The following is a 72,089-nucleotide window of genomic DNA, read 5'->3' as shown; positions in this document are numbered from 1 at the left end:
TTAAGATGAAAAAAAAGGACAGATAAGATTTGGTGTCAACGAATCCGTTGACACCAGGTGTCAACGGATCCTGACTTTATATATATATATATATATATATATAGGCAGATATGAGTGAAAGTGTATGAATAAATTCATACTGCATGGGAAATACACACCTAATTTATTGGGCAGCTAGAATATAGAAAGCCACATTTTACATAATACTCTATATATAGTTTTGGTGGGAATTGTATTTTGAATTTGGTGTTGTAAAACGTGAGGTTAGTTGCGTAGTAATTATGGCAAGATGAGTAGTAGTTTGGTGCCCAAAAGGAGTAGTATTAGGGTTTTGGAGTGTTATTAGCAGCGTTAACAAAGATTAGGAAATAAGGATAAGTTATTTGTATGATACAGTGTTACTGTTTATATAGTGATATAATTTTTTTTTGTATAATCATGTAATTATTGTTTTGATATATTTGTAGATGATAATAACATAATGAATATTAGTACTTCTATAGACATGAGTAACAATATAAGAAATTTTGATTGGAATGAATGTCAGGTGGAAGATTTTTCTGTGGAGAATGATTATTCAGAAACAATCGTTGAGCATTTTGATTGTAATATTGTGGCGAAAGATGTGTTAGAAGGTAATATAATTAGTAGTATTGAGAAACAAAATCTTGTACCTTCTAGTCAGAATGTTGAGATCAATGGGTTTTTAGAAGAAGAAGTATATAATGATGGAGCGAGTAATGAGACAAATATTTGTCTTCCTTTTGTTGGTCAAATTTTTCTTAGAGAAGAAGAAGCATTTGTCTTTTATAAGTGATATGCATATCAACATGGGTTCTCAATTAACAAGGGTAGATTCATCAAACAAAATAAAATTATTAGTAGGCGTGGTTTTTTTTGCAATCGTGAAGGTAAAGTCCCTTTGAAAATCATAGAACCATCAAAAGAGCAGAGAAAGAGAGAAACATCAAAGTGGGAATGTAAAACTCATTTGCGAATTTTATTACAAAAGTCTCATGATATATTTCCAAGTGAATGGCGAGCTACAAAGTTTGTTGTTGAACATACCCATGATTTCCTAACCCAATCAGAGGTGTGTTAGCATTCACAAATTTATTTTTGAAAATGTATAAGTTGGAGACACATGAAGTTTGAGCATCAATAGCCGGAAGTTGTTTCTAAGTATAACTTGTACACTGCTAGAAAAATTAGGAATAGAGACGGGCAAAATCCGTCTCTAAAATGAAAAAAATATGTCTCTATACGTGTCAGAGACAGAATCAGAGACGAAATAAGGTATGTCGTTGTTTTTGTCGTCTCTAAACTCTTTAGAGATGGATTTTCATTTTCCGTCTCTGATCAGAGACAGAATAAATTCGTCTCTAACAAATAGATTCCGTCGCCCACACTTTTCTGAAAGTTAAGAAGAATCCATCTTTGTGGAGACGGAAAATACCTTCTCCAATATAAAAAATCCATCTCTAAAAATTTGTCACAAAGGTTCAAATTTCCATCTCTATTAATTAATATTCCGTCAAAACAGAGACAAACTGAAATTTCGTCTCTAAAATGTATTATATATATATATATATATATATATATATATATATATATATATATATAGAGGACATATCTTGTGAGAATAGTCTTTTTATGTGAGAATATGAGAATGAATTTTTAGCCTTTGGATTCACATTTAATGGCTGAGATTAAAATGCTTTATTAAAACAACTGTGTGCCTCTCCTTTTCTTATAACCACGGTCACCTCTTCTTCTTCCACATACATGCTTCTTATTCCCCAACTCATCTTCTCCTATTCACTCTCATCTTCCAATAACAACAACACATTAAGATTACTCAGATTGTCTCTAAACGCATCGCTATATGGAAAAGGTTAAACTTCTCTCTTCTATTCTGTTGAAGGCAAAGAGGATTAAAGATGAAAATTTAGAGTCATCAACATTAACAACCCCTTTTTTTTAAATTTGTTTTCCAGTTAAAAAAAAAGGTTTGAAATCATCTTTTCAGATCAACTACTTCATCTTTGATTTTTTTTTCAGATTCAAAAAATTGAGAATTAGGGTTCTGAATTGTCTCTATTTCTCTTTTACTTTTAGTTTAGGGATTGACCAATATCTGAGTTCACAAATAAGAAAAATAATCGATATTAAACTTGGATTCATGAATTTGAAGATGTTGAATCTGGGTTCACAAATATTGATGAATGAGGCAGATTTTTTTTTTAATATGGATGATTGTTACAGCAAATTTGATAACAAGAAAAAATAATATGAACAAGAAAAAAGAGATCTATTCAATCTATAGAAAAGATAAGAAGGTGTAATACGTTTTTTAATCATTAAAGTTTGTTGATTTTTTTCAACAAAAAAAAAAGGTAGCAGCTATGTGGAAGAAGAAGGGGTGAACGTTGTTATAAGAAATGGAGAAGCACATAGTTGTTTTAATAGAGCATTTTAATCTCAGCCTTTAAATGTTAATCCAAAGGCTGAAAACTCATTCTCATATTCTCACACAAAAAGACCATTCTCACTAGATATGTCCTCTATATATATATATATATATATATATATATATATATATATATATATATATATATATATATATATATATATTTGCCTCAATATTCCCACTGTTTAGTTCTAAAACAATGTTTAAAATATTCATTGTGTTTGCTACATTTAACTTTAACTCTCAAGAATGTCAATAATATTTTGATACCCATCAAGTTAGGAGAAGGGACAAAGTACACTCCTAAAAACAAAAAATCACCACATAATATCAAAATATTAAAGGTAACCAAACTAATGTTTATCATCAATCCACCTAGTAGTTAACAAGATAAGTTTACCATCAATCCACTTAGTAGTTACCAACATAAAGTTGTCTAAAATATAAAACACCATGATATGTTTGATCTAACAAAATATACGAAAATAAAAGCAACCAAGCTAAAGTTCACCTATCTCGTTGTTACCATTATCACCCTCTCCTTCCGGCTGAACTGAAGTGTTCACATTAGGAACAATATTCCCAATCATTTGCTCCAAGCGCTCCATCTTCTGTTTTAGTGTTTCTTGTTCAAGATTTTTCTTTTCAAATTCAGCGGTTAATGCATCAATTTTAGCCTCCATAGCAGCAACTTTTTTCGAAGAAGCTACATCGGTAGAAATTGAAGGTGATGGTCTCGAAGATTCTTTGACAACAACAGCTTGAGATCTTAATCCAAATATGTGCCCCTTCTTGTTAATGCTTCCAACAATTTCCATATAAATACCATTGTCAATTTCTTCAGTAGGTTGTTGACTACTAATCTCACCACTTTGAGAGTGTTTCTCAAACATTTGAGTTTGGTACATTTTCTGCGAAAAAGAGTTACTATTAGTAATATAATTTAGATTTATGAAAGATAACAAAAAATAAAAAATAAAAAAAGACGTGTGTATACATACAGCTATCATAGCTTGTGTTTCATTAAACCACTCATCTAGTTTTCCTTTTGGTCTATGATGTTTGTCGTATAATTCAAACCATGTTGGTTCTCTATCCAATTCCACTCTATAAAACATAACCAACAAACAACAAGTTAGTATGAACATATTTAAAATGGAATTTAAAGAAAAATAATTACAAACCATTTTTTTTTCTATGTACTCTGGAAGATATGGATCATGCACTATGAACATTGTGTCCAACTTTAGACTGCCTATTTAGTTTATTAGTCATGAAATTTTTTTGCCATTTCTCTTTTTGCCATTTAGCCTTCAATTGTTTCAAGTCTACACCAATCCATTCGCCTTTATCATGACCACTACACACCTTGAAGAAGGCATTTTTTAACACTGAAGACCCCCCCCCCCCCCCCCCCCTCCCCCTCCTATTAAAGCTCTTTTTATAATGTTAGCTTCATCATTTTCAAGCCACTTGAATTTAGCATACAAACAAAAAAATGTCATGAAGCTATGTATTTGAAAAGGCAGATCAACTTTCAACCTAAGTAACAATAAAGCTTCATATTTCATTTCATATCATATACTATCATATTATTATACTAAGTACTAACACAAAAATGCATGACTTAGACTATAGTATATCATATCACAATGTTCATTGACAAAGAAACAATTGTTTCAACCGATTTATGTAACTACCTCTGTTGGTATATTACCTATGCTACATGATAGAAAATTTTAAACAACTTATATCACAAAAATACCTTAAAATCATAAAACCAAACTAAAGGTATATCTTCATTTTCTTTTACATCTTTCCAGCATGACCATGCCCCACCAAAATTTTCCTTGAAGATTTTTGTTATAGCACTTCTCACTGCCTCTTGTGGATAAAAGCTGAAAGTTTAAGAAAAATAACTTTGTAAGATGCAATTTAAAACATTATATAATTCTATGGAATTATAGATAGTATTAAATTAAAAAATTACTTATTTCCAAGTTCTGATCTTATCCAAAATTATCCATCTGATCTATCCTTTGACCCCCATTTGATGTTATTCGGTGTGAAGGATGATATATCTGTGTCTGGATTTGTTTGTGAATTGTTATCAATGGAAGGATCTCGTAGCATATCTATGGATGTTCCACTTTGGGAATGAGAAGGAAGATGGGTGTGGGTGGTTTGGGATTGAGAAGAAGGAGATGATGCAGATGCAGTCTGTAAATATTGGCAAATGGTTTGTGCATGGCTTGTTTGGGAATGAGAATGAGATGGGGCATAAATAGAGGTGTTTTGCAATGGTTGAGATATGGTAGGTGCATGCCTAGTTTTGGGGAGAGTTGATGGGGCAAATTGATTTGTTTTTTTGTAATGGTGGAGATATAAGTGGTGTTTGGCTAGTTTGTGGATGAATAGATGTGGTTGGTGTAAGGGTTTTTCTTAATTGTGGAGAAATGGCCGGTGTTGGATTAGTTTGGGGATGAGCAGACGGGTTGGTGTAGGTGTTGGGCTAGTTTCAGAAGATGAGACATGTTGATGAGTGGTAATTGCTCCTTTACCACTTCCCCTGCTTCTGCCTCTATTTGACATATATAAACAATACATGGTAATTTCAGTTGATTAGTCTTAGTAGAGTATTTCAGAAACTTTCAAATTCAAACTCAATTTCAAAAAACTAGAGTTTGAGTGAGAGATTATTACTGACCGATGATGAGTTGTGAAGGGATTGAGAGAGGTGACTCAAAGCATCTATCTTAACTTGATTCTCTGCAATTCTTTTGAGTCGATTCTCCTCATACGATGATGCCATTGCTTCAAGTCCTCTTCAGCATGAGTTTTTCCAATGGAACCAAATAAACAATTAATAAAATTTAAAAATATAAAGGCGCGGCATGGCTAATGTTATAGTCTTGAAACACATACTGTCCAAAGCACACACAGATCATAGAAACAAAAAACCTAAACATTAAGGAATCTTTCAGGCCACAAAAGGATTCATCATAAAATAGATCTTCAATTGTAAAAAAATAAAGAAACTTCTAATTACCATGTTAATGAGTTCAGAAGATACTCAGACACTAGCAAGACACCAATATAGAAAAAGGACTTAAATATTAAATTGTTCATATAATATACATCTCTTCCACTGTTAAAGCAGACCTATCTTTTACATTTGTTGTTACAGAATTTCAACTTTGTGAGGTGCTTGTGTCAGGAGGAGTATCAACAACACCAAAACATTTACACACATATCATAGAAACAAGACAACAATGACCAAGAACCTATTTAAACAAGTCATGTTACCTTCATAGTGACACAATTTGTGAGGTTGGAACAAATGAGCTAATGGTTTAAGTTCATTTCAAAGTGTGCATTTCAAAGTGTTGTGGAAGCAAGGAAAGTGTGATTGGTTCTGTAACAGCCCGTTTTTCGCTAGGGTTATTTTATTATTTATTTATGTGTGTTATATGTGCTCTTATGTGATTAATTGCCTCTATGTGTATTTTTGGCCGGAAATTGTAGAATTCAGTGTTAGAAGGGTATTTTAGTCATTTTGGACTTAGGGGTATTTTGGTCATTTTGAGAGTAGGGGTAATTTTGTAATTTTGCTGAGGATTATTGTTAGTGCTTAGTGAGATTTGTTATTTTACTAAGTGCTAGGGAGTTGTAGTAATTTATTTTATTACCGGTAGGTGACCGTAAGTATTACATTTTACCGTTAAGTGAGTAGTAACATTGTTGGGTTAGAATAGAAATGGGTTAGGCCCATTAAGGTGTTGTGAGTTGAGCCCAATTAGATGGAACCTATATAAGCTCTAGTTGGTAAAAGAAATAGGTTTTTTGCCAACATTTTCATTTTCAATTGAGAAGAGATAGAGATAGAGATAGAGAGAAGACAAGGGTTTGGAGAGGAGATATAGAGAAGGCTAGAGGGAGGTCAAGCTTCAAGGATTGGAGCTAGTATTGGAGTTAAAGTGAAGCCTTAGTTGGTGTTGAGAAGAATTAAGGTAAGGGGGTTAGGCTTTAATCATAATCCTTTAGTTTAATTCTACCCTAATTCTTTGCATAATTGTGGTTAAGTGCTTAATTTGATTTTGGTTGTAGAATTTCGTGCTTAATTTTGTTGACATGATTATGTACATGAATGGAATGTTAATTGTGTTGTTGTTGTTGAATTTGTATGTCAAAATGGGTAGATATGAACATGATATGTTTTTGTATGAAATTGATGATGAATGAAGTTGTGGTTGTTGAATTGTTGATGAATTCATGTTCAAATGTTGTTGTTGTTGCTTTAACATGTGTTGTTGATGAATTGATGCAATGAGTATCATTGAAATGATGAATTATGATGAGATTTGTTGTTGTTGTTCAAATTGGTGAAGTTTATGTTAAGTTGTTCATGTGAAGGACTCAAATGAAATTTTGAAATATGAGGTTGTTGGCTGTGTTTTTGATATTGTTGATTGAATTGGACTTGGTAGAATTTCTGTTTTCTTGTGGTGGTTGTGTTAGTCGAGTCGTTTGGGAGAAAACGGGTTTTTCGTGTGAAATGTCGGTGTTTAAGCGTTTTTGCAAAAGAAATGATTATGTGAGGTTTGGGAGAAATGATTTTTGGGATGGTTGAAACTTGAATTTTTCTGTAGATTATGGTAGAGCAAAGTGTCAGGAGCGTATAGGCGAAAACGGCGTCGAAAACGGATTAACGGTTTGATTTTTATGCGCGAAAACGTGAAGGTTGAAAATCTGCTACTGTTCAGAAGCACTGTTCAGAAGCTGTAATTGTTCAGAAGCGGTTACTGTTCATACAGCACGCCTGTTCTGTGTTCTTGCATCTTTTTCTCACATTTTTGTTTTGATTTGGCTTTTGACGTAAACATGAAAGTTGTAAATAATTTTGTTAGCTTTCCAGAGGCTTTGGTTTGACTTGAAAATGATTTTTTTTGTTTGTGAGTTATGAGGAAAATACTCCAAGGTGGTCTTAGGGAAATTTTACGAAAATTCCGCATAACTATTTCTAAGTCAACCCAACCTCTGTGGAATGTTTCTTAACTTCAAACTTATGTTCTCTAAGTTCAATTAAGGTGTTTTAGAGTATTCAACTGATGGTGTGATGAATCTAATTTGTTTTGAAATGAAAATGGAAATTTCTTGAAAAGTGATAAAGAGAGACGAACTTTGTGATTTTCATGATTTTGTCGCTTTTGGCCGGTGAAACGTAATTGTATCCTCTACTGTACTTATAAGTAGCCTAGAGGTATACTTAGTTGAGGCATTAAATCTTGTTTACTTGGTTTTGGTTTAATTGCTTCAATTATTTTAAAATTGTGAAACTAGAGACAAACTTGTCGAAAATAATCTTGAAGTCCAATTACTTGACAAATCTTTTGTGGATAGTTTGATATGATTATATGAAGATGTGTGAATGGTTGTTAGGTGTTGAATATGATGGTTATCATAATGTGTTGTATTTTCTCCTTTATTTGAATTGCGAGAGATTATATGGAGTTGTTGAGTTGTAATGATGTTGTTGATGTCGATTACTTGCATATATGTTAATTGATGGTGATATTATTGATGAATGCATATATGCTAAATCATGATGATGAATTATGTTGTTGAATCATTATATGAAAATGACGTTGATTGTTGGTGGTGAGTTTATACATGCTAGTTTTGATGTGATTGGTGATGAATGCGTGTATATACATATAGCCGTTGATTATAGCCGTTGAATTGTTGTGAACATATGCATTGTGGATTGAGTCATATGTTCATGCATCATATGTCGTGTCGGATGTTATATCCATATTGCCGTTGACCGGATACTTGTATCCATATTGCCGTTGATTATAGCCGTTGATAATGATGTTTTTGTTGCATCATAAGGTGACGACCTTGGAGGAGTTTGGCACCACATGCATCTAGAGGAGTTTAGAACATTGCATGCATTTGAGTAGTTGATGAGTCGTGTCATATTTGAATATGTGACTTGGTGAATTTGTGCATTGGTGAAATTGTTGAATGTTGTGATTATGTGGATTGGTGTATATGTACATTGGTGGATTTGTTGACGGTTGTGAATAATTGAATTATGCTCTAACTGCATGTATTACTTGTTTCTACTTATACACTTGGTGAATCAATTGAAGATAATTATTTTGATAATAATGATGATGTGAGATTTGTATATGTATATACACATATGATGTGGTGATTTCTTTGATGATGATGATTACTTGCTTATAACTTTGAAATGATGAACTGTACTTGTTGAGTTAAGTATGCTAAGTGAAGAATGAGGTGAGTAATCCTTTCATTGATTGTTATTGATAAATGATGAGCTTGTGTCGATGTCTTGATTTGAGATTGAATATGTCTCTTATGCTATGATTGCTTGAGGTGCAAATAATGGGGGATATTAATCATGTGATGCTAGTATTCTAGGAGGGATGGTTATGTATATGTGATATGTATGAATCCTTGAATGCTATGTTTTTATATGTTGTTTATGATTAATGTAATGCTTACCCCCAGTGGTTTCGACCGCGTACCTGTCTGTATGGATGGGTAGACGTTGTGCAGGATTAGTCGCTTGGTGAGTTGCTTGGTGGATGTTTGGATAGCGGGAGCTAGCCTCCGTTATCATTCTGGCATCGTAGTTTAGGGCTTTGATTAGGTTGAGTCGGTGTCCCTTATTTGTTGGATTTTATTTATTTTGGAGATGTACTCATTGTTGAGTTTTGGAGAATTTTATGTTGGTGTTATTGACCATGACATATGTATTAACTTGGAGATGTATTGATTATATCCGTTGTGACTGTTGAGATATTATTATATATGCATGTTGGTTGTTGTTTAGGTGAGACGTAGCGTCTATTTCTTGAATATTGTATTATTCGCGTGTTTTATCGCTTTAATAGAAATAGGGCGTTACAGGTTCATTATATCATACCAATCAGAAGGCTTAAAAATGATAGAGTGTACACCAAAATTCTTACGCTCATTAATAATAGTAGTGAAAGAATCAGTTAGATTAATGAAATTAAAAAGAGTTCGGTTGTAAACGGAATCACACAACATGATTAATTAAATGAAAAAATGTTAAAAGTCATATACCTCTTCATATTAACACAAAGGAAAAAATATTAACCATAGCATTTACTAGTTGGCAAGGTAAATAAGAATAATAAATTTAGACTTTCTATTGTGTTTTGGTAAATTCATATTCAACTGGAAACATAATATTTTAAGCTAAGATTTCATCATTCTAAAAAGAATGGGAAAAGAACAGGGAACCCTCTTCAACTACATGATCTATAAAATCACAAAAGCTTAAAACACGCTGGCGCGCACCATCTGAAACATATCAAATTATGTTAGTTTATAGAATTACTCCTTAATTTGTACAAAAGGGATTTCATTTGTATTAGAAGATAAATTCTAGAAGCAACAACATAAGGGTTATTTCAAAGAAAACATGCCTTCATACTTCAGCAATGAACATCAAACCGGACCTAATGAAAAGACGAAAAGGTGCGCATAATATTGTTCAAATACACATAGTGACCACCATGATATCACTCAAAGCTATCACAACTTTCATTAAGAACCAAATGCATGATAAAATTTTGTTCAGCTCATGATGTATTTTGCAAGATTTGAAGCAAACTATATGATATGTGTGCAGCTTATAGCAGACATTTCAACAAACAAATTAATGACTAGGCAAATATCAAAATCCTAATTATGATCTAACACAATGCATGATTGTGAATCATATAAAATGAAATACAAGATGAGGAGCAAAATAACTCTAACAAAAAAAATACTATAAATGAGAATAACACCAATTTCTCAACCTTCAAATTTATTACCATTAATCAACAATAATCCATGAAGTCACTAGTAATTAAAACAAGAACAAAATAAAATACATAAACTAACATATAGGTTGGTAAATTAAGGAGTAATTCTATAAACTAACAGAAAATGAGTAATCTGTCGTTCAAATAGTAAAATATAAAGTTGTTATTATATTGGTCATGACTTAACATGAAGCTATAAGTCAGCTTCAAAAACTAGAACAAACATAAATAAAAGACATAACAGACGAAAACAGATGAGGAGAATATATGAGATCTCTTCTTTCAAATCCTGGCCAAAAAAAGGTGAGAAAAACAATACACTCATGTAAAAAAAAAACAGGTAAAACAGCAGCAACAACTCCTAACAACAACAACAAGGACTAAATCAAATCCGGGTCTAAGCACAAAAACACCATGAACAGGACATCACAGAGCTAGACAAAAAGAACCGGCTAAATGCGGATAGCAGAAAAGAAGAACAATAAAAATTAACCATCATGTTAATATTTTATAAGACTATAAGATATCAATTTATCTAATAATGACTAGAGTTACTTATCCATCATGGATCATATGTGTCAGTCGTCCATGTTAGTATTTGTTGGTAGAGATAACTTATGTGTACATAAACATAATTAATAAAAAATAAATAATAAGATACATTTTATTTCAATTTTTAAGTTTTTATGAATTAAAATAATAATAATAATAATAATAATAATAATAATAATAATAATAAAGCAATCATTAGAGACGGATTTAGAGACGAATATGTCTATAGACAACATTAGAGACGGAATTTGGAGACGGGTGTAGGAACCGATGATGTTAGAGATGGAATTTGAGACGGTCAACATCATTTCCGTCTCTAGATTCCGTCTCTGACCAACTTTTGTATGCACTTACCCGGCAAAGTAGCTCATTGGAGACGTATTTAGAGATGAACAGTGATCAATGACAGAAAGTTCCGTCTCTAAAAGTCGTCTCCACACACATCATCATAATCCGTCTCCAAATTACAAAATTCCGTCTCAACTTCCATCTCTGCTAGAGACGAAGCAATTCCATCGGTATATCAACTTTTTCTAGTAGTGGTCGTCAAATAAACATATGAAAGGATTGTATAAAAATCAGAAATTATTGGGTGTTCGCTTATCTTCGTGACTATTTCTTTAGTGGGATGACAACCACCGGAAGATCAGAGATTATCAATGCATTTATCAAAAGATTCATCAATTCTCACACAAGTTTATCTGACTTTGCAAAACAGATATGATGTACTAATGTTTTCAATATATTAGTTCTTATTGTTTCTAATCTTATGTATTAACTAATTTTAATTAATTTCAGGTTGATATTGCAATTAATGATATTAAACAAAAAGAAAAGCATGATATAATGTTTGAAAAGCGCAAGGAATCAACTATGAAGTTGATGTCACCCTTACAAGAGAAAGATCATAGTGTTCTCACACGTTTTTCTTTGGAGATGTTTCAAGAGGAATTTGAAACGTCCATTCAATATTCAATTCATCATGAAAATGATAATATGTTTGTATTGTGGTATTATAAAGATGTTAATAGTAGAAAACATGTAGTCTTTTGGGATGGTAAAATTGCTACACGTAGTTGCAAGAACTTTGAATTTTGGGGGATATTATGTCGTCATATTCTCAGTATTTTTCTTCACAAAGATTGCCATGAAATTCCTTCTAACTACTTGCCATCGCAGTGGCAGCTTCAAACACCACACAATGATGATGAAATAGAGCCACAAGTTAATGTTGTCATTGAGGAAGAAGTAATAGATTGAAACAATGAAGTTCATTGTCCTTCAAAGTCTAAACCAAAAGGTTGTCCTAAACAAAGTCGTCTTAAAGGTGGCAAAGAATTACCACATAACATGAACACTTGTGGATTGTGCAAAGGTCTAGGACATAACATTGCTACATGTCCTTTAAAAGAGAAAACGAAGAATAACAACAACAAGAAGAAATCTTCTAAAGATGCATATTTAAACCCGACTCTTCTTTAAAAAGTTTAGGTGCATATTTTTATTCATTTTATTTAGGTTTAATTGCACTTTTAACCCCTCAAGTTTCTCAATTGTGCTGTTTTGGCCCCCCTAATTTTTTTTTTTGCTATTTTGGCCCCTCAATTTTACCCCCTTTTTAATTTTAAAGCCCCTCACTCATAGGTGGTTGGATTTGTTGAGGTCTATGATAGTAACATAGACCATTCACACCTAATCATCTATCCCATTTTCTTCTCTCCCCTTACAATCCTCCCTTGTTCTTTCTATGGCCAACCACACTCAACGCAACTTCTTTCTCTCAGCCTTCTTCTTCCTTTGATTTATGTCATTTCCAATCAATTTTGTTTATGCTCCTTCAATTTGAAAAGTAGAATATATATATATATATATATATATATATATATATATATATATATATATATATATATATATATATAGCTTCATCAATTCGTTGTAACTTGTAATGAAAATTGCAAAATGGAGATGGTGAGAAATTCTTGTTAACTATATTACATCCACCATATTAAAATTAAAAAAAAATGGTGGAAAATAAAAATAAAAAAGTCATTCTTCTCTCAAATCACCATTGTTACCATATTAAAAAAAAAAATATTGCAGACTTATTCTTCTCTCAGATCCATCATTGGATACCCCAATTTTAAGCGAATTATAGCAAAAATTTAATTAAACAGGTTTTCAATCAACGACCCAACAACCCTTGTTTTACTCGGTTCATCATTGTTCTTAATATTAAGTGAATTTGTTACCATTTTCCAAAATTCCAAGCCACCCATTTTAATTCACAGCGTCCAGTTTTGGCCGGTGGGAAAAAGATTTAAGGCTGCTCAAAAAGTTCTGCATCTTGCTGGAGAAGCTGCATTAGTTGGTGAAAGAATGAAGGAGATGGAGAAGAGAAGAAAAGGGATGAGATGATTAGGTGTGACGGGTATATGTTATTATCATAGACCTCAAATAAATCCAACCACATATAAGTGAGGGACTTTAAAATTAGAAAGGGGGTAAACTTGAGGGGCCAAAATAGCTCAAAAAAAATTAGGGGGACCAAAATAGCACAATTGAGAAACTTGAGGGGTTAAAAGTGCAATTAAGCCTTTTATTTATTTTTAGAATTTTTTATACTTGTTACTAATTAAAAATAATTTGTGTTTTTATTTTTTTTAACGATAAGCTTTGTATCGTGGTGTTGTGTCTCTAAGAATTTAAACATGAAAGGTGATACATAAGCTGAAAGAAGATTTAGTCCTATTTTTTTTTAAGTTTTTTATCTGGGATTAATTTAATATTTGACTATTTGTGTTTGGTCCTGTTAGTTTTGTTAGTACTATTATAATGGTTATATGTGTGTTTTAATTTGTAGTTTAACTTTTGTTTCCAACTTTTGAGGAAAAAAGTCTTCAGTATTTTTATTGGATCTACTATCATTTGATATTCATAATAATCAGAAACGGCTTGTAACCAAAAGAAAAAAAATTCGAAACGACAACATTGACGCGTGAGCATGTGCTAGCAAATGATAACATTAACTAGCTTTAAATAAGGCAGCAATGTGAATGTTTGATATTTTAATTGTCAAACTTGACAATTGCTTCTTTCAATGGGTGGGGCCATAGCTAAATTAATGCACCTAAAACAGTGCCCTGAGAGCCGAATCCTTGAAGAATTATACAGACGGATGCACATTATTGAGACTAAAGTGAATAATGATTGATCATTCTTTGCCATAAGTAGTTACCAATGCATTGAAAAAGTGAAAGAATTGAATGAGAAATTGATAAATAATGATATAGGCCCAAATAATGATCCAAGTCCAATGTTCCAAGCTCAAATCATTGTGAGGTCCATACTTAACAGATTGCTTCTATTCAATGAGATGGCACCAGGGCCGAGCCTAGGCATAGGTCGCGGCTGCGACGGCCTAGGGCCCTTGTCGGTAGGGGGCCATAAAAAAAAATTACGATAGGGGGTGTATATAGAAATATTTGGTTTTTGGGGGGTGTGTATAGCAAAAATTACTGCACAAACATATTGAAAGGTTGTGCTGAAGCCTGTTAATGTTTATGGCCCTTTTGTCTCAATTTTCTATATATACCCCCTTAAATACAAAGATTTCTATATACACCCTCCCTATAATTTTTTAGTTTTTCTTAATAATGTGCAAAAAAAATTATCATCGAATAAATTTGTAATATTTTTTTAGGTCCTTTGTTTCTAATAATGTGCCTCACTAATACTATAACAAAACAGATTATATTTTAGTTGAAAATAAGTCTACTAGAGAAATTAATCTTAATGTTGTCTTTCAAATATTCCAAAAAATTAAATTATATTATTATGCTAAATCATGTGAGACGAATTTAGGATCATGTGGCCCACTCATCTTTTTTTGTTTTTTTGTTCTTTTTTGGTAGTAAAACGCAGGGAAAAAACGAAAAGAAGACTTGATAAAATCACAACAATGAACTAAAAAAATTATGATGTATTATGTAAGGCATATAAAACTCTAGGAATAGCCCTGGATGGCACATAACCTTGTTTTATGTAATATAAGTGGAAGTTGCATGTGCATAAAATGACAAGTAATATGAGGAACATTGCATGAAATACACTTGTCTTTTTGCATGAAATCTCTTTAGTTGTTCTTCACCCATAAATTAGTTCATGACAATTGTAACACAATTAATGGTCATTCATTGCTTCTCTTAGTTCCAAGCAAACACATCCATCTATGTAACTTCATTTAATTCATGTTCGTTTCTAAATTGGATACATGCTTTAATTAATGCTTGAATAACATTCCTTATTCAATTCTTATGCATTTCCAATGCATTGTTAACTACTTAGTACAAGTACTCATTGTTTATCTTAATACCAATAATGTGTAGTCATATATATAGAAACTTTAACCGCATCATGTCAAAGATACATCGAGTCATGTCAATCTGAATGAATTGTGAATGAATTTTGTACCATTAAGTGTAGTTCTGATTGATCCCAAAAAAAAAGTGTTAACAAGACCTCAAAGTAATGGTGTTGTTACTTTTATCTTGGGTCCTGAATGAATTGTGAATGAATTTTAGCTCATGCTTATTAGTGCACTTTTTGTACCATCTGTGATGCAAAGATACATGTGTGTGACAGAAGATCGCAGTTAAAATAAATAAACTTTTGTTTTATCCTACTAGTTATTTGTATTTCCATTATTAGAATTAATAGTTGGAAATGAGGCATAACATTCATTTTGTCTTTATCTTAGTAGCTGACAATTTATTATGACTCACCTTGTATCGTGAGATATTTTGTAGACATTTTACCCATTTAAAGACTTTACATATGGTAGAAATAAAATAACCATCATCAATTATTATTATCTTCTTTCTCTAAATTTCTCTTTTAATCAAATTGGTTCCTTATATCCACCGAGTGGTATGAAAGCATTTATATTCCTGGTTTAAGGTGTTGAGTTTTACCGAACCTGGTCCCTAACATCCAAATTATTGTCACAATGTGTTTGAACATTAGTGAAAGCATGGTGTAAAGAAATGAATAATTTCATAGAGGGGCAACATGAAGGTTCAGATAATCTTGAGCATCAAGAGGACAAACTATTAAAACAAATAATCAAAATTCAAACAAATAATCAAAGTAATACAATAAAAGTCCGATAGTCTTGAGCATATCTTCCTCATCATCATCACAAAAAATTAAATCATTTTTATTTGTTTCTTTGGGTGGTTGGTCGTCTTTTTCAGTATACAATAATTCATTAAACAAACAATGCCTCACAACAAAGTGATCCTCCCAAGCTTGAGTCTCTGGCCATTTGTATGTTTTCCACTACAATGTTGTTGGAGATATTGGGCATCCAGGTCTCAAAAACATATGCACAAAGTGGTTAGGAATCAATTCTAGACACATAATCCGTGAGGATGGATTCGTTGGAGGACAACCACGAAGAGGAAAACATGTTTCAGAAAAATTATTTCTATGTTTTACACAATGACAACCTTATTGTATAATGTTGCAATGACGTGTCCCATAGATGGTATTGTCAACCATTTTTCTTCTGGCGCAATTGAGGTCTTTTCCTTTGGAATGTACAGTGAGTCAATTGGAAGTTTTAGTCAATCTTCACCCTCAAATATTCCCAAATAATCATTCCTCTTCCCTGTTAATTTCTTAATGAGAGCAAGACGAACAAGCTCATAACTGTCAGAACCAAGACCACGACTTTCAACTACAACTCGATAACGTCAATAACTGTCACCATCCACATTCACAATCTTTTCAATATAAGGTTTCATAACATTAGACATCTAATCAATATAAGGAATATATTGTGCTGGTGTCGGGGTCGGAAAAGGATTAACTACACATACACTTTTCATTTTCTGTAATGAAGGTTTTGTCTGTGAAGCTTGGCTATCTGGAAATTGTGAGTCAACATGCTCTGAAAAGAACTATCATCCAAATTAGACCTCTTATTCTTTTGCGCACCTTTTGTCCAAAGCTTTTGAACCGGCAAAGTCAACGATGTTGTGTCAGGGAATGTCATTTCACGCATTTGATCCTTGACATTCAACTTCATATTGTAATCAACTTTATTGAATCTTTCCTACAAACAAACACAAAAAAAAAATATTAAGACTTGCTAATTTAAAATAATACACTTATGTTCTGTCATAAAGTCGAATATACAATATCTTATAAATTTATGACATACCTGAATTGCATTCAACTCAGTTTGAATAGAAACATGTCGATCACTTTCTTCTTCAACATCATTAACTTCAAAACATAACTTCTTCTAGTGATTGTTGATTTCATCAAGTCGAACATACTTCCCTAAATTCAATTTCTTAGAAATTAGACAAGCACAAGGTAACCCATGTGTCCATCGTATCACACAACCACACTTTTTACTATTTCAGCCACACTCTTCAACTTGAGATGCTTGTTTATAAATGTAGTTCATTGCAGGTCTAAAAACATTATACTCCAAACTCTTGTACATTTTATTACCTTCAAATTTATGTTCCAAAACCGTAGAGTTTCTTCCAAAAGTGGCTTGTATCTCAGTGAATTATACTGTTAACATGACATTTATTGCTTTCCATCCTTTTTCCAAATCACACATACTATCTTGCAAATATCCTTTTTCCAAATCACTGTTCGTTGTTGTGCAACCAAAATGCATAATATGGTCGGTCCACGCTTTAACTATTTTTTCCTTCAAAGGTTCCAATATTGTACTTTCAACATAATTCATATATTTTTTAAATAATTCACAAACCTTTTTGAACTGTAACACTACATCTGCATATAGCTCCCCAGATGGAGAATTGACTATAACTTCTCATATAGCTCCTAAGATATTCATGATGGTGTTAACCAAATTTGAGGACTTCACATGTTTCCCTTTGGAATCTTTGACTATGCAATCCAAAATGCATCTAGCTCTCACATTCTTTAAAATATGAAATTCACACACTAAAGCAGAAGATGTTGAAATAAATTTGGCAACAACAATCATCAACGTGGTATCCTTGTCAGTAACAATTACCTGCTGCATTTGTTATTTACACTTCAACAGACTAGCAGACTCTTGTAGAGCCCAAGTGAAATTTTCCTCTTTCTTACTAGTTAAAAAAGCAAACCCGACATTATATGTCATCTCAGTTGAGGTCAAACCAACAATCTCAAACAACAACATTTTGTATTGATTGGTTTTATAAGTTGAGTCCATCACCAATACAATAGAAAATGTGTTAAACATTTTCACAGATTCAAGATGTGCAAAAAATATATCTTGTACAATTTTGACCACTAACTGTTATGTAATTGAAAACAGTTGTTTTCTTCAATTTTTTGGATCAACTCATGCATCTCTGTTTTTGAACCTCTGATACTTAGTGTGTATATGTGACGTGCATTATAAATTTGTTTGGTAATTGTCATATTATCTTTCCGTCTACCTTTCAAATCCAACAAAATGTTTTTCGGTTTTATCAAATTTCTTGTCATGTCACCAACGATCTTTGACTCTTTTGAACCTTGGCTCTATCATATGATTATGAAATCCTGAAACTATATTCAGACTTCGGAGTTTTGCTGCACTAAAATAACCGCACAACCTAAAGGAACATCAACATTTCCTTGAACATGTGTCTTCTCGTTTAGACTTCCTTGTCACTTCTTTCACAAGCTAAAACAAGCTTTGGTTTTCTATGTCCATAACCAATATATGATTTATCTAGTATAAGCGTAAATCCGACCTCTATTACTTGACAACGAGCCCAGTTGAACATCTCATCTCTATCTTCATACTTCTTTTTCTCTTCCGTAACAAAATATTCCACAACATCAACATAATTGACTTCGGGATCCGGCTTTGGAACAACATGTTCAACCATATCTATATACACATAAAAAAAAATCGTGTAAGAAAGTGTAAACAAAAAGAGAGCATTACAATACTATAAATAAATCTAAAAGAGCATTACAATCGTGTAATTTTTTTTTTGTAAAAACGCATAAACCAAAAAAAATCGTGTGAACAAAAAAGCATTATGGTTAAATATTTTTGTAAAAAAAGCATTATAACACTAAGTAATATGTAAACAAGCTTAAAAAAAATTAAAATTGAGCTCCGGTAGATAACTACCAGATGCTTTAAATGTCAAAAAACATGAAATTTATGCAAAAACTGAATGTGAAAGGAAGAAGTAAGGTTTACCTACTAATTAATCGCAATTGAATGAAGATTGATGCTATTTATTTTATTAATTGTGTCGAAAACACAAAAAAAAACGCTAAAAAATCGCAAGGTTTATGAGCATATTTAAGTTGAGTGCTAAATAGGAGATATCTGCTAAAAATCTATAATTTGATATATATAATGAGTATTTCGGTAGTTATCTACCGGAGTAACAAAATCGAAATTTTAAAAAGGAACATCCGGTGGTTATCTACCAGAAGAACAAAATCAAAATTTTTAAAAAATGAACATCCGATAATTATCTACCGGATATACAAAATTTAAATTTTAAAAATGAACATCCGATAGTTATCCACCGGATGTACAAAATATAAATTTTTAAAAATAAACGTCCAATAATTAACTACCTAACGTGTTATTAAAGACAGTGTCGTAATTTTGGGGTCTAAAGAGATATGGGGGCTAAAACGAAACCGTCATGTTATTGGGCCCCATTGTCATTTAAATTTGAGGATGGAGAAAAAAATTCATTTAAGACAACCAGTTAGAAATGAAAGCAACCCCCTATTATAAAAAGCGACACCCCTTTTGTCTAACATAGTGTTTCACATTTCACAAATTTTCAATTGATAAAGGGGAAGCAGAGCAATTGGTAAGATTAATGTTTCCAACATCTATTGTTCAGTTTTCCTATTGAAATTGGTATGATTTACATTTTTATTTTGTGTTCTAGTTAACATAAAATTTTGAAATAATTAACTTCAATTGAGTTAGTTGGTTATGTTGCTGGGTTTAATTGTGCTTTTGTAAATCTCTCTTCACAAAAAAAAAAAATACATGAACTTCATTAATATATTTTGCCTCTTAATACATAGTATAAAAAAATGTTAACTTTTTATTTTGTTAATTTGATACAGAAATATTATAATGTCGACTATAGCACGCAGAGGCTTCCATTACATGCAGAGACTAAATTCTGCAAATGTGTCACCTGCTTTGTTAGAGAAAGCTCAAAACCGTGTGATAGATGCTGCACTTACATTTATTCGTGAAAGAGCAAAATTTAAGGCAAAGCCCTAATATTTTCCTTCTTCATTTTGTTGCAATCTTGCTTGACTCGATATTTGTTAATTTATGAAGCACGAACACTCCACATATGATTACACTGAATTATATGATTTTCTCAAATTATTAGCGGTATCGACATGTCAGTATCATGTGTCCGTGTCTGTGCTTCATAAGTTAATTATATTTATCGAGTCCTCCTCCCATCCCCTCATTGTCGAAAGATATCAACTTCTTAAATGTGTCTCTTTTATTTCATGAGATTAGTCTCTGCAACTGGCTTTGTAATGCAGGGAGAACTTATGCGTTCATTGGGAGGCGTCGTAGCAACTTCATCTCTTCTTGGAGTTCCCTTAGGTCATCATTCATCATTTCATGAAGGCTCAGCATTTGCACCTCCTCGCATTAGGGAAGCAATTTGGTGTGATAGCACAAACTCAACAACTGAAGAGGGTAAGCAATACTGTTTCCCTTTGTCTTGTATATCATCAAGCATCTTAACAAACAATTTGTCTTGTATTCAAAAGAATCATTAGAGTCGGCCAATGATTCTTGATTTTAATCATAAAAAAATTGTGTGATATTTTTTTGATACACGAGACAAAATATAAGGTATGTGTATGTACATTTAAGCATATGGGCTTCCCTTTTTTTCTTTGGTGAAGGACATAAGGGAATCATAAATGTTCATTCAATTTTTAGAGCTACCTCTCCCTTAACCCTTTTAAGAAAACCGACTCCGTTTAAAAATCGTATTTTTATCTTTGAAATGGTGCATTTGAAAAATTCATGGTTTTTTGTGGATGTGAAATGGTGCATTCAAACAAAATTGCTTTGTTAAAAAGTTAAGGGAGGATAAAAAGGGATCGCTTCAATCACTAAAAGAAAAAACTGCATTTTCGTCTACAGCAATTGAGACACGAACTCCTAGATAAAAGTGCTTAAGGACACAAACTCTCAAGCAAAAAGTGGCATTTTTAAGGTTCAAACATTTTGTCTCTTTTTTTATTGATTAAAATCAAGAGAGAGAGAGAAATGAAAAAAGAAAATAAGAATAAAATGCAAGTACGAAAGAATGAGTTGTTTAGAAAATGTTAAAAAATGATTGTAAATTTTTTTTCCTCATTTTTTTTGATACACAAGATAAAATATAAGGTATATGTATCGACACTTCAGCAATATGGGCTTCCATTTTTTTTGGTGAAGGACATAAGGTCATCATAAATGTTAATTCAATTTTGAGAGCTACCTCTTCCTCAACACTTCCCTTTTGATCTTTGAAACAGTGCATTTGAATAACTACGGTTTTTTTTTCCATATGAAATGGTGCATCTAGACAAAATTGATTTGTTAAAAATTTTAGGGAGGATAAGAGGGGCTCTTTCAATCGTTAAAAGAAAAAACCGTATTTTTCGTCTATAACAATTGAGACACAAACTTTTAGATAAAAATGTTAAAGACACAAACTTCCGAGCAAAAAGTGGCATTTTCAAGATTCAAACTTTAGGGTAAATGCAACTTTTTTCTTTTGTTAAAATACACACAAAAAAATGACAAGTTATTTTGATTTCTTTGTGAATATTCTTTAAAAAAATTGAAATTTTTAAATTTTATTTTATTTTTTCATAAATAATATTTTTAATATATACAACAAATATGACCCGTATAAACATAATGAGGTCTAAATGAAATTTAACAATTTTTTAAATTCATAAAATACTTTAGTAACATAAATATTCTAATTAAATTTTAGACACGAAATTATATATTAAACTAATTAAATCATTTTCATTTAATATTTCTTTTTGTTTATTGATAACACAATTGATTTAATCTTTATTGAGACAATATAAGTTGTCAATATATTATCAGTTGTAGATAATATTTTATAGGCTTAAATATGGTTTTGGTCCCTGCAAAATAGGTCAGTTTTGGTTTTAGTCCCTGCAAATTTTTTTTATAGCTTTTGGTCCCTGCAAAAATAGGCCAGTTTTGGTTTTAGTCCCTGCAAAAAATTTTTTATAGCTTTTGATCCCTGCAAAAATAGACCAGTTTTGGTTTTAGTCCCTGCAAATCTTTTATAAATTTTTTTATAGTATTAAAAAATTCTGGAAAATTGAAAAATTAATAAAAAAATTAAAAAAATTCTGGAAAAATTAAAAATTATTAAAAATTTGAAAAAAATATTAAAAAATTCTGGAAAATCGAAAAATTAATAAAAAAATTTAAAAATTCTGGAAAAATTAATAAAAAAATTGAAAAAAAAATTAAAAAATTCTGGAAAAATGAAAAATCAATAAAAAATATTAAAAAATTCTGGAAAATTGAAAAAATAATAAAAATGAAAAAAACGGAAAAAAAAATCTGGAAAAATTAATAAAAATAAAAAATGATTAAAAAAAATAAAATAATCTAATAAAATGAAAAATAATGAAAAAATTCTGGAAAATAAAAAATATTCTGATTAGTATATATGTCGAAATTTCGAAATTCTGGAAAAAATGTATTTTTCGAAATTTTGAAATTTTGATTAGTATATATGTCGAGCTTAGGTTTTTTCAGTGTATTTTTTCCCTTATTCTCGGTTTATAAATACAAAAAAGTTTCCGCTTTATAAATACACAAAAATTCTCGGAAAAAATACTAATGAAAATTTCGAAATTTCAAAAAATACGTAAAAAACCTAAGCTCGGTTTATAAATACACATATTTTTTCCCTTATTCTCGGTTTATAAATACACAAAAATTCCCGGAAAATTTTTGAGAAATACTAATGAAAATTTCAAAAACTTCAAAAATTTTTCATTAAAATTTCATTTTTCCAGAATTTCATTTTCCAGAATTTTAATTTTTTTAGAAAATTTTCAAAATTTTATTTTTTTTCAGCATTTTTTAATCTTTTTTATTTTTTCCGTTTTTTTCAATTTTCCAGAATTTTTTAATATTTTTTCCAATTTTTTATTGTTTTTTCAGATTTTTTTATTGATTTTTAATTTTTCCAGAATTTTTTAATTTTTTTATTAATTTTTCGATTTTCCAGAATTTTTTATATTTTTTCAATTTTTTATTAATTTTTAATTTTTCCAGAATTTTTTTAATTTTTTTTTATTAATTTTTCAATTTTCCAGAATTTTTTAAATTTTTTTTAAAAAAAATTATAAAAGATTTGCAGGGACTAAAACCAAAACTGGCATATTTTTGCAGGGACCAAAAGCTATAAAAAAAATTTGCAGGGACTAAAACCAAAACTGACCTATTTTTGCAGGTACCAAAAGCTATAAATTTTTTTTGCAGGGACTAAAACCAAAACTGACCTATTTTGCGGGGACCAAAACCATATTTAAGCCTATTTTATAAATTTAATAGAACATAAATGATACTCCCTTGTGGTTGTCCCCACTGTATTTTGATGCGGTAAACTAGTATAAATTGATTTATTTAATATTGTGTTATCTTGAAATCCGTGCCAACTTAAATTCTTCTTGGAATGATATGTGTAGATCAAGTTGTTGATTTTTGGTTGTTAATACAACATTGTTTTTAATAGAACTCGATGCCTTTTTATCAAGTACTCCCTTCGGTCTCAAATGTAAGCAACTTTTCACTTTTTAGGTTCATTCAATAAGTGATGTATGTGGTCTAATTATAGACTACATACATCATTTATTGAATGAACCTAAAAAGTGAAAGTTGCTTACATTTGAGACCGGAGGGAGTAATTGTTTATCAATAGTAGAATATAATGATTTTTAATCAAGCAATTTTTTTTATATTTGATAGGCATAAGGTGATTTGTATAGGAGACCTTTGCCCTTTGGCTGGCTTTGACAACAAAAGTGATACTATTAATTTAGTGAGATACCAATTAATCAACAAATTATTACTATTACTTTATCAATTCAAAAGTGTTTTCTCAATTCAGCTGATATAAAATTAATTCCATCAAACAGACTCATTGATATTTCATTGATTAACTTTTATAAATATTAATTAAATTGGGTTGATTTCGTAGTATTGACTTAAGACTTAGAGTATGATTCTCTTAAAGTCTTAATTTAATTATTTCGAATGTTAATTTAAATGTGTAATTTTGACTTCTTACATGTATTATAATAAGTAAATGATGTTATACTCTTGTGCTAAAGAGGCGATTGTGTGTTAATATATATCATTTTTCTTCTTAAAAAAAAAAATTATATGTATTTTGCAGGCAAGGATTTACGGGACCCACGAGTGATAACAAATGTGGGTGATGTTCCTATCGAAGAAATTCGAGATTGTGGGGTTGATGACAAGAGATTAGCCAATGTTATTAGTGAATCTGTCAAGTTAGTGATGGATGAGGTATATTTGTCAATATTTGTTGGCTTATGCTTTTAACATTGTTATATTTTTTAATATAATTAGTTTTCTGCAACATGAATTCATGTAGTGTTTATAAACTAGATGACAAGTGTTAGTAATTAATAATTAGCTTTATAAAAAAATGTTATTAATTAGTTGTTAGTCCTATTGAAGTTAGAACCTCCGACTTTTTAAGCTTAAGATCTTTACTTTAGTTTCGCATTCCTTTTAAAATCATTATAGACAAGAACAATGTAGGCCGAAATCCAATTTTCTAGTTTTATTTGGAATAAAGTAAGCCAAAACCACTAATTTCATTGAAGATTATTTACAATGAAGTTTATGTATACCCTACCAATTATATAATTCTGGACTTGAATTCAAATCACAACGGAACAGATGTAATCGGAAGTTTATGTATATTTTTGGATACATGTTGGGGGTGGAAAAAAAAGCTTCTATATTATAATGTAAATGTATTGATTTTTAACACAGAGTTAGCAAGTCAATTTAGAATTATGCTCTTCTCCCAACACATTTTGCTCGCGCTCAACTGAAATATCGAAAATATCCCTGCGTTAGTTAAGTAACGCAAGTGTTAAAATCTGCGTATCTTAACATGCGCTGCGCAAATTAACTCACGCTGGAATTAACATTTGCCTGAGTTAACTCACGCTGAAAATTAACACTTGCGTGAGTTAATTCACGCTAGGGTATTTTGGAAAGTTCAGTTGGACGCGAGCAAAATGTGTTGGGAGAAGAGCAGAATTCGTAAATTTATCGAGAGTTTCTTTTCTCACAATATTATTTACAAAAACCGCTTATGTATGGATTTACCCATCCGGACGGGGAAAGATTCACCCATCCATTCACAAGAGAAAATGATTCATTTTTCGGAGGGTGGTTTTAAAAAACTGTGGCGGTAAAGTCATTCATTGGATAGAGGCCCAAAGGCAGGTCAATCAATGTGTGTGATTTTCTAGTTTTGGTAAAGTATTTATATGGTTTCGCCTACGTCCCAATGGTTTTCACTTGATCAAATGCTTAGTGGTCCCTATACTTCATTTTTGGATTTTTTTTTTGGTAAATAGAGTATCTCTACGCACAACTGTTTAGATTAACCATTCAAATTTGTAGGACTCAAATGGACGGAGAGTTTTAAAGCTGATGTATACCTTCATTATTGGATTTTATTCATTGTTAAAATTCACTTACATTGAAATATTCTTGTGTGGAAATAACAATTTTTTAATTTAATTAGCATCAAACCTACTATCACATGAACAATCGTAACTTTTTATTTGAATTATACAAGGGCTGATAAATTCTCATGTCTACACTCTTTTAGGATCCATTACGTCCCTTAGTTTTGGGTGGTGATCACTCAATATCATTTCCAGTTGTTAGAGCTGTCTCTGAGAAGCTTGGAGGAGCAGTTGATATTCTTCATTTTGATGCACATCCTGATCTCTATCATGATTTTGAAGGAAACTATTATTCACATGCTTCTCCTTTTGCTCGAATCATGGAGGGTGGCTATGCTCGCCGACTCGTGCAGGTAATTTTTAATTTATTCTTTAATTTCTTTCAATAGCTAAACTTTGTGCAAGTTCTTCACTAGTGTAATATCAATTTCACTTATGATAGTAAATGATATAACATACTCTTCATGTCATTATTACATCAATTTATTTCAGGTTGGTATAAGATCAATAACAAGTGATGTTCGCGAGCAAGTCAAAAAATTTGGTGTAGAGACACATGAAATGAGGACATTGTCAAGAGATCGCCCCATTTTAGAGAACCTGGTCTCTCCCTATCTCTCTCCTATACTATTTTTTAATGTCACTTTTTGACTATGAATAAACTGTTTGACATCACGATGGATATGTTAGAACACAGTGATCTACTACGATTTTGCAGAAGCTATAAATTGTAGCTTTTGAAAAATCATGGTCGGCCATCGTTATTCTTACATATGTACCATGATACCAAACATAGCTCATGTAAATTAGAGATGAAAAGGAAAATTTGTCTTCAACGAGGTCTTTAACACTTAGTATCATAAATAGATACAAAATTTTTTGTCTCTAATTTCTAATAATTCAACTTTTTCTAGCTAGTAATATCATCATTATTTTTTATACTTTGTCTAACATGCACAAACAAAATGGTCTTGTACCATACACAAGTGTCTGATCCACTATTATATCAAAAAGTCATGTCATAATTCATTTAATTTAATGGTGAGATTTATTGAACCAATGGTGAAAACTAGTTTGTACATGATGTAAGATTTATGTCAAATTGTGTTAAAAAAACTGTATATGAAATTTAGTGCTTCTTTAAATTTGTAACCTTGGGAAATTTCTTTTTGTGTGCAGAAACTAGGAGAAGGTGTTAAGGGGGTATATGTTTCAATAGATGTGGATTCTCTTGACCCATCAATTGCTCCAGGAGTGTCTCACCATGAGCCAGGAGGCCTTTCATTTCGAGATATTCTCAACATCCTTCAAAATCTTCAAGGTGATATTGTTGGTGGAGATGTGGTTGAATACAATCCACAACGTGATACTTATGATGGTGTGACTGCTATAGTAGCTGCTAAGTTGGTGAGAGAATTGGCTGCAAAGATGTCAAAATGATCTTGAATTTAGATTGTGCAATTGTGTTTACATGTACATGTGTTTGGTTTCTTGGATTAATAGGGTTCAACCAATGCATATGTAACATGTACTTGTGTCTTGATTTTTAGCTTGTTTTGAATAACTTTTTTATGTCTAAATAATTAATATAAAAAATTAAGACCAATGTTTTGTGTGTTGAAATGCTTATACTATTGACTAAATGAATTAAAACAATGTTCAACAACTACTTGCTTATACCGCTAGTGCTAAAAAGAACTTAACGTGGCACTTCATACACTAATAAAAAATTGGAGTTTGGGTATGCTCCATTTATGTGACACTCCATTTACTCCATTTAAGGGTTTGGATGTGAGAGACGTGGTAAAAAATGATTCAATGGTTGAGATTTTAAATTATTTTTTTATATAATTAATTAATTAAAAAAAGGAACAATGTGAATCTCTTCCTCTCAAACACGTCGCTTACTTTGCAGTTTGCACCACCGCACCTCCTACCTGTTTCTGCCGCCGGCCTCAATCGTCATCGATGAAACCACTTGCATCATCACCGTCGTAACCACTTTCTTCTACATGGAAATTGTTGAAGGCTAACACTACAACAATGAAATTATTGTTGAAAAAGGAACAACTGATTGTGCAGGAAGTGGAGAAACATAATTAAGGAGATGAAATGGAACGAAATTTCTCTCACTTAAAGCTTAAATTTGGCGATGAAGATGGAGGGGGTTCCAACAGAAGCTATGGAGGGGGGAGGTGGAGAGGAGAAGAGAGGCGTGGTGAAGAGAGAAGAGGAGAGCGGCCCTTTTTTTAATTAAATAAAAGCTTCTTTTTTTAATTTAAAATCTTAACCCTTAAATGTTTGTTTGTTTTGTCACGTAAATGGAGTAAATGGAACAACACCTAAATGGAGGTTAAAGAAAAAGAGAGAGTAAGAACACAATGTGAATATAAGAAGAGAGTTGTCTAAAAAATGTGTACAAATATCATTTCTCGTATTAATGTGACCAATTTCTTACTGTACAATTTTAATTTTAAAGACATTTTGTTGTTTATTCCAAAAAATCAGGGAATTACAATGACGTACTTTTACATTTCCAGTGACCAATTTAATGATTTACTATTAAAATATTTATTGAAGAATATTCACATTATTAAGGATAAACCTACATTAATGACTGTTTGGGCATTTCACTCACTAATATTTCTCATCTTTCTTTCAGTTTTAGGATACTAGCAAATCTTACTTAATCACAACTTCAAATAAAAAAATATTTGAATATACACAAATGAAACATATTTAATATAAAAATAAAAAAAAATTGGTGGTGAAAAAAATTTTAATCATATTATTTTTTAACTTTTAATTTTTTTCTCTTTTAATTTTTTTCATTTCTAAGCGCCTAAAGTTATGAGAAAACAAGACTTGCTTTCGACTATGTCCCTGACATCTTTTCTCTCCGTTGTTTTTAATTGTTTAGAAATAGATAGTTGTACAAATACCATGCTTTAAAATTGGGTTAAATATGTTTTTGGTCCTTATAAATATGTCAACTTTTCGTTTTAGTCCCTCTAAAATTTTCCTTCAACTTTTAGTCCTTATAAAATTTTCAATCTTAACTTTTGGTCCCTCTTTTAAAGTAAACTCATATGTAAAATTTATATTATTTAATAAAATTTTCCAGAAAAATTCAAAATATTATAAGAATCACTCTAAAAAAAATCAATTTTTTTTTAACAAAACATGAATTTAATATAATTTTTATATTTTTTAAGGTTAAAAATTCATATTTCATTTGTGTTTTGTTAAAAAATTCTAATTTTTTTAGGAATTTTTTTAGAATATTTTACACATTTCTGCACAATTTCATTAAAAAATACTAAAATTAAATTAAAAATAGGGACCAAAAGTAGTGATTGAAAATTTTATAAGGACTAAAAGTTGAAGAAAAATTTTAGAGAGACTAAAACGAAAAGTTGACATATTTATAGGAACCAAAAACATATTTAACTCTTTAAAATAAGATTAATACTCCCTCCGTTTCAAAATGATTGTCGTTTTAGGATTTGACACACAAATTAAGAAATAAAATGAATTAATCATTGGATATTGAGTTGTGTGCCAAAGACAAAATTAAAGTTACATTGAAAATTGTGTGATAGAAAAGTTGGAGTATTTATTGAGGGTAAAGTTGGAAGAAAAAATTAAAGTTGTATTGGAAATGTAAAGTGACATTCATTTTGAAACAAATTTACTAAACTGCCCTTACTTTATAAGAAAAAGACAAAATTAAATTTGCATTGAAAATTGTGTGAGAGAAAAGTTGGAGTATTTATTGAGGGTAAAGTTGGAAGAAAAAATTAAAGTTGTATTGAAAATGTAAAGTGACATTTATTTTGAAACAAATTTTTTGGCTAAAGTGACATTCATTTTGAAACGGAGGGAGTATGTTAAATCTAAATCTATAGAATGTTTGCCTATTTGGGCAAGTGGCGTGAATTCCTGGTATTTGGAATTTGAGGTTTGTTAAATGAATCTTTCGGATGTTGTTCTTGTTCCGTGTACTGTACCACTGCTGTCCCTATCATTTGCTTTTCACGAGGTTGCTCCTTTTAATTATCATTACTTCATCCTCAAAAAAAATTATCATTATCTTCATTCATACTCCCTCCGGACACTAATATAAGCAAAATTTAACTTTTTAGAAACATTTAATAATTAATGTATCTATCCTATAATAAAGACTAGATACATTAATTATTCAATGTATCTAAAAAGTTAAATTTTGTTTATATTAGTGACCGAAGGGAGTATGATTTTACAAAATTTATCATCATAAGATAAATTTTGATAAATAGTTTTTAGGTCTTGCTAATTTATGGGACAAATATTAAAAAAAACAAAAGTAAAATTTTTATATTAAAAATAATAACTTTATACTCTTAAAAATTTGAATATAGGACTTTTGACATATAATTATTTCAAGAATTTTTTTATATTGTGCATTTAGTATATGCAGGGGTTGAGATTCAAACCTTAAATATCATATGTATTTATCAAGATGTGAATTTATAATCATTAGATTGCTTAAAAAAAATATGGGCTATGTTAACTTATGCCCTAAGCGCACATGTTAAAGAACCTAAAAAGAGCAACTTTGCATTGGAAAACATAATATTTTAACTTTTAAGAAGTTGAATGCACGACTTTTGATACGTATATTTCTATAATGAGTTCCTTAACACGTGTCCTTAAGGGCACAATTTAGCAATTGCCAAAAAATATATAAGGTGAACATCAATGTAAAACTACTTTACATGGATATTATGAGAATTCATGATATCAAGTACACATTTCATATTGTGCTTCAGAAAAAAATTATGGTAGCGCCATAAATTTGTTAAAACTGGATGTGTTTACATCCAAACCGATCAAAATCAAAATTACATGTAATTCGATTCAAAAAATTGAATACCACGGAAAACATATTGGATTTCAGATTTATTTTTCAAAAGTTAACAAAATCAGAAATGTTGCTTGTCCCGAATTTTTTTATCGCGATTGTACTGGAATATATACTCGCCTCCGCCTCTTTACTTGTCAACCATCCATGTATTTTAATAAGAGCAATGATATATCTCTAGAAAAATAACATCAAGAATTCTTCAAAAATAAACAATAGCCAATCACAATGCACTATTTGCCACAATTCAAGGAGGTGTGGCTGAAAAATAGGAAGTGGACAAATAAATCATCCAATTAAAATTTGCCAACTATTTCTTGAAAAATTCTTGAAGCTATTTTTCTTGAGAAGTAGCATTTTCCTTTTAATAAAGACCAGATCTAATGGCTACAAACCATTTGCAATACCTTCGCGAGTTTTTTGTCGCTAGCAATAACATCACTCTAACAAAATTGCATGCAAAAATATTTATACTTTTTTTATAATGGTGTGAATTATATAATGATGAGTTTTATGGTGTTGTGCATTGTCGAGTCTATACTTGAAGTTCATACATTCATAGTCTTGTAATCACGAAGATGTGAATCACGATGATGAGGGATTAATTCAGTAACATAACTCCGAGTTATCCAATAATCTTGAAGATGATGGATCACTCAGTAACATAACTCCGATATCCGAAAACGATACCACAAGCATATAAAGTCGAATAGAGCATTGCATGCATATGAGTGTATGTGGGAGTCATGTATTTGATTATGTGAATTTATGAGAAGATGTGTACATGAATATGTGTATCGGTGTGATAATTGTGTTATTGTGACGATGGTGATAAAGTGTGAATGATATATATATTCGACTTGGTGATAAAGTGACAATGTGAATATTTGTTATAACTTGTGAAGATGATTTTAAAAGTTGTTGTATTTATTTAATTGATCGAATGAGAATACATGTGATTATAGTATTTCTAGGAAATGAATGTGTATTTGTGAATCATAAATACTATGCATGAGTTCATATACATTTATTCTTTATGTTGAACGTATATCTTACCCTCCAGTGATTTTTTGGTCGCCTACATCCTCGTGGTGTAAACGTGCAGGTTGATGACTCTTAGTCGATGTGAGTATTCGAGGACGGAAGACGCCTACTCGTCTGTTATGCTTTTGGAATCTTAGTTAGTAAGCTTTGATTAGAATGTCGGGAATTATATTTTATCTTTCGGATTATGTTTGAGGAACTATTGAGTTCACTATGTTGATGCATATGAGATTTTGAGATTATGACTTTATGATGTCTGAAATGTTATTTTCGCTGCTACGATTTTATGATTATGATGATTTATGCATATATTTTGGATTAATGATGAAGTAGCATCTCGAACTTATGTGACTACCCGTTGAATAATTATTTAAATATTATATGTGGGGTTTAAGGGTGTTACATCAATCACAACCCGATCATTTTTTCACAAGAAAAACAATCCATCATTGTTACTCCTTATTCTAATTTTTAGTATAGTATATGTTATATTTTACATTAAACCTATGAATTTATCATGTATTCACAAAATTAAAATTAAGAAATATTTTTCACAATTCTTTCAAAAAAATTCACAATTGTAATTTGGATATCAAAAACTAATGTAAATTAAACGATAACAAATTGGATCAAATCATATTAAATTTATTTAAACAAGTTATCCTAATCAAACCACGTGTGATTTTATTTTTGGGTCAAATAACTTTTTGTCTTAAAATCAATACAAATCTTTTAAGGCTAAAGTGCACTTTTCCCCCTTAACTTTCAAAAACTTGCAATTTTGGTCCCTTAAGTACCAAAACCACAATTTTGCCCCCCTAAGATTTAGCCCTATTGCAACTTTGGTCCTTTTGACCAATTTTGACCTAGTCAACGATGATTTGGCATGCCACATGTGTATTTTTTAATTTTCGTTTTTTTTAAAGCCACATAATCATTTTTTTAAATTAAATAAATGAAAAAAGAAATTGAAAAATTTAAAAATCAGAAATTTAAAAAAAAATAGAAAAGGAAATGAAAAAAGAAACATGATTCGTGAAAAGAAGAAAGAATCGTGGAGAAAGAAAAGGAAAGAAATAGAAAAGGAAAAGAAAAAAGGAAAAAAAATGTGATTCATGGAAAGAAGAAACAATCAATGAGAAATAAATAATCATGGAAAAACTCAGAACCCCATAGATTGTGATGACAATGCATCAACATTAGTTTTTAAGTCATATTTAGGTCTTTATTATAGCATTTAGAGAGTCAACTGCAATGAATTCATGGTGAAATCAAGCCAAAACAGGAACAAGAGCTCAAAAGAAGAAAGTTCAAGAAACCAAGGAAAATTACCTAAAACTCAACCATCGTGCCACGTTTATCACGTTCGTGGCACGTTGAAGGAAGCGTGGGACAAAGGATTCAGCACTGGAATTTTCGTGGCACGAAGCAACATGCAACGTGCCACGATGGTTGATTTTGTCAGCTGCCACGTAGGATTAATGAAGCATCGTGCCACGACCAGCCCGTAATGTGGCACGATGTTGGGCTTTTTCTGAAACCCTAATTTCTTTCTATGAATAGCCAGCTGCTTGCAAGGGTTTTGGTACAGATTATTATTGCGATTTTGAGCACTAAGGACGACAGGAGACCAAGGAACGAGCCCTGAATCTCATACCAACACCTCGTTGGTTAGATTTATGTATGCATGTTTTCTCTTGTTATTTCTTATGATTGTTTAGCTATGAGTAGCTAAACCTTTAGTTTGGTTAAGCCATGATGAAACTTTTGTAATATATGATTTTGTAGTTGAACTCTCTCTATAATCAATGCTATTCAGTTTTTATTCAGAATTACTTGTGTTTATTGCTTTTCATGATTATTGTTTTGTATGACTACTAGCCCTAGCTTCTTGCAATCACATGAATTGATCTTAGGAATTGAATGACTACTAGCCCTAGCTTTTAATCCTGAAATAGTAATTTTGTTTAACTCAAAACTAGGAGCCTAGAGATAGGAAATTGAGGGTTATGATACATGAATTAACGTTCCAAAATTGCTTCCGCGGTTATTCAATCACGTTAAGAGATTAATAGGGTTATAACTTAGGAAAGGGCTTTAATGCGAGAGATTGATCAAAGTCACTTAGTTAATTTATCGTAAAAACTGAGTAGTAATTGAGAGTGGAGAGAGGTAGACCTTTCATATAGAGCAATAGTGGATTCACTGGCTTAATCATTCATCTCAATATAATTTTCTTTCGAACTCTTTCTACTTTAATCAAATCTGATTAAACCCAAACTTTACTGCCTAGGGCAACCAATTACGAACTTTAAACATCCTAACGTATAACGAGCTTGCTGGAATTGAAATTAACACAGTCCTTGTGGATCGATATTTTTACTACTTCCATAGTTTTTGGTACACTTGCCAGACATCTATCAAGTTTTTGGCGCCGTTGCCGGGGACTGTTGATTCATTTCAACAAGGCAACTACGTTATAATTTAGGATTTCTGCAATTTAATTTTCTGTTTTAATTTTTATTTTTCTGTTTTCGTATTCATTTGATTACTTTGCGTTGTGCAGTGCTACTAAGGTATTTTGCTGTTTATGCGAGGTAAACAGAGCTCTGACGACTTAGAGTACGATCCGGAAATTGAAAGAACTGCTAGAGCACTTCGGAAAGCTGTCCGGTCGCAAAGGTTAGCTCAGTCCGTTCCACCGGGTGTTCGAGAACAAATACCGGAGCCACTCTCAACTGAATCTGAAACGATCTCTTCTCCTAAATCTGCAACTATGGAAGGTGAAGGAGTTGTACCACGAGACCTAAGCTAGGGGACTACGGGTTAGCTACTCATCGCGGTCAACTGACCCATACTTTTCAACCAGCTAACCCCGTAGCTTTCGACATCAAGACAACTGTCCTCAATGGTTTGAGGGACAAGCAATTCGATGGGACTGAAGCTATGAGTCCTCATGAACACTTGAGCCGCTTTGCTGAAACTTGTGAATTTTGTGTGCAACCAGCCACCGTGACTGAAGCACAAAAGAAACTAAGGCTATTTCCTTTCACCTTGACGGGAAGAGCAAAAGATTGGTTGCTAACCATACCAAACGGGACTGTCCAAACATGGGAAGAGTTAGAGCTGAAGTTCTTAGAGAAATACTTCCCTATGTCTAAATATTGGGAAAAGAAGATGGAGATCTCTAACTTCAAGCAAGGGGAGAATGAGTCACTATATGATGCTTGGGAGCGATTCAACTTACTTCTTAAAAGATGTCCAAACCACGAGTTCACTGAAAAACAATACCTCCAAATCTTCACTGAGGGGGTGACACCTAACACTAGGATGTTCTTAGATGCTTCCGCGGGAGGCAGTCTCAAGAGTAAAGCTGATCATGAGGTACAAGCTTTAATTGAAAACATGGCTAGCAATGAGTATCGTGCTGAAGCTAAGAAGAAGGAAAGAGGAGTGTTTGGGGTGAGTGAACAAACTGCTATCCTTGCTAACCAAGTAGCTATGAACAAACAAATCGAGGCTCTAACTAAGGAGTTTCAAGGCTTCACTTTGGCTCACAAGCAACAACAAGTGGCTGCAATCAAATGTGATCTATGCGGTGAAGAACATCCCAATGGTGAATGTGTGCCTGAAGGGTCTAGTGAAGAAGCTAACTACATGGGAGGATATCAAAGGCAAAATCAATACTACACTCCAGGAATCAACAAGCATCCCAATCTAAGCTATTCAAATAACAACGCTTTGAACTCTCAGATGCTTGCTCCTCCACAACAACAACAAAGAAAGCCATCATCTCTTGAGGAAACTATGATGAACTTCATGAAGATGACTCAAGGCAACTTTGAAGAGATGAAGAAGAGTCAAGAAGCTGAAAGAAAGAACAACGAAGCTTCTAGGAAGATGCTTGAAACTCAATTGGGCAATTAGCTAAGCAATTGGCTGAACAAAGCAAAGGCGGATTCTCAGGTAACACTAAAGACAACCCTAAGAATGAGTCTTGTAATGCTATTGAATTGAGGAGCAAAAAGGTTTTGACACCTTTAGTTCCAAAAGCTCCAAAGAGGGTTGATGATGTAGTAGTTGAGGAGGAGGAAGATGGTGTAGTTGAAAAAAATAATGAGGGTGAAGTTGAAAAAGAAAATGATCATGGAGTAGTTGAAAACGAAAGGAAGAAAAAAACAGAGGGAGAAAAAAGTGAGAAGTTAATTGATGAAGATTCAATCTTGAGGAAGTCGAAGAGTCAAATATTGAAGGATGGAGATAAGCAACAAGTTGTTCCATCATATGTGAAGCTTCCCTACCCTCATTTAGCCAAGAAAAAGAAGAAGGAGGAAGGTCAATTCAAGAAGTTTATGCAACTTTTCTCACAACTTCAGGTGAACATTCCTTTCGGTGAGGCTCTTGATCAAATGCCTTTATATGCTAAGTTCATGAAAGACTTGTTGACTAAAAGAAGGAAGCCTAAAGATGATGAGAACATAGCACTTTCAGAGAACTGTAGTGCTATTCTCCAAAAGAAGTTGCCACCTAAGCTAAAGGATCCTGGTGCTTTTACTATCCCTTGTTCCATTGGACCGGTAGACATTGATAGAGCTTTATGTGATTTGGGAGCAAGTATTAACTTGATGCCTCTTTCAATGATGAAAAAGCTTAAGTATGGTGAACCAAAACCAACAAGAATGACAATTACTTTAGCTGATCGGTCAATCTCTTATCCTTTCGGTGTGCTTGAAGATGTGCTAGTCAAAGTTAATGATTTGGTATTTCCAGCAGATTTTGTGATCTTGGATATGGCAGGATGAAGAAATGCCACTCATTCTAGGAAGATCGTTCCTTGCAACTGGTCGTGCTTTGATTGATGTTAAAAGGGGAGAGTTAATGTTGAGATTCCATAAGGAGCAGGTGGTGTTCAATATCTTTGAGGCAATGAAGCACCAAGATGAAAACCACAAGTGTTACCGCATTGACGTTGTTGAAGAAACAGTCGAAGATAACTCCTTTGAAATTCAACACATTCAACTTATGGAAAGATCAATTGTTAAATCTATAGAGAGTGAAGAAGTTGTTGAAGATGTTGAGGAGAAGGGGTATGTTCAACATGTTAAAGCAAGCATGGAACAAAAGCAGCAACAATCATCTGGGGAAACCATTAACAACAAGTATGGAGGATCGGAAACTCGGAACGATATGACGAAGACTACTCTCACTGATCCATGTGGTGTATTGGCTTATAAGAAGATCCCCTTTGGAATGCAGAATGGGCCGGCTACCTTTCAATGGTGTATGCTTTCAATTTTCTCAGATACACTAGAAAGAGCTAGGAGGTATTATAACAAAGGGTTGGTAAGGAACAAGCCTTCTTATGAAACTGTGGAGCTGAGGATGTCTGGTATACAAGAAACTTTAAAGGGTAAAGAACAATAGCTGAGACTGAACCATGAAGGTGGGCTCCCAAGCAAGGAAGAGGGAGAGATGTCAATTGATCCTTAGGGATCGTCATAAGTCAAGCTAGTGACGGTAAAGAAGCGCTGGATGGGAGGCAACCCATCGGATTTTGATCCGCTCAGGTATTGTTTTTATTTATTTATTTATTGCATTTTTATAAAACAAAAACAACAAAAATATTATTAGAAAACTGAAAAGAAATTTTTTTTTCTAAGTCTAGACCAAACGTGGCACGACTGTCCTTGATCGTGGCACATTTTGAGAGTTTTTTCAACATGGTTCGCCACTGGACATTTCGTGGCACGAACACTCTCAAAACGTGGCACGTTTGCTGGAAGAACTAAGAACGTGGCACGATGGTTCTATGATCATGGCACGTTTCTACCCAGAACGATGATCGTGCCACGTTTTTCTGCATCGTGGCACGTGAGTGGGAGGTTTTGAAATCATTTGACCGTTACAGACCGTTTCGTGGCACGTCCATCACCCAACGTGGCACGATGACCCTTCCCTATATATACATGCTTCACAAAATTTTTCATTATTCCATTCTCTCTACCGAAACTCTGCCCAAATTTCGCCCTAATCATCTTCATCCTCTCAAATTCGTTCTTAACCCTCATACAATTAAGTTTTTAACCCCTACAAGCAACCTAACCCATACATATCACCAACCCATTAATCTTTAACCACAAAATCAACCAAAACCTTTTCCCACTAACCCTAACCACCAATCTTCATCTTCCCCTATCCCAAAACATCCAAACCATCTAACCTAACCTCACAAATGGCCTCATCATCCCACAAACGTTCTAGAACAACCCGCAACACCAGATCAACCCAACCCCCACCGGAACCCACATACGAGAAATTTGAGGATGACGTTCATGCCGAGCGTTTTGAAAAGATTAAGAGTTTCAAGTTCACTGGCGAACGTAGGTTTGATTTCATCAATCTCCAAAGATACCCACAATTTGAAACAACCATAAGAACTCTTGGGTGGCAGAAGCTTAACAACTTGGTGATAAAAGAGAGCAATCGCACTACCGCTCTTGAATTTTTTGCTAATGCTTTCGGAAATGAAGATCGTGTGGCCTTCGTTCGTGGGAAGCAGGTTGATTACAGCCCTAGAGCCATCAATGCATTTCTAGGGCTAAAGCCATCGAGACAATGTCATGTGGAGTTTAGAAGGCAGAGAAGCACGAATAATTTTCCTCCTGATGATGTGCTTCAACAGATTCTGCAGGAAATTGGGATAGAGGGGACTGATTATGTGAGGTCTAGGGCCACTGGACTGCCCACTAGGATGGATGTGGTGGATCTTAAGCCTCAATACAAGGCTTGGGCTTCATTCATTCATTCTACGATTGAGAGTGTCTTTGCAACATCTGAGTTACCAATGGAGAGGGTGTACATCCTGGAGGCTATTATCTTTGGCTATGGGATCAATGTTGGGCGACTGCTCAACATGAGTATTCAAGAGATGGCGGATTGCGGGACTTCGGTGCATTTGGGGTATGTATGTTTGATTAATGCCTTGTGTAAGGAAGAAGGTGTCCCAGAGGAGCTTGGGGACATCATGCTGAAGTCAAAGGGAGATATTGATGACACCGCTATGGTGAAGTTTGAGAAGAAGAAGGGTCGGGATAGACCACCGGTTCAGAGAGAGCATGGTGAACCATCTCAGGCACAACCTATGCAGGAGGATGCGCCTCAGTACCCACCGCTACACCCGATGATGCTGGATTACTTAGGAGGTATGGCTTGCTGGGCTCAGGACACATCATCACAGTTGTATGTGGACGGTCCCTACTTTGGAGCGGAGCTTTCTCTTGCTGCTGATCAGCACCGTCAGAGGTCGCTGCAGAGCAATGCTTTTGACCGGTTTGGCACTGAGGCCAACATGGAGGACTACTTTGTGGAGCAGAGGAGAAGTGCTGGTGAGAGAGAGGGTCGTGTTCGATCCGACTTTGCGCGTGGGAAGGCAGCTAGTGATCAGAGCATGAATGAATTTTATGCTGGCTTGCAGGGTGATCCAGAGGCCACTGATGATGATGAGCAGTGATGGACTTGGAGTCCAAATTTCTTTTTCAGTTTTCTGTCTTTTGTTTCTTTTATTTTGATGTAATTTTTATTCTGTTTAAACATTATGTTGGTAACGTTGTTTAACTTTAATCCCCACCGTTTGTGATGCTTTCCTTTGTTTATTATTAATGAATCTGTTTGCTTGTGGAAATTTATCAGTTCCATAACAGTGCTATACCAATGATATGCCAAAGAGTTCAAGGAGGATGATGCCTAATTGTTTCAAAGGGAAGTGTTCGGCAAAGGCAATAGGTAGCCACAACTCCCAGATATCTCAACTTGTAAGGTCCATAGCCAAATTTTTATTTTTCCAATTTTACATATATGAGTGTTCCATGCAACTGATGTTTCTAGAACTTGCGATATTTCTCTATTTGTTGATTGGTTTTGTTTTGTACACACTAAGGCAAAGTGCTTGGTACCTTGAGCCTTTTTGAGCCTACCTTGATTTATGCATTATTTATCCTTTGTAAAGCCAATTTGAGCCATTAGGTATAGATCACTTTTGTTCGGTGACGAGACATATTACAAACCTAGAAGACCTTAGGAATGAATGTCCCAATTATTTGTTTGAAGTAAGCTCTTTAGGTTATGTGAAATGTTCAAGTTTGGGGTTGCTTCTGGAATTAGCAACTTACTAAGTTTGGGGTGGGGGTACTAGAGAACCAAGAGAAAGGAAATGGCAAATTTTTATATTTTATCTCTTGAAAAGCACTTAAAAATGTGCAGAAAAAAAAATGAAATGAATGAAAAGAAAAGAATCTTGTATATGAGACCAACAATGTTTATATGTCTCAAAAGAATGAAGTTCTCTAGTACTCTTCTGTTTTAAATTTGAAAGGAAGGAGATTGGTTTTCTGTGTTGTTACCAAAGATATCCAAGTAGTATGAGCTTAACTTCATTATTTTATAAAACTACTTCCCAAATTATATCCACCTTTCACCTAAGCCCCGTTATAACCCTGAAAGACCTTAAAAGTGTGTACTTGACTCTGACTTTGATTGACAGTTTAGAAATTTTTCAAGCTTATGGTAATACAGCAGACCTGCATGATGATTGTGTGACCCTATTCAAACAATTGCGTGGAGTTGTGGATTTGGAGGAAAGAGCTAGGCATCCGGTACATCATTACACCGGAAAGGAGTGAACTTTTTAAGCATATCATTGGTTGGTAAGTTGTTATCTCACTGCGATTTTTCCATTTGCAAATTGGATTCCTTGAGGACAAGGAATGGTTTAAGTTTGAGGTTGTGATGACAGTGCATCAACACTAGTTTTTAAGTCATATTTAGGTCTTTATTATAGCATTTAGAGAGTCAACTGCAATGAATTCATGGTGAAATCAAGCCAAAACAGGAACAAGAGCTCAAAAGAAGAAAGTTCAAGAAACCAAGGAAAATTACCTAAAACTCAACCATCGTGCCACATTTATCACGTTCGTGGCACGTTGAAGGAAGCGTGGGACAAAGGATTCAGCACTGGAATTTTCGTGGCACGAAGCAACATGCAACGTGCCACGATGGTTGATTTTTTCAGCTGCCACGTAGGATTAATGAAGCATCGTGCCACGACCAGCCCGTAACGTGGCACGATGATGGGTTTTTTCTGAAACCCTAATTTCTTTCTATAAATAGCCAGCTGCTTGCAAGGGTTTTGGTACAGATTATTATTGCGATTTTGAGCACTAAGGACGACAAGAGACCAAGGAACGAGCCCTGAATCTCATACCAACACCTCGTTGGTTAGATTTATGTATGTTTTCTCTTGTTATTTCTTATGACTGTTTAGCTATGAGTAACTAAACCTTTAGTTTGGTTAAGCCATGATGAAACTTTTGTAATATATGATTTTGTAGTTGAACTCTCTCTATAATCAATGCTATTCAGTTTTTATTCAGAATTACTTGTGTTTATTGCTTTTCATGATTATTGTTTTATATGACTACTAGCCCTAGCTTCTTGCAATCACATGAATTGATCTTAGGAATTGAATGACTACTAGCCCTAGCTTTTAATCCTGAAATAGTAATTTTGTTTAACTCAACACTAGGAGCCTAGAGATAGGAAATTGAGGGTTATGATACATGAATTAACGTTCCAAAATTGCTTCCGCGGTTATTCAATCACGTTAAGAGATTAATATGGTTATAACTTGGGAAAGGGCTTTGATGCGAGAGATTGATCAAAGTCACTTAGTTAATTTATCGTAAAAACTGAGTAGTAATTGAGAGTAGAGAGAGGTAGACCTTTCATATAGAGCAATAGTGGATTCACCGGCTTAATCATTCATCTCAATATAATTTTCTTTCGAACTCTTTCTACTTTAATCAAATCTGATTAAACCCAAACTTTACTGCCTAGGGCAACCAATTACGAACTTTAAACATCCTAACGTATAAACAGCTTGCTGGAATTGAAATTAACACAGTCATTGTGGATCGATATTTTTACTACTTCCATAGTTTTTGGTACACTTGCCAGACATCTATCAGATTGCCAGACATCTATCAGATTGAAAAGATAAAAAGATAAAAGAAAACAAGATGAATCATGGAAAGAAGATCGGTTTGCTATTGTTGTTGTGCTGCAATAACCTAGCCTCAAAATCCAATCCAATCTAATTCAATCCTTCTTGAATTTTCAATCTTTTTGTTCTTCTTTTTGAATCGATTCGATATGAAAATTAAAACCAATAAGAGAATTGGTTTCAAGATTTCAAGCAAGGGATGAAAACCAAAAATCGAACAGGGTCAAAGAAGCTTGGAGAATCGCTCCTCTTGCAACACCGGCATCGACGTCGTAAAGAAGCTTGGAGAATCGTTGCTTTCTGATCTGTTATGGGGTGTTTGTTTTTTATGCTTTCCATGGTGAATGTTATTGAGATAAGATTGGGGATGTTGTCTTGTGGGAGTAAATCTGCAGCTCATGCTGTTGCTGTTATGGCTATTCTTGTTTCTTCTGTTGTTGTGGTTTATATTTCAACTGCTATTTATGCCTTTACACATTAGATTTGGAATTGAAATCATGTTTGATTGTTATTTTTTTTGATGAATTGAAATCATGTTTGATTGTTATGTTTTTTTATATATGAAATGGATTGAATTGGATTTAGGAAAGAAGAAATTCTGGGTGTTTTTTTAAGAAGAGATTCACGTGCCATTCCTTTTTTATGGAAAGAATTTTGGAAAGAAGAAGAATCGTTTATTCCTTTTTTATTTTCCTTTTCTATTATTATTTTTTTAAATTTTCTGATTTTTTTTTTAATTTTTGAATTTCTTTTTTCATTTATTTAATTTAATAAATGATTATGTGGCTTTTAAAAAAAAAAAATTAAAAAAATACACATGTGGCATGCCAAATCAGCATTGACTAGGTCAAAATTGGTCAAAATGACCAAAGTTGCAATGAGGCTAAATCTTAGGGGGGCAAAATTGTGGTTTTGGTATTTAGGGGGCAAAAATTGCAAGTTTTTGAAAGTTAAAGGGGGAAAAGTGCACTTTAGCCATCTTTTAATTATTGTCGTTCTTAGCATCTAATGCAACCGACAAATATCAATATTGTTAAACTAAAAATAAGTTCAAATCCACCTAATAAGTATATGTGTAGATTTTTTATGATAATTGTCGCTTTCACAATTTTTAAAGTGAATAAATGAGATCTTCGCCGTTCAAACTTCAACTCTGTATATAATAAACATTATTCTTATCAACTGAGCTATGTTCACGGTTTAGAGGACAATTCTATTTCTATCTATCTCGGGGAATTAATCACTTTAGTCCCTGAATGGCAGAGGAGTAGTCACTTTAGTCCTTGAATGCAGAGAAATTGCAAAACAGTCCTTGAATGTAGACTCTGCTAGTCAATTTCAGGGACTAAAGTGACAACAGAGTCTACATTCAGGGACTAAATTGAAGAACGGAGTCTGCATTCAGGACTAAATTGACTAACAGAGTCTATATTCAGAGACTATTTTACAATTTATCTTCATTCTGAGACTAAAGTGACTAATCTCTTTTTTTTAAAAGGATCTATTTCTATCTAGGATCTATTTCTATCTATCTATATCACCCATCATCATGAAACATAAGTTAGAATATTACATAAAGATACATTGAATATACGTGGAAAAAAGGCATTAACGAAATAAATCCATTATAATTAGCGCCACTTCTCTCTCTCTCTCTCTCCTCCATAACGAGTTTCCTCTGTTCTCTGCCAACTTTCACAGGTACCCATTTATCTTCAAATCTCAATTACTTCTTCTCATTTGCATGATGATAATATGAAACATGAATCTGTCACCTTAAGTATCAAAGTTTAATACTTTACACAATCCTATATCATGGGTGTTTCATCATTTTGTCTGTTTTTTTGTCTTTTTATCCGAAAATGAAAAGAATAAATTGATGAATCTCTATTTTTTTATGATTAATATTTTTTGTTATAGTATTTTAAGGTATATCATTTTCACTGCTTAGCTAGATGAAGTTGTAAGATCATTAGATCAATCAATGTTTTTGATTGCTTTTAAAATGAAATCAATGTATTTTGCTGTTTTTTTCTGATTAAAAGAAAAGAAAAACAAGATGGAACGAAACTGTGAAAATGATGAATCTGTTTAACTGTTTGTTTGATGGTTGATGACTTGATTAGAATTTTGGGTTTTTGGATTTCTAACATTGAGAACAGTGAAAATGATTGAAGAAACCCATTTTATTGGTTTTTTTTTTGTTTGAGGGTTTTTAGGGATAAGTTTGCCAAATTTTAGTGTCCTAGATTAGATGTATGTCGTGTGTAGTGACAAAGTCATCGACACTGATAAACTCCAGTGTTATCGAATAGCGGCTATAGCAGTCTTACAGCGGATTACATTGGCGAATTTTTTGACACTGCCAGGGCCAGTTTTTGAAGGACGGTGGCATCATTATTGTTGTCAGTCACAGATCGTGGAATATAGTGGTTTGTTTGAATTCTGCTACTCTACAGTGCTATAGCGGCTATCAAACAATACTTTGTATTAAAGAATGTATTGTAGAACAATAACGATTTGTTCAAATTCTGCTAATTATAGAGCTATACCTCTATTTGATAACAGAGTGCCATGGCGTTTTATGGTGGCTCAAAAGGACGGACTTTTGCCCATTCGCCATGGTCTGCAATCGACTACACTCAAACCCTTCAGTGTAAAATAGTAGTTGTAAATTTGTCTTCACTTCAAATGTGAAATTTATTGGTCAGTGATGAGTTGAATTGGTAGAAATTCTTTGGCTTCTATATACTAACTGTTTTGTTATTTCATTACAGAAATGTCGACGATAGCACGTAGAGGCATCCATTACATGCAGAGACTGAATTCGGCAAATGTATCATCTGCTTTGCTAGAGAATGGCCAAAATCGTGTAATTGATGCTTCACTTACCCTGATTAGAGAAAGAGCAAAGCTTAAGGCAAGTCATTATTTGGCTATGTTTTGCCTGTTTGAATCTGTGTTTCATTGCTGTTATGTCCTTTAACCCGTAGTTTTATATTTCATTTGGATGATTTTGGTTATAAGCGTTGTATGAAAGAAATGTGAATGTAGAAATTGCTTCTCTGCAGGGAGAACTTGTGCGTGCTTTGGGAGGTGCTGTTGCAACTTCATCACTTCTTGGAGTTCCTTTGGGTCATAATTCATCATTCCTTCAAGGGCCTGCATTTGCGCCTCCTCGCATTAGGGAAGCCATTTGGTGTGGTAGTACAAACTCGACAACCGAAGAAGGTATAGTCATGAATTTCCTTAGGATTGTAGAAGTCTTAAAAATGATTTTTTTTGTGTAGGCGAGTCTAAATTATGCTCTGTGAACACATCTGCAAATTGTAATTTATTCCTTGTATGAAATCTAGGTAGTAGAAGGAATCAAGAATACATATGTCGATATCATTGGACTTGCGTTGTTAGGATTTTAGTTACCGTAGACATGTTTTATGTCCTCTTGTGGTTGTATTTCTGAGGATAACATGGATTGCTGTAACAGTGCCTGTTCACCTGTATTCTATTCAGTGTTGTCAACTGCAGATCGTAGGAAATAGCGGTTTGTTCAAATTCCACATAGTGCCATAGCGCCGTTGTTGCCGCTATTTGACAATATTTGGTTCAAAATAGTGTATTGCAGAACAATATCAATTTGTTCAAATTTTGCTACCATGTAGCGTTGCTTTTTAATAACATTGATTCTATTAGTCACTGTCTCTGAAGCTAAAGTTGTCACACGAGCAACTTATTTAACAGGATATAGCTCACTTGAAAACTCAGTTTTGTGCCGTCACGCTTCTTGTATTGATATTCAGTCCTGTAATTATTTGATTTTTCAGGTAAGGATTTACAGGACGCACGAGTGCTAACTGATGTTGGTGATGTCCCTATTCAAGAAATTCGAGATTGTGGTGTAGATGATCATAGATTGATGAATGTCATTGGTGAATCTGTCAAGTTAGTGATGGAAGAGGTATTTTTTTTCCAATTTGTGAGCTTCTGATGAGAATAATGTCAAATGATTTGATCCCTATAAACATATACACCTTCATCATGCTGAATATATTGTTTCTTAGCATTGATTATACTATCATGTGAAATATGATGTTTTGCTGATAACTTTCTGTTTGAATTTGCTTGATCCACATTCTTTCAGGATCCGTTAAGACCCTTAGTTTTGGGTGGTGATCACTCAATATCATTTCCCGTTATTAGAGCCGTCTCTGAGAAGCTTGGGGGACTGGTTGATGTTCTTCATCTTGATGCGCACCCTGATAACTATGATGAATTTGAAGGAAACTATTATTCACATGCTTCTTCCTTTGCTCGAGTCATGGAGGGTAACTATGTTCGGCGACTCTTGCAGGTAATCTTTTATTCTTGATATATATACGTGTGCTTCTCTTATATCCTAAACAGTTTAATGTATGTCTGGAATTGTGATGAATTTTCCAAAATCATGACGGCACTGTGATTTTGTTGAAGCTGCAAAGTGTAGCTTTTGCCAAAATTGTGGTGGCTTGAGTTTGACAAAATAACGACGGCACTGTCAATCCAAACATGCACTTAATTTTATAAAGCTTTTCTGAAACATAAACCTAGTTGTTCTCTGTAATAACATTCTATTTCATTCTTCTCATTTAGCATTTATACTTTGTCATTAAGTTATGGGAGTGGAGAACTGTAATTGAAAAATTTAGTGTTGAATTAAACCGCTTTTCGTTTAGTGCAGATAAGGTTTCTTTAGTTTCTTTTTGACGTTTTTCTTAATCAGATGAATTTTGTTTTTAATTTGTTTTGTTACATAAATTGCTGCAAGTTCTTTGCTCTGATAAATGTCAGTCTTCACCCATGGTTTGTAAGATATGTCATTTATCCTTCATGCTTTAATTTGTTAATTTATTTCAGGTTGGTATTCGTTCAATAACAACTGAAGGACGTGCGCAAGCAAAAAAGTTTGGGGTTGAGCAATATGAGATGCGAACATTTTCCAGAGACCGCCACTTCCTAGAGAACCTGGTATGTCTCTCTCTGTCGCTGTGTTTGCGTGTGCGTGTGTATATGCTCGGGTACTGAAGCAAAATATTGTACAAAATGGAATTTACTATTATTATGTTGTTTTGAGATTCGGTGCTTCATTGGTGTTTTTCTGAACCTTGGTGATTTACTTGTGCAGAAACTAGGGGAAGGTGTGAAAGGTGTATATATCTCAATAGATGTGGATTGTCTTGATCCTGCTTTTGCTCCCGGAGTGTCTCACATAGAACCAGGAGGTCTTTCTTTCCGCGATGTTCTTAACATCCTACACAATCTTCAAGGTGATGTTGTTGCTGGAGATGTGGTTGAATTCAACCCACAACGCGATACTGTCGATGGAATGACTGCTATGGTAGCTGCTAAGTTGGTGAGAGAATTGGCTGCAAAGATTGCAAAATGATAAATCTCATGACACCAGATATTTATTTCTTAAGTACGCTTGGAAGGATACCTTTTTAGAGTGGCAATCAAATTTTACTAGGTTGATGCATTCTTAAAAGAGTTTATACAATATCAAACATGATTAATATTTCAAATAATTTTGAGCACTTTCATTATCTTTTGTTCGATTTTGTGCAGAAGTTCATTTTGTTTTATCTAGATTTGTCCCATTTATGTATATCGGGTGAGACTTGGCGCAACGGTGAGGTTATTGCCTTGTATCCTAGAGGTTATGAGTTCAAATTCTGAAAACAACCTCTCCGCTTGTGGGATACGACTGCGTATATCTATCCTCAGACTCTACCTGATGTGATCCTTGTGCATTAGGCTGCCCTATGTAGTCTAAAGCTGATTGATCTATGCGAGAAATTGCACCTGTTAAGTTTTGTGGCCGCAGGTCATGACATGGAAAACTATTTTTAGTTTGCAAGGTTGATAAAAGAGATATTTCAGTTTTTTTTCTTCCTTAAACAAAGGGTTAAAGAATTGGATTGTCTCATCAAAGTGTTAAAATTGCACTGGACAGGCTTGCGCGCGCACGCCCTTACACACACATTGTGACTAAAACTATCATGAAATTGTAAACATGGGTTTGAAACTGCGGTGACAGCTTCGTCAACACGCGATGTGTTTGAAACTGTACCTTGAAAATTCTGAGTGAAAACACTAAATCCTTCAATATAGATATGTTCAGATGGTATATAACACAATAAAATTAAGATACATTTATCTGGAATCTGGATTCGGCCTACATCCCTCGCCATGCATGAAACACTATTGAGATCTCAGTCATTTTTTTTTTAGAATTTCAGTACAGAAAAACTCTAATGCAAGGGCTTTTTCAGAAAAAGAGAAGTGACAAAATTTTCAATTCTTTTTACCACAGATATATTTAATCTTATTAAAAATGAATAAGAACTGATTAAAAGGTTCAATAATAAATACAAATTAAACTAAAATAGATATACCATAAGATAGACCACATAACTTCAACCATGCCAATTTTCATCCCTGCAAGTCTACAACTTTCCAGTATCAATTGGACTACAAGTTTTCAGGCTCTATACCAATATTTAATGTCTAGCATTTTTAAGAATCTGTTTCCATATAAAACTAAAAAGTATAAAAACATAGTCCAAAAAAAACCATGTGACAAATATCACTCTATTTTCTTTCCTTGCTACCTCACCTTCTGCCACCAAAGTTTTTGCTTCCATACTCTCAAATCAATTCACAACTTCCTCTTCCTTTGCCTCTTCTCTTTTCTCCAATTCTATCATCTTATATCTTCTTGCACATACAATATAAAATATCAAATTAATACCAGTTAAACATGCTGACAAGAAGAAAAACCAATCTAAATGACCATCATTTAGATTAGGTGAAACCCAACCAGGACGTCCGTGAGTCGAAGTGATTTTCATTACGACGGTCAAAATCGTGTTGGCGACATAACTACCAAGTGCCGATGAAGACATCGATAACCCCATTCCCAAGCTTTTCAATCCATCTGGTGCTTGTGCTGTAAAAAAGTTCATTTGTGCTACATATACAAATGCTTCTGCTACTCCTACAAGCACATATTGTGGTATTTGCCAAAAGATACTCAAAGAACTCGTCTCTTTTCCGTCTTTGCTAGCAAACTCGAGCCTTTTCCTTTCTACGAAACCGGCGACAATCAAGGCTAGTATTGTAATGGATAGTCCGATTCCGATTCTTTGTAGTTCGCTAGGAAGTTTCGGATCTCTTTTGATGACTTTCACGTATAATGGAACAATGAGAATGTCGAATAACATGATGAATGCTGATGTGCTAATGATGTCGAATGCTGTCATGCTAGCAGGAGGGATTTCAAACTTGTAAAATTTTCTGTTCATCGTTGAACCTTGCTCGACGAATAGAGAAAGCATTTGTATGAAGACGACGGAGGAGAAGATGGTGCATAACCAAACCGGCAATAGTCTCAAAATACATTTCACTTCTTCAACTTGTGTCACAGTGCAGAGTTTCCAAGGATTTGGATTTTCGGCTTTCTCTAGCAATTTGTTCTTCTCTTTAGTAGAAATAACAGCAGCTCTATCAAGAAACCTGTTTGTCACCAACAAAAATGAATACAATATTGAAAACGTTTTGTTGAAGTCATTTCCACATTTTATCTATCCTTTTACGGCCTGTTTGGATAAACATTATAATTAAGCGCACACAGCATAAATGCTTATCGTATAAGTGCTTATGCAGAAACTACAATAATAACAGAAGATGAAATAACGTCAAATATCTTTCATAAGTTATTCTAGAGGACTTATGGAAATAAGATGAACACAACTTATGAACATATCATAGGTTGTTTTCATAAGCCCTCCTTAACTGTCATACAAGTGCTTATGTCAGTAGATAAGCTCGAACAAACCAATAGAAATGCAGAGGATTTCGGTTTCCGCTTTTCCTTATCATTTCAGCTTTATATCTACTTTTTCACATTTACAAATAACAAAGTGTTGGTAGATGAATTTTAGTTATATGAATAGGATAATCATTGCTTAAAGTATTGAGTGAAATCTAGTCTATTTGGCCTAAGAAATCTATTTATCTAAGAAATTTAATGCAAAACAATGATAAACATTTCCAATATGCACTTAAAACACTTACCTGAGGCCATTAGTGTGGTGCATTCTCCTAACACTAGGATCACTCCCTTCTTGAACATCGTAGAGACCTTCTCCATTTGCAGGCACTTGAAATTTTATTTTCTTCATTGAAGACACAAACACTTGCGCAAACCTCGAGATAGGGTTTCGAGACGTCTTCATGTGCCGATATCTAAGAGTTCCAGTCTTAAAAATAAGAAATGAAAAACCACCGCAACCGGCACATATCCAAAATCCAAGCACCCAATTTCCTGTAGTCTCTATGTAAGCCAAAACTGTTTCAGCTACTAATGATCCTAGATTCAACGCCACATAAAAGTAGCTGAAAAATAAGGTCTTCGATTTTTCTTCTTTAGGTTCTTCCTCATCAAACTGATCCGAGCCAAATGTTGCTAAAGCAGGATCAGCAGCTCCATTTCCTAAAGCTATTAGATATATCGATATGTAAAGTATTGCAACATGAAGTGGTGAATGAGGATCACATAGAAACCCTATTTTTCCACAACCTTTAGGTTTAAGTAAAAGAAAGTGAGTTGATAAGGATAATATCACCAATCCCTACATAAAGAAAAATCAAATAGAACTTTAGGTTTAGTGAAACTATCGTAGTTTGCATGTTTTATAAACGATGAAAAATGCTAACAAGTGCCCTTAGGGCTTGCAGCATTGTTTAAGGAACCAAACGAGGCGATTTTTGCATACAAAATTATGTAATTATTACCTTAATAAAAGCTCATTCAATCATATTAAGTCATAGTAGCATTTGAATACTTACAATGTTGAACACAACTTGAAATATGATGCAGGTGAGGTATCTTCCCAAGTATGAGTCACTAATAAAAGCTCCAATTAGAGAGAAGAAATAAGTAGTTCCCATCCATCTGCTAAAAGTGTTTGCAGACTCAGCATTACTTTGTCTTAATACTAACTTCGCAAACAGAACCAAATTCACCTCAACTCCAGTAAAAGCTAATGCAACTAGTAGTTGATTCACTGTTTTGAAATAAAAATATTCATAATACATTAACATATCTCCAACAGAAGGGAAGTTTTGGAATAGAATTAGTGTTACCTCCATGTGAAAAAAAGGCTACATGGTCATGTAGAATTAAGTTTTTACAAATGCAGTGTGAACAATTAAAATTTAGCAATTTTTGCGACAACAATGTATGTGGTCAACACAGTTCAAATAGATAGTTAGTTACATTCAGTATATAGTTCATGGATGTATTGTCAAACTCATTAACTAACAATAACCGTAACTTCATTAACCAAGAATTTTGACGTGAATCGAGATTAACCATAATTTCCAGGTATTCAAATCTACATGTAGTTGAGCACCTGGATATTATGGTTTGCCTTAAGGAACTTACATTGGTGGTTGTTTTATCTTGGTTTTCGGGTGTCAAACATTGATTACGTTTGAACCTTTTAAACCGGTGATATCTTATTTTTTCTTGGGAAGGGAAAAAGTAAGCAAAACCCTTGAGAATCGAGGTCCGGGAGTTGTTTTCGCTACGGGAAGGTGTTAGGCACCCATAACGACTATAGTAACCTATAGGAACCGTCTTTAATTTCTACGCGCGCGCTTTATTTTTAAATGCTATTTGAAAATGTTATTTACACCTAAAAGTTACTAAGTGAAGAATTGGAGGGAGAAGAATGTGTTTGAATTTTTATTTTAATTGAATTGAAGGAATTTTGTTCCTTGCCTACGTACCCGATTAAGGGATCAAATCCACCGTAGTTCTCTCTCAAAAAATGTTTTTGTTTTTGTTGGTTGATTTTAAGTTTGAAAATGGATTTTGAAGAATAGAAAGAGGCCTCAAGGGCATGAGATTGGGAAATTGTGAGGTTGAATTAGTCATTTGCAAAATGTGGTCTAAGTTTGATTATTTTCATTGAAATTTGATTAAGAAAATGAAAAAGAAAATACAATGGGATTTTGGATCCCAAGGTTTATTTGGAAAATGGTTTGAGTGAAGTTGTTCACATTTGTTTGGAAAATTGATTTTTTCTAAGTATAAAGCCTAAACATTCATCTAAACATACAATCCTAGACATACATCTAAACATGCATATTCTAACTATTTCTAAGGTGATGTGTGTGCATGTGTCGGTGCTTGTGTCGGTGTACATCATTAGAGTCCATTGTCCTTTACATCATACCCTAGATACATTCTATGGCCTCTTTGCCAAGAAATTAAAAATTGCATGAAAGTAAAGTACAAAAAGTCCTAAGCATTACATTCTAAGTCTTGGTAAAACTTAAAGTGCAAGAAATTAAAGTGGAGAAAGAGATGAGATATGGAATGCTTATGATGTATGAAACATGAAACAAAAAAGTTAGTAGCACAAAATATAAAGCAAGTCAAAGCTACCATAACCAAAAGTAAGAAAATTAACATAAGAAAAACAAGCAAAAACAAATGTGAAATAGGCCTAAAAAATCATCACCAATGCAAGGCTTGAATATGACCTATAATCCTCATACTTCAAAGGGTTTCCGAAGAATTTCAATTCAATTTTCACAAAGAGGATTAAAGGAATATACACTACCAAGCATTTAAGACAAAAATTAGGCAAATTCCACATTATTTATTCACATACAAAACTTGGAGCACAAGGCATTAATGACATATTCACAAACAGCACCAATTTCATGGATTCAAAGTCACAATTTTCATAAAATTCATATAACAAGGTTCCATATCAAATACTCAAGATTAAGGGCCAAGATCATGCAAAATTTTCACAAGAAATTATCAAAAAGTAACATAAAATCACAAGAACACTCCACATATATTTTTATCAATTTTAACATGCAACAATTATCGCAAAAATACCACAAAACTATCAAGAAATATGTATGAATTTTTTTGGAATTTTTTAGAGAATTTTTAGACACAAACACATGTAAAATTTCACAATTTTCAACAAAAAATGGTAAACTTTTAACAAGAAAATACTACATATTTTTTAACCAAGATTTAACACATAAAAAACACCAAAAAAATGTCAAGAAAATGATCAAGAATACATGAAATTTTTTTAGGAATTTTATCAAAGATTTTGAAACATGCGGGGGGTGTAAATAGCCAAAAAAACATCAAGAATATGCAGGAATGGGGGGTGAATATAGCAAATCTGGAACAACCAAAAGAAGACAGATGGGCTTTTGAATAAGCCCGCAGGGTCATGGGTATGGGTGGCGGGTATGGATCATGGTTTCAAGGGTTCATGGATAGTGGATTAACTAAAGAAATAAACTATCTTTGAGAAAGAAGGCACACGTACTCCTTCTTCTTCATCCTAAGTACAGCCGTATGCCTCCCTCTCTCTCAACCTAACAGGAACCGTCCCCAGCCTTCCTTACCGGCGAGTTTGGATTTTCCGGCGTCGGCATCCAGGGAGTAAACTCGCCTCTCCACTAAAACACACTACCAATACTCATATTTCTATCCCTTTCTCAGATTTGAAACTAATTTCCATGGATTCAATTCCAAAACAACTTAAATCCAACAACCACAAACACATAGAATTTGACAAAGAAAGGAATTTGAAGGATCTTTTTACCTTTCTAGTTGCAATTTCGTCCAGGATCTTCTCACAATTCCAGTCCCCTTGCTCCGACGTGAACGTTGAAAAGAAAAAGGACGAATCCTCAATTCGCTTCCGTTCGGCTTGCTGAATTCGATCCCCTCATCCTTTGCTTTGAGCTTGCTTTCTCTTCACCGTTTGAATTGATTCCGCTATGCTTCTTCCTTTCAGTTTCGATTTTTTTTCTGTTACGAACTTGAAACTCTTGAATGCAATTCTGATATATTGAACCTTCTTGCTCGCGTGTTTCTGTTCTGGTGATTTGTTGTTTGCGTGTTGCAGCTTCGTTCTTGCTTCGATTCCGTTTCGTCACCGTTGTTGTGAATTGCGTTGTTTAAGATGGTGACGCCATTGTTATTGGTGTTTGATTCGTTTCTTCGTGAGAGAGTGAAGAAAAGAAAGAACGTGAAAATGATAAGTGTGTGAAGAAGGTTCTTTGTGATTTGAATGGTAGTGATTGCGGCGGCTTGGAGATATTGTTGATGGAGGTTTTTTGGTGAAGTTGTGGTGGTGTTGTGGTGGTTAGAGGTGGTTGAAGTGGTGGTTTAGGTTGGTTAGGGTGGAGGAAGTGGTGGTTTAGGTTGGTTAGGGTGGAGGAAAAGTTAGTTAGAGGTTGTTGAAGATGGAGGAAAAGTTAGTTAGAGGTTGTTGAAGATGAGAGAAAAATGGGAGAGAAAAATAATTAAAAAAAAATGATTTTTTGGAATTTTTGGTGTAAAAATGATTAGTTGACTGAACCTTGACCAACTTTGACCTATTTATAGGTGATGTGGAAATGCTTGGACCAATTGGAATGAGACATGTGGCACTAGACTTGTAACAAACTCTTAAGGACCAATAATATTTGGACACATGGCACTTGGACTCTAACAAACTTAAAAGGGATTAAAATGTAAATAACAAAAGTGCGCGGACTAAAATGAAAATTAAAACAAAAATTGAATTGAAAAAGTAAATTGAAAATTAACGTAAAATGAGACGATTAAAATCAACAAAGCAGATTAAAACGAATCAGAAATATTATGTGAAATGACCAAAACGCCCCTAGGGACTAAAACGACTAAAAACGACTCAAATGCAATTTTAAAATGATTTTTAACAAGGGATTAAAGCAAGAATTTATACAAGCGAATTAAAAGACTCAGAGACAATTTTTTAGAATTTAAACAGGGTTTTAACACATGAAAAGACTAAAATGCCCCTAGGGGCAAAACTGACTCAAAATGACTTCAAATGCAATTTAAAAATAGATTTTGACATAGAATGGAAATGAAGACTTATTCAAACTATTTGACAAGACTCAAACAAATTTTTAAAAGACTGAAAGAAATTTTAACACAGGAAATGACTAAAATGCCCCTAGGGGCTAAATTGACTAAAAATGACCTAACTGATATTTTTTGAAATGAATTTTGACATGAGATTGAGACAAGGAAAGACTCAAACAATTTTCCAAGATTAAAATGAGTTGAATGCAGGAAATGACTAAAATACCCTTTTATGTGAATTTTGCAAATAACATTGAAATAAAATGCAGAGAAAGATGCAATTGATCAGAGACATATCAAATGACTTATAATGCAAGAAAAGAAGAATTAAACAAGTATTTTTAGGTCCAAAATTAGGGTATAACAGCTGCCCCTATTTAAGTTTCTTTGTCCGGAGAGTCAAGAGACGAAGTCTTAGAATTGACGGGACGAAGATACTTAAATATTAACATTTGCACTGCTTTTGGACATAAAAATACGCTTTCAGATTTTCAAAAACATGAATGCCATGCAACATTTCATTTATGAATGCAAGACAATCGAACCGGAATCTACGGGCTGTGTCACACCACCAAGGGATTTATAGACATCAAGGTAGAAAGAACGGGCAACAAAATGCACTTTCAGATTTTCAAACAAACACGAATGCCATGCAACATTTTATTTATGAATGCAAGACAATCGAACCGGAATCTACGGGCTGTGTCACACCACCAAGGGATTTATAGACATCAAGGTAGAAAGAACGGGCAACAACTAGACAGGTACAAGCTGTTCTTTGGATCGAACTTGCCACTTGACCGAGAGACCCAAACAAGAGACGGGTACAAGCTGTTCTTTGGATCGAACTTGCCACTTGACCGAGGAGATACAAACAAGAAACAGGTACAAGCTGTTCTTTGGATCGAACTTGCCACTTGACCGGAAATACAAACAAGAAACAGGTACAAGCTGTTCTTTGGATCGAACTTGCCACTTGACCGAGAGATACAAACAAAAGACGGGTACAAGCTGTTCTTTGGATCGAACTTGCCACTTGACCGGAAATACAAACAAGAAACGGGTACAAGCTGTTCTTTGGATCGAACTTGCCACTTGACCGAAAACATAGACATATATGCAGGTACAAGCTGTTCTTTGGATCGAACTTGCCACTTGACCAGTAACAAGATACAAATTGAAAGTCTGGTTTAACAAGATACCAATTGAGGGTAAATTGTCATTGACTTGATTTGAAAATAGACATGACCATTTTTGTTGGCCCAAAAGTAAATTGACATTGATTTGAACTGAATTGACAGTTGAAATTGACATCAGCATTGACATTGACATTGACATTGGCATTGACATTGACATTGGATATTGACATTGACATTTGACATTGACATTGGCATTTGACATTAACATCGACATTTGACATTTGACATTGGCATTTGACATTAACATTGACATTGGCATTTGACATTAATATTGACATTGACATTGGCATTTGACATTAACATTGACATTGACATTGACATTGACATTGGCATTTGACATTAACATTGACATTGACATTGACATTGGCATTTGACATTAACATTGACATTGGCATTTGACATTAACATTGACATTGACATTGGCATTGGCATTTGACATTAACATTGACATTGACATTGAAATTGGCATTGACATTGACATTGGATTGGCATTGACATTGACATTGACATTGGCACTTGACATTGACATTGGCTTGGAAATTGAAATTGACATTGACATTGACATTACCATTGATATTGACATTGACATTTGACATTAACATTGACATTGACATTGACATTAACATTGACATTAACATTGACATTGACATTGACATTGGCATTGGCATTTGACATTAACATTGACATTGGCATTTAACATTGACATTGGCATTTGACATTAACATTGACATTGACATTGACATTGGCATTTGACATTAACATTGACATTGGCATTTGACATTAACATTGACATTGACATTGACATTTGACATTAACATTGACATTGGATTGCAATTGGAATTTGACATTGACATTGGAGTTTGACATTGGAAATTGTCATTGAAATTGGAATTGAAATTGGAATTTGACATTGACATTGGAGTTTGACATTGGAAATTGTCATTGAAATTGGAATTGAAATTGGAATTTGACATTGCTTCGAATTTGACAGCTGACATGATTGGAATTGAGATTGCTTCGAATTTGACATTTGACATGATTTGAAATTGAGATTGGAAATTGCTTCGAATTTGACAGTTTGACATCGAAATTGGAAATTGCTTCGAATTTGACAGTTTTGACATTGAATTGGATTTGGAATTGGAATTGAAATTGAAATTGAAATTGAATTTGACAGTTGGAATTTGGATTGAATTTGACAGTTGACAGTTGAAAGTTGGATATGCAACATGTATGTATGGTATAGCAAGATTATTGGATGTATGAGCACATAAAATGCTTGAAATGCATGATTGGCTGGCAGTTGGACAGAGAAGGTTTCACAGAGATGGACAAGACATTGGAAGATTGGGCACGTAGTGGCTCGTGCTGCAACATATTCACAGGGGAAAACCTCTTTGGAGAGACCGTCGTTGGGAGACGTATCCAAACCATGGCTGAGGGCAATGAAACTTGTAAAGGAGGACCCTTGGAAAGTCCTTGGATACAGGTCGCCGTTGCTAGGCGTGTCAGTGCTGGGTAAACATTGGATGTTCGCATCTGTGGTCAATGCTTTTTCAATATTTCATTCTTTCATTTTTCATTTTCAAACCCATTTTTGCCTGAACCGCCCTTTCGGGTTTTCGATTCACCGGGGAATAAGATTCTCTTCATTGCCCCATTTTTGCCTGAATTGCCTTCATAGGTTGTCAATCAGCGGGGTGCTCATTTTTGCCTAAGCCGCCCTTTCGGGTTTTCAACTTAGCGAGCTTTTTATTCTCATTTTTCATTTTTCATTTTCATTCTGTTTTTTCATTCTTGCCATTGACCACAGATCATCTCGGGGAGTAACCTGCTTGTAACATGTATTGAAATAGACATTGACATTCATTCATTCATGCATGTTTCATTGAAATGTACCCTGTTGCTCAGGTTTGCTTTCAAAATAGACAGAAAAAGATTTTTAATTTTCAAGAATGTTTGTTTCAGACATTAACATTATCAAAATAGAAAGAAAATGTTTTGTATATAGCATTGAAAGTGGAAAGAAAAATAGAGTTTCAAACAATAGAAAGGCTCAAATTGATGTAGAAGAGTGAAAGTCAGCCAAAGGCATGGCTTCACGGATTTACAAAGCTTGGAAAATGGTAATTTTATTGGTTGGTGATACATTAAACACGATGGCCGCTATATTTCATAGAAATTTTGAATTCACAAGTACAGAAGCTTCTGATGAAGACGATCATTGACGGTTGCAGATGCCCCAAGGGGTGATGGTGATTTGCCAGATATAGTTACTTGTCTTTTATTGACCTCATTTTTGCATGAACCGCCTTTTCGGGTTTTCGGCTCATCGAGGCGCTCATTCTTGCCTGAGTTGCGTACAATCTCAGCGAGCTCTTTCATATTCATTTTTTTTGTCCCTAACTTTTGCCTGGATCGCCCTTTCGGGTTTTCGATCCACCGGGAAGCGCATTTTTGCCTAGGCCGCCCTTTCGGGTTTTCGACCTACCACGCTGTTCTTTTCTTTTTAGACAAAGTATTTCTTGACTATATCGGCATTAACAGGATTTGGGAGTTCAACACCATCCATGTGTGTAAGAATCAAAGCACCACCAGAGAAAGCCTTCTTGACAACATAAGGACCTTCGTAGTTAGGTGTCCACTTGCCCCTTGGGTCGGGTTGCTGACTTATCCTTCTTTTCAATACAAGTTCGCCTTCCTTGAATTCTCGAGGTCGGACTTTCTTGTCAAAAGCATTCTTCATTCGTACTTGATACAACTGTCCATGAGTCATAGCATTCATACGTTTCTCTTCAATCAGATTCAATTGATCATACCGACTTTGACACCATTCAGCCTCAGTTAACTTTGCTTCCATGATCACTCGAAGAGATGGAATCTCCACTTCCAGGGGGAGAACTGCTTCCATGCCATATACCAGAGAGAAAGGAGTTGCCCCGGTTGAACTGCGCACTGTAGTACGGTAACCATGCAAGGCAAATGGTAGCATTTCATGCCAGTCTTTGTAAGTAGTGACCATCTTCTGAACAATTTTCTTGATGTTTTTGTTAGCGGCCTCAACTGCACCATTCATCTGAGGTCTATAAGGAGAAGAGTTGTGATGTTCAATCTTGAATTCTTCACATAAAGCTTGCATCATGCTATTGTTCAGATTGGAACCATTGTCAGTGATAATTTTGTTGGGAACACCATATCGACAGATGATGTTATTCTTGATAAACTTGACAACCACTTGCTTGGTCACATTTGCATAGGAAGCAGCTTCAACCCACTTGGTGAAGTAGTCAATTGCCACCAGAATGAAACGATGTCCATTGGAAGCCTTCAGTTCAATTCTTCCGATCATGTCAATGCCCCACATAGAGAAAGGCCATGGGGAAGATATAACATTGAGAGCATGTGGAGGCACATGAATCTTGTCAGCATAAACTTGACATTTGTGGCATCTTTTGGCATGTCTGTTGCAGTCACGTTCCATAGTTATCCAGTAATAGCCGGCTCTTAACAGTTTTCTTGACATGGCGTGACCCGAAGCATGGGTCCCAAAGGTACCGTCATGTACATCATGCATCAATTTCTCAGCTTCTTGTTAATCAACACATCTCAACAAGACCATGTCATAGTTCCTCTTGTATAGGATTTCTCCGTCCAGAAGGAATCTGCTAGCCCATCGTCTCAAAGTCTTTTTATCCCTGTTGGAAGCACCAGGTGGATATTCACGATTCTTCAAGAATTGCTTGATGTTGTAGTACCAAGGCTTTTTACCATTCACATCTCCATCAGCTTGATCCGGCATATTTTCAATGGTAAACACATGAGCGGGTCTATCAAGACGCTGCACTTTGATTACGGGCACATCATTCCAGTGATTCACACGAAACATGGAAGACAAAGTAGTGAGAGCATCAGCCATCTGGTTTTCATCCCGAGGGATGTGGTGCAATTCAACCTTTGTAAAGTATGTCAACAGACGTCTTGCATAGTCACGGTATGGGATTAGCTTCTCATGATGAGTCTCCCATTCACCCTTTATCTGATTAATAACAAGTGCAGAATCTCCATAGATGTCAAGGTGTTTAATTCTCAGATCAAGGGCTTCTTCAATGCCCAAGATGCATGCTTCATATTCAGCTATGTTGTTTGTGCAGTCAAAGGTTATTCGAGCGGTAAAAGGAATGTGGTGCCCCTGCGGAGTTACAATGATGGTCCCAATTCCTTTACCATAAACATTAACAGCACCATCAAACACCAATCCCCACTTGCTATTGGGATCTGGCCCTTCATTGATCAGTGGCTCTTCACAGTCTTTTGCTTTCAGATACATAATTTCTTCATCAGGGAAATCAAACTTAATTGGCTGGTAATCATCAAGAGGTTGACAAGCAAGATGCTCAGCAAGGATACTTCCTTTGATTGCTTTCTGAGCTTTATACACAATATCGTATTCAGACAACAACATTTGCCAACGTGCAATCTTTCCAGTAACAGCAGGCTTTTCAAAGATGTACTTGATTGGATCCATTCGGGATATCAACCAAGTTGTATGATTCACCATATAATGACGCAGGCGTTTGGCAGCCCAGGCTAAAGCACAACAAGTCTTTTCAAGCATCGCATACCGAGTCTCACAGTCGGTGAACTTCTTGCTCAGATAGTAGATAGCATGTTCTTTCTTAGCAGTCTCATCTTGTTGACCGAGAACACAACCCACTGAATCATTTAACACTGACAGATACATAATCAAGGGCCTTCCTTCCACTGGTGGGACAAGGATAGGTGGCTCTAACAGATATTCTTTAATGCTATCAAAAGCTTCCTGGCATTCATCATTCCACACAACAGGCTGATTCTTTCTGAGCAATTTGAAAATTGGTCCACAAGTGGTAGTCATGTGAGATATGAATCTTGAAATATAATTCAGACGTCCGAGGAAACCTCTGACTTGCTTCTCAGTTTGAGGGGCCGGCATCTCTCTGATGGCTCGGACTTTGTCAGGATCAACTTCAATGCCTCTTTGGCTGACAATGAAGCCTAGCAACTTTCCAGATCGTACACCGAATGTGCACTTGTTAGGATTCAACCGCAGCTTGTACTTTCTCAATCTTTCAAACATCTTTTTCAAATACACAACATGCTGCTCTTCGTCACTTGATTTCACAATCATATCATCAACATATACTTCAATCTCTTTGTGAATCATATCATGAAACAGAGTGGTCATACCCCTTTGATAGGTAGCACCAGCATTTATCAAGCCAAACGGCATTACTTTATAACAGAACGTTCCCCACGGAGTGATGAAGGACGTCTTTTCTCTATCTTCAGGAGACATTCGTATCTGATTATAACCAGAGAAACCATCCATGAAGGAGAACACTTTGGATTGAGCAGTACTGTCAACAAGGACGTCAATATGAGGCAATGGGAAATTATCTTTCGGACTGGCTTTGTTCAGATCTCTGTAATCAACACACATTCGAACTTTCCCATCTTTCTTTGGTACTGGTACAATGTTGGCAATCCACTCAGGATATTCAGCTGTCATGAGGAAACCCGCATCAATTTGCTTTTGTACTTCAGCCTTGATCTTAAGAGCCATGTCTGGACGAGACCTTCTCAATTTCTATTTGACAGGAGGACATTCAGGTCTTGTCGGTATCCGATGTTCCACAATCTTGGGATCTAGACCCGGCATATCTTCATAGGACCATGCAAAGACATCTGGATACTCATGGAGAAGCTGAGTGATCTTCTTTTTCACTTCTGGCTCGAGTGCAGCACCAATCTTGATCTCTCGCTTGTTTCCTTCAGTACCCAGGTTAATGAGTTCAATCTCTTCCTGGTGAGGCTGAATGGCTCTTCCTTCTTGTTCAAGCAGTCGCGTGATCTCATACGGTATCTCTTCATCATCATCTTCATCTTCAGCTTCATATACAGGGAATTCAAAATTTGGAGGAACCATAGGGTCACTGTGTTCAACGGGTTTATTGTGGTTCAATCTGCATAATATGATTGGGATGATTTTTAGAAAAATGTTTTCTATGCAGATTTTTGAAATTAATAAGAAAATACAAAGAGTCGTGAGAAAAACGACAACTTTTATTGATAACGGCAATGCCGAAACAAACACGCCCTTACAATGATATCACTTTCGCCTTGGGCAGAGCGAAAGGATTGTTATTTTGAAAACGAAGAAACATGAGCAACAAGACACATTACATGGAAGCATGCATGACTAAAGGAACATCAATGGCTTCCCAATTTCTCACAGTGCCTCCTGGTATAACAAATGTAGGCACGTGGCTTCTTTCAGCAGCATCTTCAGCAATAGCATTGATGAACCCAGCACTGTAGAAGGTTCCCTTTGAAACACCGGAAGTTGGAGAGAATCCAAGGCCCTCTTTACGCTTGTTTTCCAGAATCTGAATTACTTTGCCCCAGCCAGCAGCTTGCCCTGCTTGAACGGCCTTCTGGGCGTCTTTCAGTGAAGCCATAGCAGTACCAGCCCTCCGGGGTTCTGCACCCTCAACGGTCAAGCCTTGAAACGACGTCCCTTCAGCGGACCCTGCTTCAACACAAGAGAAAGATGATACTTGGCTAACCAGATATGCTTCTTCACCATGTACAGTGACAATCTTACCGTTCCTCATGAACTTGAGCTTTTGATGCAAAGTGGAAGTTACTGCTCCAGCATCGTGAATCCACGGTCTTCCGAGGAGACAACTGTAAGAAGCATTGATGTCCATGACCTGGAAAGTAATTTGAAATGTCTCAGGACCAATGGTGATTGGCAAGTCTACTTCCCCAAGAACATCTTTGCGAGATCCGTCGAAAGCCTTAACCAAGTAGCTGCTTCCCTTCAGAGAGATTCCATGATGGCTCAATTGCCTTAGTGTGGATTCAGGCATTACATTCAAAGATGATCCAGTGTCCACCGGCACGTTGGATATCATGTCAGATCTATAATGTACTGAGATATGCAGAGCCAAGTTGTGGTGTTTCCCTGCGTCGGGGAGCTCATCATCACCAAATCCCAAGTTATTGCAAGCAGTAATGTTACCCACTATTCCATCGAACTGATCCACAGAGACTTCATGATCAACATAAGCCTGTTCTAGTATCTTCATCAACACTTTCCTGTGAGCTTCTGAGCTCAAGAGAAGAGACAAGATGGATATCTTTGGTGGAGTTTGCAGCAGCTGGTCTACAATCTTATAGTCACTCTTTTTGATGAGCCTCAAAATTTCGTCCAGATTAGACTCTTCAATGGGCTGGCCCGAGGGGCTGGCATTCTCTTCCTCAAGGTTAGCCATGTTTCTTCTCTTGTGAAATCTTGTTTGATGAACTCTATCTTGCGAGCACGAGCCACTTTTCAGACTGCGGCGGACAAAACCAGGAGACAATGAGCACGGGAAGCCATTTGTGACCGATGAGTGATGCATATGATGCATGATATGCAAATGCAAAAAGACTCTTTTTTATGTCAGAAGACTTGTTCAAAGTGGTTGTGAACATCACGGAGAAACACGGTTTTATTTGAAGATCTTGAGCAAAACTAGAAGTTTAGTTGAGATGGTATCACTTGGTGTTCACATCCGTGATGTTCAAAAGATGACTTGTCTAAATCCTCCAATAAATGCATGGAAAAAAGTTTATGCATGTATGCATGAATGCATGATTATGTTCAAGTTCGGAGAAAACATGGTGGGTTGAAGTTCAAAGTCGAGGAGTCATGGGTGGACACGGTGTCCGGTGAAACTAGGGCTTTAGGATAATAGTAACCGGGTTCTAAAATAGGTTCCCAAGTTGCAACCTCTCCGACGTATATCATGGTGTCACGAGACAACACTCGCTCCATGATTATCCGTGGAAGGTCTAACTTGAGTGTAGTATCGCGTGACGACTAAAACTCGAGACAACACTCGGTTTAGCCTCTGCACTACATCCTAGAAAATGGCCATGGATGGGTTCGGTTATCTACAGTTCATAGCGTCATAGAACAATTAGAAGTAAAATGCCTAAACGCGACAACACGCGCTGACAACATCACCCCCAAAATGCCTCAGCTATGTGGGATTGATCGCATAATCCAAAACACGAGGCAACCCCCGGAATGAATTGTCGATTATATCCCTCCTAAATCCTAAGTTCACTCAGCCCGGGTGCAGGACTTTTGATATTCTCACCCCACACGTTTGCAAGAATTTAAACATTTATTCACATAGGAAAGCAAGTAAAAGAAGCAAGTAAAAACGAAAGCGCAAGCGTGGAAATAAAGACTAGGCGTAACTCTCGAATCTCCCCAGTGAAGTCGCCAGCTGTTTTATCTTGGTTTTCGGGTGTCAAACATTGATTACGTTTGAACCTTTTAAACCGGTGATATCTTATTTTTTCTTGGGAAGGGAAAAAGTAAGCAAAACCCTTGAGAATCGAGGTCCGGGAGTTGTTTTCGCTACGGGAAGGTGTTAGGCACCCATAACGACTATAGTAACCTATAGGAACCGTCTTTAATTTCTACGCGCGCGCTTTATTTTTAAATGCTATTTGAAAATGTTATTTACACCTAAAAGTTACTAAGTGAAGAATTGGAGGGAGAAGAATGTGTTTGAATTTTTATTTTAATTGAATTGAAGGAATTTTGTTCCTTGCCTACGTACCCGATTAAGGGATCAAATCCACCGTAGTTCTCTCTCAAAAAATGTTTTTGTTTTTGTTGGTTGATTTTAAGTTTGAAAATGGATTTTGAAGAATAGAAAGAGGCCTCAAGGGCATGAGATTGGGAAATTGTGAGGTTGAATTAGTCATTTGCAAAATGTGGTCTAAGTTTGATTATTTTCATTGAAATTTGATTAAGAAAATGAAAAAGAAAATACAATGGGATTTTGGATCCCAAGGTTTATTTGGAAAATGGTTTGAGTGAAGTTGTTCACATTTGTTTGGAAAATTGATTTTTTCTAAGTATAAAGCCTAAACATTCATCTAAACATACAATCCTAGACATACATCTAAACATGCATATTCTAACTATTTCTAAGGTGATGTGTGTGCATGTGTCGGTGCTTGTGTCGGTGTACATCATTAGAGTCCATTGTCCTTTACATCATACCCTAGATACATTCTATGGCCTCTTTGCCAAGAAATTAAAAATTGCATGAAAGTAAAGTACAAAAAGTCCTAAGCATTACATTCTAAGTCTTGGTAAAACTTAAAGTGCAAGAAATTAAAGTGGAGAAAGAGATGAGATATGGAATGCTTATGATGTATGAAACATGAAACAAAAAAGTTAGTAGCACAAAATATAAAGCAAGTCAAAGCTACCATAACCAAAAGTAAGAAAATTAACATAAGAAAAACAAGCAAAAACAAATGTGAAATAGGCCTAAAAAATCATCACCAATGCAAGGCTTGAATATGACCTATAATCCTCATACTTCAAAGGGTTTCCGAAGAATTTCAATTCAATTTTCACAAAGAGGATTAAAGGAATATACACTACCAAGCATTTAAGACAAAAATTAGGCAAATTCCACATTATTTATTCACATACAAAACTTGGAGCACAAGGCATTAATGACATATTCACAAACAGCACCAATTTCATGGATTCAAAGTCACAATTTTCATAAAATTCATATAACAAGGTTCCATATCAAATACTCAAGATTAAGGGCCAAGATCATGCAAAATTTTCACAAGAAATTATCAAAAAGTAACATAAAATCACAAGAACACTCCACATATATTTTTATCAATTTTAACATGCAACAATTATCGCAAAAATACCACAAAACTATCAAGAAATATGTATGAATTTTTTTGGAATTTTTTAGAGAATTTTTAGACACAAACACATGTAAAATTTCACAATTTTCAACAAAAAATGGTAAACTTTTAACAAGAAAATACTACATATTTTTTAACCAAGATTTAACACATAAAAAACACCAAAAAAATGTCAAGAAAATGATCAAGAATACATGAAATTTTTTTAGGAATTTTATCAAAGATTTTGAAACATGCGGGGGGTGTAAATAGCCAAAAAAACATCAAGAATATGCAGGAATGGGGGGTGAATATAGCAAATCTGGAACAACCAAAAGAAGACAGATGGGCTTTTGAATAAGCCCGCAGGGTCATGGGTATGGGTGGCGGGTATGGATCATGGTTTCAAGGGTTCATGGATAGTGGATTAACTAAAGAAATAAACTATCTTTGAGAAAGAAGGCACACGTACTCCTTCTTCTTCATCCTAAGTACAGCCGTATGCCTCCCTCTCTCTCAACCTAACAGGAACCGTCCCCAGCCTTCCTTACCGGCGAGTTTGGATTTTCCGGCGTCGGCATCCAGGGAGTAAACTCGCCTCTCCACTAAAACACACTACCAATACTCATATTTCTATCCCTTTCTCAGATTTGAAACTAATTTCCATGGATTCAATTCCAAAACAACTTAAATCCAACAACCACAAACACATAGAATTTGACAAAGAAAGGAATTTGAAGGATCTTTTTACCTTTCTAGTTGCAATTTCGTCCAGGATCTTCTCACAATTCCAGTCCCCTTGCTCCGACGTGAACGTTGAAAAGAAAAAGGACGAATCCTCAATTCGCTTCCGTTCGGCTTGCTGAATTCGATCCCCTCATCCTTTGCTTTGAGCTTGCTTTCTCTTCACCGTTTGAATTGATTCCGCTATGCTTCTTCCTTTCAGTTTCGATTTTTTTTCTGTTACGAACTTGAAACTCTTGAATGCAATTCTGATATATTGAACCTTCTTGCTCGCGTGTTTCTGTTCTGGTGATTTGTTGTTTGCGTGTTGCAGCTTCGTTCTTGCTTCGATTCCGTTTCGTCACCGTTGTTGTGAATTGCGTTGTTTAAGATGGTGACGCCATTGTTATTGGTGTTTGATTCGTTTCTTCGTGAGAGAGTGAAGAAAAGAAAGAACGTGAAAATGATAAGTGTGTGAAGAAGGTTCTTTGTGATTTGAATGGTAGTGATTGCGGCGGCTTGGAGATATTGTTGATGGAGGTTTTTTGGTGAAGTTGTGGTGGTGTTGTGGTGGTTAGAGGTGGTTGAAGTGGTGGTTTAGGTTGGTTAGGGTGGAGGAAGTGGTGGTTTAGGTTGGTTAGGGTGGAGGAAAAGTTAGTTAGAGGTTGTTGAAGATGGAGGAAAAGTTAGTTAGAGGTTGTTGAAGATGAGAGAAAAATGGGAGAGAAAAATAATTAAAAAAAAATGATTTTTTGGAATTTTTGGTGTAAAAATGATTAGTTGACTGAACCTTGACCAACTTTGACCTATTTATAGGTGATGTGGAAATGCTTGGACCAATTGGAATGAGACATGTGGCACTAGACTTGTAACAAACTCTTAAGGACCAATAGTATTTGGACACATGGCACTTGGACTCTAACAAACTTAAAAGGGATTAAAATGTAAATAACAAAAGTGCGCGGACTAAAATGAAAATTAAAACAAAAATTGAATTGAAAAAGTAAATTGAAAATTAACGTAAAATGAGACGATTAAAATCAACAAAGCAGATTAAAACGAATCAGAAATATTATGTGAAATGACCAAAACGCCCCTAGGGACTAAAACGACTAAAAACGACTCAAATGCAATTTTAAAATGATTTTTAACAAGGGATTAAAGCAAGAATTTATACAAGCGAATTAAAAGACTCAGAGACAATTTTTTAGAATTTAAACAGGGTTTTAACACATGAAAAGACTAAAATGCCCCTAGGGGCAAAACTGACTCAAAATGACTTCAAATGCAATTTAAAAATAGATTTTGACATAGAATGGAAATGAAGACTTATTCAAACTATTTGACAAGACTCAAACAAATTTTTAAAAGACTGAAAGAAATTTTAACACAGGAAATGACTAAAATGCCCCTAGGGGCTAAATTGACTAAAAATGACCTAACTGATATTTTTTGAAATGAATTTTGACATGAGATTGAGACAAGGAAAGACTCAAACAATTTTCCAAGATTAAAATGAGTTGAATGCAGGAAATGACTAAAATACCCTTTTATGTGAATTTTGCAAATAACATTGAAATAAAATGCAGAGAAAGATGCAATTGATCAGAGACATATCAAATGACTTATAATGCAAGAAAAGAAGAATTAAACAAGTATTTTTAGGTCCAAAATTAGGGTATAACAGTGGTTAATGAGTTTTAACACTTGGTGAATCCACTAACCATCTTATATGAACTGCGTTAACCACTTTAAAAGTTTATCGCGGAAGTTGTCCAACTTTGATTGTACAAAAATATTTGTGTACAAAAAAAAGTCTCCAATGATTATCTTGTTTATACCGATGAAATATAGATACTATTTCCAACCTAACAACGACATGAAATGTGATTCCAGAAGTATGTGGATACCTAACAGCAATGAGGCACTCTTCCATCCACCTGTTCTAGCTTTTATAGCTGGTTTTCCATAATAATCAATTGATCCATCTCTTGTGCAAGGATTGATACTCTCCTCCTCGTGTTTATCAAGTTCAAACACCTATTCAAATTAAAAATCAATTAATGAAATGAATTATTATAAACAAGTGCAAGAGTAATCATTTTTTTGTTATTTTGTCACTAATTTTATTTTTTCTAGTAGTGGTAGGACAAAGAAACTCTCAAATCAGTTTCTCAAATCATGCAGCATGTTGACAGAGAAGTCGAAGGATAATTTTTGTGTTCGCTTTACCAGCAAAAATTATGCAGCACGGGAGGTTCAATTCAAAGGCTTGTGACGCAATGTTGATGGCAGCGTGGCATAGAAAGGACACTCAGATTATAACTTGGATTCTAGCTTCGATTGACCCTCAAGTGATGAATAAACTGCATTCCTTTTCTACTGCTAAGAAAATGCGGGACTATCTGAAACATGTTTATAATCAGCACAATGCCGCTAAACTGTTTCAGTTGGTGCTCAACAACGCAAATTACCTTCAAGGGAATCTTTCGATTCAAGACTATTATTTTGAGCATTCAACCATTTTACAGTTAGATGTTTCTCACTCGCCCGTGCTGCTGTTAAACAAGTGTATGAGGTCAGCAAGCGAGATCAATTTCTTATGAAATTCGACACAAAATTTGAAGTAGTGTGTTCAGCTATGCTGAAATGGACTCCACTTCCTACTTTACACGTGTGTCTTGGCGAACCTCTTTGCGTGGAGGAACGCCTACTGACTCACGGACCATGTCATGTTGTTACAACCGCATTAATTTGAGGCGATGTTGGTCAATGATATTATTTCCTTTTATGTGGCGCATAGAATCCACCGAATAATTGTATATATTTAGAATTCGTATTTGATAGTATCTCCAAATCGAAAGTTAGAGACCAATCTTTCAAGCTATGCAGATTCATTTAATGATCTAATATCTTCTAACAAATGTTACTCCATACGCATCAATTAAAAATTAAATCATGGCCTCCTTTTCTGTTTTTGGTCGAATGGAAGTTCCGCCTATATGTTTACACCGTGGACCAACGTGCCAATTTATTTCTTATATAAATCAAAGTTAAGAATTGAACTTTAGACCAAATGGTTAAGGGACTCAAGTTTCCATCACTTGCATCACGCTATGTTGGTTATAATGAGTTAGTTTGAATAGCCGTGTTGGATAGTTCATAAAAGTCAAAGTGGAGGAATATTAACCTTCTACCCGACCAAACGAAAATAGGTCAAGCATAGACATTTGTACAATTTGTTAATCTCGCACAACGTGATAAATTAAAGTTTGAATATCAACTAAATAGTGTGTTCATATTTAATATTTGTCGGTGTCTCGAATAAAATGACCCCACCACAATATTTTTAAACCAAATTTATTCATATTTTGTGAACTGTTCAAAACCTCTCCTCGTCTCTACCTCATTCTCCTGTCTTGAAACACAACATTGTATGCAATGTATCTAGCAAATTCATTCACTATGCTCTATATTAAAAAAAAAAAAAAAATACTCCCCTCTTCTTAATTATATAAGCAAAAATGTCAAAGAAAGTTTTATGCATTTGCTCCATCAACTTTCTTTAACTCATTTTTTTTACTTATAATTAGGAATGGTGAGAGTGAAATAACTAAGAGCCAAAATCGAATTATATATGAGAAACCAAGATTAAGCAAAATGAATATACAGTATAACATGATTCAACATTTTGTGAAAAGGAATTTAACATTTTTTTTGACAATATTATTCAACATTAACAACAGAAAATAAGATTAACACTCTATACACCAAACTTGAAGAGAGACAAAAACAAATATTAATTTAAAAAAACGGAATAGGAAAAAAAAATGAGGACATATAGATTTTCTCACCTTACGGGCCATCCTCTGATTTGTAATTTGTATGTATCCTTTTTTTATTTCTCAAACCTCTTGAATGTCCTTCTTAAAGCAATATCACACTACAACATATATGAGAGCACTATACAAGTTAAAGTAAAATAAAAAGAGTGAAAATATTTTTCAAGATTCAGTCAAAAAATGAGTTTTGAAAATGATAACTTCTTCACCTTTTAATTCAATGAGTCAACGATAGGTGTCTCCAATAGAATGTTGTGCATGAGTATCCACTTTCTATGTCCTCCAAGTGCCTTACAAAATTTATAACAATGGTTTTAGGGCTAGACAACTCAAAGTCTTCGGTACCTTTCTTGTAACTGTCTGTAAGCATTTATGTCTAAGTAACTGTTTCATTCAACTCTATTCAGATACATAGACATAGAAAAAACAAATAATACTATATGATAAATAATTTATTTCGTCAAAAAGAATTTGTATTTATAGATTCTAATATTAAATTATATATGTAGACTTAAATTATACTCCCTCTATTCCTTTTTAATTGTCACATTTTAACTTTTTACACAAACCAAAACACTAAATGTATTTCACTACTTTTGATACAATAACTTATGTTTTGCCTATAATATCCTTAATCATATTTCATATATTTCTCTCTCTCCAATAAATTACTAAGGGCATAATAGAAAAAACAACATTTAATGTTACATTGAACTTTGAAAGTGACAGTTAATTAGAAACAAAAAAATTCTGTAAAAGTGACAGTTATAAAGGAACGGAGGGAGTAATATTTAAAAGTTTGAGTTATGCTACAGTTGTTTTTTTATATGAAGAAAGTTATATTCTCATCCCATAAAAGATGCTCGAATTATATTTTGCTCTTTTAAAAATTATAATTCATTAAAATATTGTTCATAAAATGTTACCCCCGATATCTAGTGCAAACAATTGATATATATGTATAAGTGTTGTAAATCACGAGGTATCGAGTTCGATTTTTACTCGTAAAATAGCAATGAAATGCTAAATTTATAATATATTAATATAATTTTTTTTAAAGGGACATTATTGTTTTTTGAAGAAGACTGTATGTAAAGGCATCGACAATTATCCTTTTAACTTCTTGTAAAAAAATATATTACTTCATTTGTGAATAGTATATTCAATGTATCTAATGGTTATCAAATTATTTTTCAAAGTAAATGCATGCTTTGGCTGAAAAAAGAAATTATCTATTAATGTTTATTTATTAATGAGAAATTTGATATGCAGTTTTTACTATGTTTTTACCAAATAATTACTTCTAGAAGACTTTATTTTAATCAAATTTAATTTGTTTACTAATACATGGTTCAATTACTTATTATAATTTACATTAAAGATAAGAATGATAGTCATTTCTTTCCAAAATATTTTTTTTTCTTTTCATTTTCTTTATATTTAGATTTTTTTTTGTCTTTAACTCACTGATTTTCACAGAAAACAAGTCTTAATAATTTGAAGTTCAATTGAAAATAAAATAAAATCTAATTAAATTTTGTACAAGCCGAAGAATGAACTAGTATACTCCTAAATGTTTAGACATTAAGGCTTATAACCACTTGGTTATGAAGATTCTTAAGTCTTAATTTTTATAAAAAAAAATGAAAAAATTCTTTAAAATTATTCATCAACAAACATGAAAGAAAAACAAGAAACTGTATGTTTTTTAAGAAAAATAAAGTATTGCTTTTTCAATTAAAAAAAATACTTATTTTATACTTTGAAATTGCAATTCTTGTTGTTTACAGGTGATACATTTTTCATCTCTCACACACACACACACACTAACATTAATATCAAAACTATATT

The 72,089-nt window shown here is 34.1% G+C and overlaps 4 protein-coding genes and 2 pseudogenes across 5 annotated transcripts; 3 read left to right on the top strand and 3 right to left on the bottom strand.

Moving 5' to 3' along the window:
* Nucleotides 1-2,970: 2,970 nt before the first annotated feature.
* LOC146927144 (uncharacterized) lies at nucleotides 2,971-3,814 on the bottom strand. Its single transcript, XM_085707020.1, has 2 exons — nucleotides 3,472-3,814; nucleotides 2,971-3,381 (listed from the first exon to the last, which is right to left on the bottom strand). The coding sequence occupies exons 1-2, from the start codon at nucleotides 3,703-3,705 to the stop codon at nucleotides 2,971-2,973; spliced, it is 645 nt and encodes a 214-aa protein (XP_085563146.1). The 5' UTR covers nucleotides 3,706-3,814.
* A 12,201-nt stretch (nucleotides 3,815-16,015) lies between these two features.
* Nucleotides 16,016-16,710, bottom strand: LOC146927143 (uncharacterized; annotated as a pseudogene).
* A 2,932-nt stretch (nucleotides 16,711-19,642) lies between these two features.
* On the top strand, nucleotides 19,643-27,349 carry LOC146927142 (arginase, mitochondrial). Its single transcript, XM_085700511.1, has 7 exons — nucleotides 19,643-19,764; nucleotides 20,030-20,180; nucleotides 20,471-20,630; nucleotides 24,388-24,521; nucleotides 25,870-26,079; nucleotides 26,219-26,329; nucleotides 26,906-27,349. Exons 2-7 carry the CDS (start codon nucleotides 20,040-20,042, stop codon nucleotides 27,164-27,166), a joined length of 1,017 nt encoding a protein of 338 aa, XP_085556637.1. The 5' UTR covers nucleotides 19,643-19,764; nucleotides 20,030-20,039; the 3' UTR covers nucleotides 27,167-27,349.
* Nucleotides 27,350-43,337: 15,988 nt separating this feature from the next.
* On the top strand, nucleotides 43,338-47,309 carry LOC146927141 (arginase 1, mitochondrial). Of its 2 annotated transcripts, none has more exons than XM_085700510.1 (7): nucleotides 43,338-43,431; nucleotides 44,508-44,650; nucleotides 44,802-44,961; nucleotides 45,555-45,688; nucleotides 45,872-46,081; nucleotides 46,624-46,734; nucleotides 46,892-47,309. In XM_085700510.1, the coding sequence occupies exons 2-7, from the start codon at nucleotides 44,510-44,512 to the stop codon at nucleotides 47,150-47,152; spliced, it is 1,017 nt and encodes a 338-aa protein (XP_085556636.1). In that variant the 5' UTR covers nucleotides 43,338-43,431; nucleotides 44,508-44,509; the 3' UTR covers nucleotides 47,153-47,309. The 2 variants fall into 2 exon arrangements, with proteins under 2 accessions (XP_085556636.1, XP_085556634.1); XM_085700508.1 differs by having other exon boundaries at nucleotides 44,508-44,654; nucleotides 44,806-44,961.
* Nucleotides 47,310-48,158: 849 nt separating this feature from the next.
* LOC146927139 (protein NRT1/ PTR FAMILY 7.3-like) lies at nucleotides 48,159-70,388 on the bottom strand. Its single transcript, XM_085700507.1, has 5 exons — nucleotides 70,251-70,388; nucleotides 68,307-68,436; nucleotides 50,617-50,834; nucleotides 49,843-50,399; nucleotides 48,159-49,281 (listed from the first exon to the last, which is right to left on the bottom strand). Exons 1-5 carry the CDS (start codon nucleotides 70,260-70,262, stop codon nucleotides 48,420-48,422), a joined length of 1,779 nt encoding a protein of 592 aa, XP_085556633.1. The 5' UTR covers nucleotides 70,263-70,388; the 3' UTR covers nucleotides 48,159-48,419.
* On the top strand, nucleotides 68,503-69,278 carry LOC146927140 (uncharacterized; annotated as a pseudogene).
* Nucleotides 70,389-72,089: the final 1,701 nt, after the last annotated feature.

This window comes from Medicago sativa, chromosome 4 (genome assembly GCF_051527215.1).
Source record: "Medicago sativa cultivar Bolivia chromosome 4, Bolivia_mono, whole genome shotgun sequence".
NCBI lineage: Eukaryota > Viridiplantae > Streptophyta > Magnoliopsida > Fabales > Fabaceae > Medicago > Medicago sativa.
The sequence above is the reverse complement of the archived record's forward strand: the minus strand, read 5'-3'. Positions and strand labels throughout refer to the sequence as shown.

Bases quoted from the DNA above. Each gene is read 5' to 3' on its own strand.
- LOC146927141 (XM_085700510.1), top strand. From the start codon at position 44,510: ATGTCGACGATAGCACGTAGAGGCATCCATTACATGCAGAGACTGAAT. The intron at 44,962-45,554 runs GTATAGTCATGA...TTGATTTTTCAG, and splicing joins AAACTCGACAACCGAAGAAG to GTAAGGATTTACAGGACGCA. The intron at 46,735-46,891 runs GTATGTCTCTCT...TTACTTGTGCAG, and splicing joins GCCACTTCCTAGAGAACCTG to AAACTAGGGGAAGGTGTGAA.
- LOC146927144 (XM_085707020.1), bottom strand. From the start codon at position 3,705: ATGTTCATAGTGCATGATCCATATCTTCCAGAGTACATAGAAAAAAAA. The intron at 3,382-3,471 runs GTATGTATACAC...TCTTTTTCGCAG, and splicing joins AAACACAAGCTATGATAGCT to AAAATGTACCAAACTCAAAT.
- LOC146927142 (XM_085700511.1), top strand. From the start codon at position 20,040: ATGTCGACTATAGCACGCAGAGGCTTCCATTACATGCAGAGACTAAAT. The intron at 20,181-20,470 runs GCAAAGCCCTAA...TTTGTAATGCAG, and splicing joins GTGAAAGAGCAAAATTTAAG to GGAGAACTTATGCGTTCATT. The intron at 24,522-25,869 runs GTATATTTGTCA...ACACTCTTTTAG, and splicing joins TCAAGTTAGTGATGGATGAG to GATCCATTACGTCCCTTAGT.
- LOC146927139 (XM_085700507.1), bottom strand. The intron at 50,400-50,616 runs GTAAGTATTCAA...TTCTTTATGTAG, and splicing joins TTCAAGTTGTGTTCAACATT to GGATTGGTGATATTATCCTT. The intron at 49,282-49,842 runs GTAAGTGTTTTA...GGTGACAAACAG, and splicing joins CACCACACTAATGGCCTCAG to GTTTCTTGATAGAGCTGCTG.